The sequence below is a fragment of the Phalaenopsis equestris genome, unplaced genomic scaffold (genome assembly GCF_001263595.1).
Source record: "Phalaenopsis equestris unplaced genomic scaffold, ASM126359v1 Scaffold000136, whole genome shotgun sequence".
NCBI classification, from domain to species: Eukaryota; Viridiplantae; Streptophyta; class Magnoliopsida; order Asparagales; family Orchidaceae; genus Phalaenopsis; species Phalaenopsis equestris.
In genome coordinates this window covers 32,616-104,704 of record NW_018164578.1, presented here as the reverse complement: position 1 = coordinate 104,704, position 72,089 = coordinate 32,616, and the positions used below count along the sequence as shown (strand labels likewise).

The window sequence follows — 72,089 nt, the reverse complement described above, 5'->3', positions numbered from 1 at the left end:
TTGAAGATTAACATACATACAACTCTCAATTCTTATGTAATTATATATATGAAAAAATGTATTTTTATTTTTTAAAAATTGAAAGAGTGATAGTTTAGATACAATATGAAAATTTTGGATGGTATAGAAATAGCAAAATAAAATTTTGGTATTAGATATGTAAATACATAAGAATTGGATGGTATGTAAGAGAATGCCCCTTATATTTATTGGTAATTTAAACTAATAATATAAATCATTTCTTTAAATTTACATCTTTCCAAAATTTTAATTTTTTTTAACCATTTTAATAAAAGGGAAAAGAATTATCAAATTAAAATTATGCTAAAATAGAAGTCATATAACAGTTACCAAATTTATCTTTATTTATAAGTGAATACATGTTACGACAAAAAAGCTTTGATTCAAAATGACGATCACCGCTTAAAGAAAGTAAAAGTTGAATTAATTGCCTGAAATTAAATGTTTGTTATTTAAAAATTGTTAAAAAAAGTCATATCTAGTCAGATGGGTTCGTCCTCTCATGTTTTGTCAATTGAGGGCTGCGGCAAAATAATGATTTAAAATGAGGTGCTTGGCTGCGTTCTTTGGTAATGCAGGCCAAGACAAGGAAATAATTGGAACTAGATTATTCGGCTAAAATTTATTAATATAAATTTTTAAAAAATTATTTTTTCTTGGGAATAGTACAATGAAAAATTTGATTGATTATTGGATATTGCATTTATTTGAAAATGAAGTAAATAAAATTATTTTCTGTAAAATTTGATTTTTATATATAACCTAAGTAAGTAATTTCTCTACACATATAGAAAGTTGCTACAAGAATAATTCTACCGACTAAGAATCTATCTGAGAAATTATAATTTATTAAAAAATAGTTGTGAAATTGTTTAAAAATAATTTAATGTTCAAAAAATCGTGATGGCTTTTTTTTTTTTTGAAAAAGACGGATTGCTACTAGTAAGCTGTCACCGCAGCTAGTCAGGATTGGAAGGAAAACACAGATTTTAGCGGCAACATTTTGTAAAAGTTGTTAAAACACAGTTCACCCAAACAGACAAAATTTCGGTTCAGTGTCACACCACCACCGCACCATGTCCCAAACGGATCCTATGTTTAAAAGGCCAGTTAACGGGCAATGTTCACGTCTATATTCAACTCGAAAATATAAATAATGGCAAAGGTATAAGTTTTTAGCAAGTTATTTTAGATTGTTAGTTGAAAGCTTAGGGGTTGATTGGGTAACTGCTGCTTATTCAGATAAACCAGTTGGCTGTTTCGAAAGATGCATGCGGTGTCCGATCTCCACCGTCTATCACCGCAATAACTGGCTGTTTCGAAAGATGCATGCGGTGTCCGATCTCTACCGTCTATCACCGCAATAACAATTTTTTTTTAAAAAAAAAAAGTTGAAAGTGGGGCTCACCGAAATACATCTTTGCGGTGATCGACGGTCGATATCGGACACCGCATGCATCTTTGCATGCGTTCGTATGGAAAAATTTTTTGTGCCACCAGAGCAAAATCAGCTTGGATATATTTGATTTAAGAGCTTCGGATTGATTGTAAAATGGGCTTCACATTCATAACTTAATATTAAATCTTTGGTTTCATTATGATTAATAAGTGATTAATTAAACTTAATTACAGATAAACACAATGTTGTAAATAACTGTTAATTAACCTGAAGGCTTTTTAAGCCAACTTTTGAATGAAATTTCATTGAAAAATAAAGGAAAGAAGTTCTTGCATAATTGCTGTAGCCATATGTTGCATTCTTACATATCATGAAATTTCTCATATATTTATATAATTAACCTGAAGGCTTTTTAATACCTTAACTTTTATTTTTAAATACACGACATCCTTTTTATTCATGAAAATACATATTTTATATTTTAAAAATTAAAATAATAGTATTTTTTGGTGATATGAAAATTTTTAATGCTATAAATATGTACAACTAAAAACTAATTACAATTTGTTTTTTTTTTTTTGGGTTAACAACTAAAAACTAATTACAATTTGTTTTTTTTTTTGGGTTAAAAAAAAAGGTGGCTTCCTCCACAATTAGCATTTATGTAAGCGGGCCCATCCGAACCGGCAGGGTACACGAGCCTATCGGACAGAAAGCAATAATACGATACAAACGGGCCTACCCAGCCCATTAGGCTGCCCACCGAACTGCGAAAATCTGGAAGAGTCCTTGCATCCCCAATGGGCCAAACCAATAGAAAGTAGCTATAAAGGGGCTTCCTTTTGGCCCGTGACACAACGATCCAAATTACAAGTTACAAATCAGGATAGTAAATATTCCAACAGTGTGGGGTCTTTTCTATTCATTTACGTATAGTCTTTACGGCAAACCTTTTTGTCACTGGAAGGAATAGAGGAAGCGATTTGATAAGATAGTTGCAAGACTGAAGTAGTGTTACTGCTTCATCACCTATAACTATTGGAACAAATTTAACAAATATATGCAAACATAATTGCAATAATATTTTCTCAGTACAATAAACACCAGGATGTAAGCTCTATATAGATCTTGGATACCATTAGCCATAATTAACCACTAAATGAGTCTGCACTACGCGTTGATATGCCCTCATTATGATCATGCATGTCATTATACGCACGGGTGGTGCTGTTTAAGATGTGGAATTGAGGACAGAAAGTTTGAAGATTAAATAATCACAAGACACTCATCAATAAATAAATGGCAAAATTTGGAGCCAATTAGAAGTGGTTAAGGTGTGGTTTCATTTTGTGAGTTCATGGGTTCGATCTAGTAGTGCATATTTTTCTTTGAGCTCACTTTTTCTGAAAATAAAAATTAGAATGTATTGTATTTTATTTTGAGTAGAGTCACAAAATAGTTTTCTGGCTATTTAAATGACAGGATTTTAGTCTCAAAGTACATGAAAATAGCAAACAAATTTTCGGACTTTTAATAAGGGGTTAAAATAGCCCTCAGTGTGGATTATTTTAACCCATATTAAATGGTCTAAAGACTAAGTTGTTATTTTATATAGACTCTAGACTAGCTAGAATAACCCACTACAAAGAGTAAGGAATTATTGTAGCATTTTTCTCATTTTACTTTCTTATGTTTTTTTTTTTATTTTTATTATTTGATTTGAAATTAATAAAATATACAAAACAAATTTTTGAATGATCCGTTATAATTCAAAAAAAAAATGTACATTCGGAAGTCATCTGAATTAATGAATGTTAGGTTTTGTTACGGGTAACTCCAATTATTTGAAGAAGCAGTTTTGAAGCTGTTGAAGAAGAAATTGATGTTCAAAAAAGTTGGGTGGTTATTATAAGAATTTTTTTTTTTTTGAAAAAGTCATACCGTAGCGTTTTAACAGCCGCTATAGTTAACGAAACCCGACGGAAAAACACAGTTTTATACTGCAGCTTTTCGATAATGCAGACAAAAAACAGTTTTGCTAAACAAAAAAAACTGCATTACGATACCACACCTAGGGGTGTAAACAAGCCGAACACGAGGGAAGCCGTGGTCCATGTGCCACAACAAAACAAGAAAATTTATACCTAATTACTTTCGACGTCGTTTTGTGTAGGGGGTGTAAACGAGTCTCGTTTATATTACGAGCTCAAAAAGTGAGTTTGTGTTCGGCTTATTTATTTAACAAGTTGAACACGAATTGTTCACGAACAAAGAATCATTTTGTACGACATTAATCACGTAGCCATAAAACGTTAAGGATTGGGGCAAATTTTAAAAATAATTGTTTATATTAAAAGATCATTTGAATCTAATTTAATGATTTTTATTCCATTTTCTTGATTAATACTTTTAATTGATTATAATTTTTTTAGCCTTGTTGTCAATTAATTTTTTTAAAAAAATACTACTCATCAATATATATATATATATATATAGTATTTCGAGCCAAAAGGAGTTGAACAAGAACGAACAAATCTTTGTTCGTGTTCGGCTCATTAACTTTGCGAACGAGCCGAACACGAACTTCTTAAAAAGCCGAACATGAGCTATTCGCGAACAACGAGCCGTTTTGACAGCCCTAACTACACCGCTGCCCCAAACACACCTTTAAATTCTTAATTGTGTAGCACACTTGCTCTTCATTACTCTCATTTTTTTTACATTGCCCTCTCACCCCACACCACATTGGCGACATGGGCAACTCATCCGTCTCAACACACCGCCTAATCTGGATTAGATAAGTCAATTCGAGTCAATGAGTTCGTTGTGAGTCTGACCTGAACTCAATCCGAATAATATACGGGTCGAAAAATCCCAACTCGAACCTGACCAATCTTCAACCCGCTAACTTGAACTCTGCCAGTATAACCTATTTAACATAAGCAATAACCGCTATTTGGGTTAAAACTTTTATTAATTTCAGGCCAATTTCGAGTCTTTTTTTGGGTTGGTGGGTTGATTTCAAGTCAGTTTATAGTTGGCGGGTCGTTTTATAGTTTTGCAAGTTAACCTGAACCCGATCCAAAAAACTAAACAGATTAGGAGCTTTAACTCAAACTTGAACTAGAACATTCCCGTCACAAAAAAGAAAATATTCTTTAACCTGAACTAAGATTTTTTGAGTTAGATTTGGGTTGAGTTGACATTTAGGGCCAATTTTTGACATTTTTAATTTACATCTTTTTCCATAGCCCCAAGCATGTAACGCCTCTTGCCATCTAGCATGTTGCCTCTTTTGAGAGTTTGGGGGTAAAAAACAAATGGATAGTTTTTCAAATATATCATAACAAATAAATATAAATATAAATATAAATATAAATATAAATATAAATATAAATAATTTAATTTTCATCCAACAAAACAAAACTTACCTTTCATGCATCAGACTAATTAATCAGCCACAGCATTTCAAAAAAATAAAAAAAAGGGAATTTACAAGCAACGCACAATTTTCCTTCAAAAAAGGACCAACGAGAGAGAGAGAGAGAGAGAGATGAAATACAAATCACAAATTAATTTCAGCCGCGTTCAATTCCTCCCACTCCACAAGCATAATGCACTACAACTCAAGCCATTTTCATAAAAAAATTCTAAAAATCTTCCTTGAAAAAAAAGTTGAAAAATCAAATGACTACAAATTAAAATAGATAAAAAAAAAGGGGAAGAAGCTCTGATCCACAAGACCACAACTAAATTAAAATAAAAAATAAAAAACGGGAAAAAAGCTACCTTTTATCTCACATCTAAGGGTTAAAGATCCGCGCCCCGCAGCTGCATTTCCACTCCAAAGGTTTATAGTTGGAATTGTACTGACTGTATGCCGGCTGATCAGGCGTCCGGCCATCTTCCACCCCCAGCCGGCTAACCTTGCCATTCGGGACCGGCATTGTTGGCACCTGGACCGCCTTGCAGGGATTGCAAGCGTTGCACCGGTTGTGGCAGCTCGGCGGCGTCGATCCCAACCGGATCTTCTCCTCCTGCACCACCTCCCAATTCCATAAATCATCCATTCCACCACCAAATCAGAGCAAAGCTCTATAGTCAGAAAATAAAAATATTGCAGATAAATTCGAATTTGATGTTGTTATGATGATATTCAATATAATACCATCAGAATTCTGACAATCTGCACATGCAAACTCCGCACCTAAAAAAAAGAACAAATGTTAAGGAAAATGCAAAAGCGATGGTACCTTAAAAGGAGGGGAACTCAGGAGATGCCATCGGCCGGCATAGGAGACGGGCTGGTGGAGAAGAAAGAGGTGGAGAAGTGCTGTGATGAAGAAGACGCCATGGCTCATGATCAGCGACCTCATTTCTCCATTAGACAGAGAGAGAGAGACGGAACAGATGAAAGGAGCTACAGAAACAGAGAGGTTTTGCTATGGGGCATTCTTTCCTTCATGTTATTTTTCCAAGGTGATATCTTCAAGTGAGGGGGGGATATAAATGAGAGTCGCATTCACTGTGTTAGGAAAATAAGAGGGCTTGGAAAGGCACAAGACAAGTGAAAGAAACAACCGATTTTCATTGATAAAAAAGTAGGCTTTCAAGTATCGTGACATTTTGATTTGGTGGGCTGAGCACTTTGATCTCGATGGTAAGATATAAAATTCAAGATGGGAATAAATGTGTGGTACTGTGTTTAATTAAGAGGTTGTTTGGCTATCTGGAAAAAAAATATATACAGAGGAGTAAAATAAAATAAAATGTATTATAATTGTAGTGTAATATGTCTCTAATTGTTTGATTGTCTGCAAAGTAAATAAATAAAAATTAATTTTCCTGTTTATATATGCAACTTAAAATAAAAAATATTATATTCAAAATAATTGAAGTTCTATCGTTTTTTATAAAAAAAAGGTACTATTAAATAATTTTTTAATATTTATTTAAAAGTTATAATAAAATTCATGTGCATTATCATAATGATGTGTCATAAAGATATTTTTATCATTAATTACAAATCTCAGTGCATTTTTAATAAAAGATCTTTCAAATTCATATTTAAGATTATTTGGGCCCTGATTTTAACTAATTCATAGTTAAACTAACCAACTCAATAAGAGAAGCCCAATGATTTTAAAGTTAATCAAATACAACACCATCCAAGCCCAGATAAAATGTTATTCTGTTTGCAATTGGTACAGTTACCACATCTTGGGATCGACAATAGCAATACCAATTCAAGTGACACCAATTATTTATGCCTACCTTTGGAGTGTGCCGAAGGTTCCCTGTATGAGTCTACAAAAAGCACACTAATTCCTATGTTTAGGTATTAGATACATACATACATAATAATTTAGTGACATGTATGTAAATTTTCCAAAAAAATAAGATATTTACATTCATAACACCTAATTCTCATGTATTTACAAATCAAACACTTAATCCTTACTTTTTTACATTTATAACACCCACACCTTTTATATCACATGAAAAGTGAGAGCTGAAAAGCAAAAATGCTTTCAAGCTGGATACTCGTCCAGAAAACTATCTATCTCTACCCTCTTCACTTCACCTGCTTGAGCTGCATGACTGAAGTGAAACACCCCTCTTGAACCACTTCCACCTCCGCCGGTCCTATTCACAAAAAATTATTGCGTGAGTTCACCGCACGAATGTGTGCGGTGAACCAATCAAAATACTCATTCCACCAAAAGTGTATGTCAGTGGACCCTATTTTAAATTTTTTTAAAAAAAATTTATTAAACAGCGCACACATCATTCACTCCCTATTCACAGCTAAACATATTGATGACATAGAGATACTTAATCATGCATATTTATAAAAAATAAAAATGAATTCTAGAAAATTAGAAATCCTCTAAAGCTGGATCTCAGTGGGGCCACCTGCGTAACAAGTAGAGAAAATATGTCGAAGGTCATGTTGTCAACATCAATTTACTTTTTGTATGAGGTAAATGCATCCATCAATATTGGAGGATATAAAGAGAGGACAAGGAATAAAGAAGAAAATCAAAAGCCTTTTAAAAGTGATAAAGTAAGATATATCAAGTAGTTCATCATAATGGCCATGGTGCATTTAATGTAAGGAAAAAAGGAACAATTTCTTAACATTTCTAGAGTTGAGGGAGTCCAATTGGATGTATTTGGCAAGTCAGTGACCGACTCAAATCAAGGTGAACATTTATTTGAATAGCGAGCCACATTTTTAAAATGTAGCTTTGATTCCATCATTATTTTATTATCGAATCACCGTGATTACTTAGATTTGTTGTTACAGGAAATCAGCTAATTAGTGTCAAACAATTTTCAAAGTAAATTTTAGCGTTAGATTTGTGATTGTTTAGCGTCATTAAGGTTGTGTGTCGAATAATTTTGATATAAGATGTTTGCGTTAATATTAAGGTCGCCTATAAGTTGCTGCAAATATTTTAAGACAACATTAGCATTGACAAGTTGCTAACGTAATACTTCACTTAATAGCATTGAACTGGTAATGGTAATGTCAAATTTGCGACTGTCATAAGATGGTAACGTCGATGCATGTGTCCTAAAATTCTAATCTTGTGCATCCTAGCTTATTCACACCCTCTTCAGTGTTTGATAGGCAGCTCCAGTGATAGCACTTCTCCAATGAGCGTCTGCAGCTTTTCTATGGAGAAATCACGTCTCCGGCGAGCCCTCATCCACTGCAAGTTTAGGTGAGCTTCTCCTCTCATTTTCCGATCTTCTCGTTCATTTTTTTCCCTAAAGATTGCTTCTTTTTGGGCGAAAATATTAAAGTTTTGGTGTTATTATGTAATACATAAGAATTGTGTGGTTTAAATGAAAATATTGAAGTTTAGTTGTTAGACCGTAATACATAAGACTTGTCCGATTTTCATAGATAAAATTGATGTTTGGATCTTAGATATGTAAGGTATAAGGTTTAAGAAATGTGTGAAAAATTTGAAGTTTAGGTGTTCGATATGTAATACATATGAGCTGTGTGAAATGTATGAAAAAAAATGGAGTTTACATATGTTCTACATAAGAATGGCGCGGTTTGTATGTGAAATATTTATAACTTTAGGTGTTAGTTTGTATGTAAATATTGAAATTTAGTTGTTAGACAAGTGATACATAAGAATTGTGAGATTTGTATGGAAAAATTGAAGATTAGGTGTTAGTTATGTAAGGTAAAAGGTTTAGGGAATGTATGAGAAGAATTAAATTTAGGTGTTGGACATGTAATACATAGGAGTTGTGTGAAGAGTATGTAAACAATGGAATTTAGGTTTTTCTATATAAAAATGATGTGGTTTGTATGTGAAATATTTATAAGTTTAGGTGTCAGAAATGTAATGCATAAGATTTGTGTGGTTCCTATGTAAATATTGAAGTTTAAGATAATTTTTTTTGCAATAAAATGATCTTTCAATCTAAGAATACTAAAATTTTTTATTGAGTAAAAGAAGTGATTAATGAAAATAGTGCCTTGGTGTTCATGGAAGCAAAATTTTAAGGAAGATTTACATACATACACATAAATCCTATGCATCTACATGCTTAAAGTCTTACATATATCTCATTTTGCCTATGCATGAAAAGTTATATTTCACTCTATAAAAAGTTAACATAGCAATATTTTTTATATGATATGAAAAATTTGTAGTTACTGTTATTTTGACCCCCAATTAATGAACTAAGGTAAAAAAGTACTTTTGTAATGTAGTATCGCTCACCTACCATATCTCACCTACCGTTCACCTACCGTTCACCTACCGCTCACATACCTCCCACCTACCACTCTCTTGCTTCTATAAATAGAGAGGGTGTGAGGCTTAGGAGGGCAAGGGAAGACATTTTAAGGGTGTGAGACTTAGGAGAGAAAGGGAAGAGATCTTAAGCCACCACAAAGGAGGAGAGAATAGCTAGAGAGCTAGAGATGAGAAGAGCATCTTGAGGCCTTATATCAAGGTGTCGCTTGAGAGGGAGGCCATAGAAGGAAGATGAAGGCTCATCTCTATGTATAAGCTATGTATTCTCCATTTCTTTTGCCTTAGTGAACTATTTGATTGATTCCCTCCCGTGGACGTAGATCAAGTTGGATCGAACCACGTAAACGATCTGTGTTTGCTTGTGTTCTTTGCGTTTAATTTCTATGTTAGGAAGTACATATCTCACAACAGTAACAAATATAAAAATTAGAGTTTAGGTGTTAGATAAATAAATAGAAATTAGGTGGTAGGAGTATAAATGTTCTTTTCTTCTCCCACTATGATAAAAACTAATCATATTTAAATTACAAGTGGGCTAAATACAACTAAGTTTTTGCTCGTTCCCATGTCTTCGAGTGTGCAGCTCTACCATTAGCTTTATCCTTGCTCATCTTCTATTTTCATTCCATTTTAGTGGCGTTATCATCAAAGTAATCCATCTCCACATCAACTTTAATAGCTCTCTTCCATCTCTTCTTACATCTTATATCATGTTGGTTCTTTTGCCATCACTTCTTTTGTCATTCAATTTTTCTATAATAAAATGAACTTTCAATCTCTGCAATATTGAAGTTTAGGTTTTATATATGGTCATTCAATTTTTCTATAATAAAATGAACTTTCAACTTCTGCAATATTGAAGTTTAGGTTTTATATACGTAACACCTATGTAATAAATAAGAATTGTGTGGTTTGTATATAAATAAATTGAAACCTGGGTGTTAGATATGTAATATATAAGAGTTGTGTGGTTTGTATGTAAAAATTGAAGCTTAAGTGCTCGATGTCTAATACATAAGATTTTTATGGTTTCTATGTTAAATTTGAAGTTTAGTTATTACATATGTAATGCATACACATTGTGTGTGGTTTGTACGTAATGATTTAAGTTTGGGTGTTAAATATCCAATACATAAGAAATGTATATACGACTGATATCTTAACATATTAATCCATAAATCTGCATATATGCAGTAAATGTATATTCAAAATTTGAGATTATGAATGTATAATAGGTTATATCCACAAAGAAAAAAGACTCATTGATGAGTTCTTGCATGGTGTTGAGGAATTTGTGCAAGTGAAATCACAGCTGTCCATTTACTTTTCAGAATGTAAGTTATGACACCATTCTGTGAAGCACAAAACTTAAGCGTACCTAACACCTGAAGAAGTCAGGTTAAACCTACCGCAAGGGGCATAAACCAAATTTTTGGTATTGTGCTACATATTTTTAGTATGTATCAGATGTTCAGATTATTATATTGGTGTCTCATTAAGTTATGCTCCTCCAACGAAATAGGATCTTGGCACATACAAATAACTAACTTATGATGCCTGTATGGCTCATTTTGTTGGGAGTGTTCATGGTGAAAATCGAACACCAAATAATGAAACACAACAATTCTATGATTTATTGAATATTGCACAACAATCTTAGTAGAAAGGTTGCACTATGCATATGATGTTATTTGTGGCGCTGAGAATATTGAGCATCAAATCTTATTTTAAAATGAGAAATAAATGTTTCAGTCAAGTAGCAACATTACTAAAGAAGACGAACCCTACACAGATATTAGTTCCGGATGACTTTTATAGAATTAAAAGGTTAGTATCGAAGTTAGGGTTAATATCTGAGAACATAGATTACTACATTAATAGTTGCATGCTATGTTATAAGGCCTATGCAATGGATACTAAATACATATTCTGTGGTGTTAAGAGTTTCAAATTGGGGTGAAAGAGTAAAAAAAAAAAAAAAAATATCTCATACAAACTTCTATTCTATTTGTCGTACATACATCAGCTTCAAAAACTTTTCATTTATATGCATATAACTCCTCACATGAAATGACATACTATAAGGTCTGTTGATATTAATTCTTTGAGCCATCGGTTGCACGAGGAAGCCTGATGATATTTTAGTCATAATTATTCTAACTTTGCATCTGAACTACACAATATTAGACTTGGCTTATGTGCAGATAAGTTCAAACCATATAATCATGTCACAATACCATATTCAAGTTTGTTAGTAAGTATTGTGTCATATAATTTTCACCTTGATATGAGTTGGATTATGTTGTTCTTATTTTTTATTTTGATCATATTTTAGGTCCACAAAGTCTAAATGAAAAAATTGATGTCTATTTATAGCCTTTGATAGATGAGTTTTAAATATTGTGAGAAACATGAATGTTGACTTATAACATTGTTATGAAACATAATTTATAGCTGAAAGCTATCTTACATGGACAATTAATGATTTCTAGACTTAAGGGAAACTATCTGATTGGAGTACTTCCTGAAAATTGGCTTATCCTTATTGAATGGATCTGTCGAAGGCATTCACTTTAAAACATGAACGAAAAAATTTCTTGTTAGAATGCTATCAAAGACTTCTAGCCCACAATCATCCATTAAGAAAGAATAGAGACGTCTTCTTAAAAAATAGAGTTGAAAAATCAAGTCCTCCCTCAAGATAATTGGGATCGAATTCTGACATATGATTAGCGAAGTACCAAATATAACCTAGAGACTAAAACTACCATCAAATCGTCTTATGGATTTCAATGTTACACATAATTGGACAAAGCGAGATAATTTTTGGGATCTTCCATAGTAGATAACTAATTTGATTATATATAATCTCGATGTTATGCATATTGAGAAGAATTTTTTTTATAATATCTTTTATACTGTGATGGATATTAAGAGTAAAACTAAAGTAATGTCAAAGTAAGATTATACTTGAAGGAGTATTGCAAAATTAGGCATTAGAATTTTAAGAGACAAATGTCGATAAATTAGCAAACGCCAAAGCTACATATTATCTCATATTGGACCAACAAAAAACAATTTGTGAATGGATGCACTTTCTGAAGTTTCCTAGTGGTTATGTGTCAAACCCGTACCAATGTGTTAACTTGGAAACAATAAAGATATTCAGCATGAAAATTCATGACTGCCGGATTTTCTTGCGGTGCTTACTACTAACTACATTAAGCGCTTTGTCAGAATAAGTACTTAATTCATTGATCGAAATCAGTGCATTCTTCAAGGAGTTGTGCACAAGGAACCTGAAAGTTGACTTATTAAAAAATCTTGATTTGATTATTCACTTGTCATCATGCAAGTCCTATTGAGTGTCATATTTTCATTTAATTTTAATAGATAAATATAATTTTTTATACAATATGCCCAAGTTTTTTAAGGTCTATCTCTTCCTTTCTTAACATAAGTCAACTCTAAAACAACTACCTCTTGATGTGTCAAAGTAAGTAAAAGAAATGTTTTTCACATTTTTTTTAAACTTTTAATGTAAAATGCCAATTAATCCTTAGTTATTATTATGTAGGAGGAGTACGGGCACATCCGAGACACAGTATGAGACCCCGATAAACGCCAGTAGCAGTGGTTGCTAGTTTACCACCCTACAATCTAATTTTGAGATTTGGAGGTAGGCAATAGGGATGAAGATTTGGAGGTAGGCATTAAAGGGTCCTCATCTCTCACATAGGCTCATACCTATGGATATAAACGATTTTTGTTCCAAAGCATCTGCAAACTCCAACTCTTTGAAGTTTACTCCAAGTACAATTTAAACTCATTTATCAGACAATATCAAGATGCAGCAAACCTCAGTTCGATATTTTTTTTTCTTCAAGATGCCTAAATATTTATATCTTACATTTATATTTTATCTATTTGTAAGGAAATATGATTGCTAAAAATATTTATTTTTAAAGTACGAATTAATGTCAAATATGTCGTTTATTTATTTATGTTATGTTTTTCTTCTTCAATGAATGATGAGAAGACTCCATCCCTGAACCTGATGAGCTTTTATATTTTCAGTCGGACTTTTTAGTGATTTTTTCCGAGGACCACTGATGGTTTAGCCTCACATAGCTGGCAGCAGAGCGGCAGATGCATTAATAAGCATTTAAGATAAAAATGGCAGGTTAAAGGCTGCTGCCACATTATTGGAGAGAAACAGAAACTCCGTTCGGCAATTAATATTAAGAAAAAAAAAGGAAATTTATATCCATAACGCTTGTAATTTATATGTTTATGAAATGAATAATTTGATAATTTATAATAATAATAATATTTTGGTGTCATAATTAAACTAGGCATGAAAAAATATATTTTATTTTTAAGAAGATAATAATTATGATATTGTTGAGGTGATGTTAATTTTTTTATTGTTATAAATATAAATATGAAAGTTTAGGTGTTAAATTTGTAAATACATAAGATTTGTTTGGTATGTAAATTTCTCTTATAATAAACAAAACCACAACTCTTTGAATTTTTTTTTTTAATAAAGCAAATGATGCAAACATATCTACATATAATACTCCATGAAAATAATTAAGTGGCATATTTTTTAAGTTATTATTTAAATACATAATTTTACAGTTTTATTTCTAATCATAATTTTGATATCTAAGAAAATATTTGTTAAGCTAACAATAATGTACTTCATAACCGAATTATTTTATTCTATTGAGATGCATAATTCTGGCATTAAGAAAATATTTTTTTTGATATACTAAAAAATTCACGGTGGTAGAGTAATAAATTATTATTGTTGAAAAATCTCGAAAATACTAATTATTATATTCCAAATTTGTTATAACTCTATATTTAAAGGGTTATAAATTATATGAGAAACCTTGAGAATCTCTATTTATTTTCTTCCTTAAATTAGAGAGATTAGCTGCGTTTTATATTTTGTTATTATTATTTTCATTTTCTACTGTATTCTATTTTTATTGTTTTATTTATCAGTAAGTCTTGTAATGGGTATTTATACCCATCCTTTCATTAATAAAATCAAGTCCTCTCATATCTTTTTATGGTATCAGAGTCATACCAATCATCTTCGGTATGACGACTTCTTCTTCCTCCCAAGAAATATCCTCTGCCTCATCTGCCCCTGTTTCAACCGTAATCGATGACAAAATCGATGACAATTCCTCCCTCATCACTGGTCACAAGCTCAACGGCCAGAACTACCTCCAGTGGTCCTAATCCGTTATGATGTTTATATGCAGCAGAGGCAAGGACGACTATATCACCGGTAATGTCGTCGCTCCGACCAAGGATACCAAAATTCCGGACATGGAATGCAAAAAATCACATGGTCATGTTGTGGTTAATCAATTCCATGACCAACGACATCGTCGAAAATTTTCTTCTCTACGGCACGACCAAGAGTATATGGGATGCTGCTCGAGAGACATACTCTCACTCAGATAAAACATTCAAGCTCTTCGTGATTGAGTCAATCCTCCACGATCTTCACCAAGGTGATTAATCTGTGACTCAGTATTTTAATGCACTCTCACGTTATTGGCAGCAGGTTGACATGTATGAAGTCTATGCCTGGTCACGCACTCCGGACTCCAACTTATACCGTCAGATTATCGAGCAAAAAAGAATATTCAAATTTCTTCTCGGCCTCAACAAATCTCTCGATCATGTCCGCTCTCGGGTATTAAACTTCAAACCACTACCGAGCATTTGTGAGGCCTTCTCCGATGTTCGCCGAGAAGAAAGCCTCCAGAAAGTCATGTTTGGGTCTATCTCCACCTCACCCAACCTCTCTGTTGACACCTCCGCCCTTGCAACTCGGGTTCCTCTGCCTCGACACAGCGACGAAACATCACTCAAAGGTTGTCTCTGGTGCGACCATTGCCACAAACCAGGCCATAATAAAGACACGTGTTGGGTGCTTCATGGAAAGCCAGCCGATTGGAAGCCCCAGTCTGATCGCGCTCCTCGTGCCAACAGAGCCGTCTCTACTGATGACCTTTCTGCACCAGCGCCAGTCCATTCAACAAAGAGCAACTAGATTTGCTGCACAAAATGATCAGCAAACTACCTGATCTGGTTGTTCCCGACCTCATCACCGGTCTGCTCGCGCATCAAGATACGTTCTACCATGCCTTCACAGTCAATCAAGGATCCCTCGGTCAGTAGATCATCGATTCCGACGCTTCTCATCACATGACTGGCGATGCCTCCTTTCTCCATGACTATATGTCGTGCGGAAACAACTCCACCATCTGCGTTGCTGATGGTCGTCTCCAAAGTCACTGACTTTGACTCTGTGTGCATAACCTAAAACATTCTACTCTGATCTGTGTTTCATGTTCCTACTTTAAATTGCAATTTAATATACATCGGAAAGTTGACTAGTGATCTAAGGTGTATTGCTAAATTTTTCCCTACCATGTGTGAATTTCAGGATGCGAACTCGGGGATGACGATTGACAATGTTGAGATGTGCTCGGGTCTCTACGTCATCAACAGTACTTCATCACCACAACCTCACTTCGGACATTTGTCTACCCATCATTCTGTCTTCAATTCTAGTGTCAATAAAGATTATGAGATCATGTTATGACATTTTTGTCTTGATTATCCAAATTTTATGTATCTTGCAAAACTACTTCCAAATTTGTTTATCAATAAAAATGTTCGTTCTTTTCAATGTGAATTTTGTCAACTTTCCAAACACACTCGCACGTCATTTTCACGTGTTGGTTACACCTCTTCCCGGCACTTTGCACTCATTCACAGCGATATTGGGGCCCATCCCGTGTTATAACCCTTACCGAGACTCGGTGGTTTGTCTCCTTTATTGATGATCACACTCGACTAACGTAGCTATTTCTTATGAAAGATAAATCTGCAGTATGTCACATATTTAAACAATTTTACTCAATGATCCAAACACAATTCCAAACCTCCATTAAGCACTCAAGACTGATAATGCAAAAGAGTACTTCGCTTCCGTCCTCGGCTCTTATCTCTCCTCTAAAGGCATCCTCCATCTCAGTTCTTGCGTCGACACTCCTCAACAAAATGAGATTGTCGAACGCAAGAACCGCCACCTTCTCGAGGTGGCCCGCTGCCTCATATTTTCCTCTAACGTGCCTAAGGTTTTTTGGGGTGACGTTGTATCCACTGCAGCCTACCTCATCAACAGGATGCCTTCTCGGGTCATCAAATTTCAAAGTCCACTCCAACTACTTCTTAAATCATTTCCCCACACCAAGGCAATTACCCAAAATCTACCTACCTCAAAATCTACCTACCTAAGTATTTGGTTTCTCCTTCTTTGTTCACATTCATTCACACAATTGCAGTAAATCTACTAAATGTATTTTCCTCGGTTACTCGCCTCTTCAAAAAGGGTCTAAGTGTTATTCTCTTCTCACAAGAAAAACCTAAAACACTATGGATGTCACATTCTTTGAAAATCAGCCTTACTACCCCAATTATAATATTCAGAGGGAGTCTTTAAGGGAATATCAGTCTTAGGGGAACAACAAGTTTATACCACCACACATCAAATCATTGTCCTTTGAACCGAACTCATTATCTCCAGACTCGGATTCAATAAGTTCATCCAACTCACGTGACAATGTACCTAACAATCAGTCTCCGTCTAGTCCGCAAGTGTCCAACTCGCACATAGATCACCCAACACATCCAGCACCAATCCAAGAGTCAGAACCGAATCCAAGTCCTATAGAAATCCACTCAGGTACGAACACACTTGAGCATGAATCTACTATACCTATGATTGATGACTCCGACATTTCAATTGCTTTAAGGAAAGGTGTGAGGTCCATCCGTCCTCCACTCAGGTACGAACACACGATGTATCCGATCTCCAACTTTGTGTCCTATGAAATACTATTTCCAACTTATCGAGCCTATGTCACTGCATTCAACAATACACAAGTCTCAAACACGATTGATGAAGCTCTCAAACACCCGAGATGGAAAGCGGCCATCAATGAGGATGTAAGAGCCCTACAAAAGAATGGTACATGCACTATTTCAGACCTACCAAAGGGAAAGAAAGCAATCGACTGCAAATGGATCTTCAAAGTCAAATACAAGGCAGATGGTACAATTAAGATATTAAAAGCACGTCTCGTAGCAAAAGGTTTTTCACAGTCCTACGATATTGATTATCAATAAACTTTTGCCCCCGTGACCAAACTTAACACCATCAGAATCCTTCTCTCACTTGTGGCAAATGAAGACTGGTAGCTACATCAACTCAAAGTTAAAAATGCTTTCCTAAATGAGGATTTGGAAGAAGAAGTTTACATGAAAGCACCTCCCGGAATCTCTATTTATTTCTCTCATTAAATTAGAGAGATTAGTTGTCTCTTATATTTTATTATTATTCCTTTTATTTTTTACTGTATTATGTTTTTATTGTTTTCCTTGCCAGTAAGTCTTGTAATGGATATTTATACCCCTCTTTTTATCAATGAAATTAAGTCATCTCATATCTTTTCAATTATGTTAGCATTGAATTAGAATCCATCACACACCCAAATTAAAGAAGATGATTAGTAGGGACACCAGAAGTTTTTATGTAGAAAAAAATCATGGGGCTTTGGCTTAGGTAACGTTTCACTAAGCCTTATCCCACAAGCGAGCAGGAGTTACACGGTTTTATGAGTTACAACTTCGGTGGGTGGAAGAATTTGTTGCCTTGAGGTAGAGAGCGATCGCAAGGGGAAGTGACTGTTATAGCTTCAGTGCACCGTCTTAGGGCTCGACACGACGTTCGTTATGATATGTCGCTTCATAGGTTGCTTCGTGATTTTGCAGTGTCGGCTATCGCTTTGCACGGTGCTTCTTCGTGAGGAGCAAGAGTCAGCTGATGGTGGTCGGTGGAGGCCGGCGAGTGGTGGTCTACGGTGGTCGACGGCTGCAGGAGCAAAGACGTTCGTAGGATTGTCGGTGCAAAATGCTAGATTTCAGGTTCTTCATCAGGCTCTGGTCTCTCTCTTGCTTGGGGTTTAAAAAATCCAAGTTGTAAATAAGAAAGGAGTTCAGACCACTCTGATCGACCGCCCGAAGAGATGTTCTTAGTTGGATGACGTTCGATAGACATTTTAGTGTCTTAAGGATATTAAAATTGAGCGATATTTAGCTCATTAGATTTGTCATGTTGAGATGTTTGATTTGACTATAAACTTGTCAGATTCAAAATCTGTTTGTCATTCCAATTATGCAAATATCATTTAATAGCTTGATCTAGGATAGATTTGACTTGGATTTAAACAAATATCCTTTATGAATATGAAAGAATCAGATGTGGAAGAAAGGGATTCAAATATTAGGTTGACTAAACTAAAAGATGCTACAACAACTTTCATAAACCAATTCAATTGAATAGCATCATTTGTGGCTGTAGAATTTTACAATAATTAGGCTTATTTCATAAATTAAACAAATTGACTTCTGCGATTATATTGAATCTTGTAATTTTAGAAATGCTAAGAAATGGCTAAAGTTCGTGGCTTACACTGCTCTATATGAACTTTTTATATTTAAGTGATTGCTACTTTTATGCCAACAAATACTTTACTTTTGAGACAATAAATCAAATCATAGCAGGGCGAACTTGGGTCCAATAATTATGCACAGCCAACATTTGTTCGATCATAATGCTGGTTTTATTTCTTAAAAAAATTAAATAATATTTATTAGAGTTTATGACCTGAATTTTATTGGGAAGGTTTGAATTGAAAATTTTACAGCTTATGTGATGCAATTATGGGAAAACTTCTATTAAGATCTGTTACCCCATGATATGAAAAATTATTCCGTGCGAAGACTGCATTCAGGCGGTCCATCACAGCGGAGGTGGGGCCCACTTTCAAAATTTTCTTTTTTAAAAAAATTTCGTCTCCACGTTAATGAACGGCCGAGACCATGCGGTGTCGTCACGGAATAATTTTTCCCATGATATGTGTCCTTCATTTCTTTTCACACTCGTCAATCTTCATATATAATTATTGTTTGATGGATAATATGTTATGTAGCAATCGAATCTTTCTTTTCACTTTGCAATTTCTTTTATTTCTATATAGTTAATTCTTTTTTTATGCTCATAATTTATCGTAAGATTTTTCACATAAATTTTGGTGTTTCTTCAATTTTCTGATGTTTATCTTTCGTTATTATTTGTTGAATCATTTTTAGGACGTAGGGTCCAATATTATCTTTGAGTTCATACAACTCAGGAAAGATCCCGTGTTAAGGAGAAGATGCAGAAGAATATGACGAATACACAATATATTACTAATGTATTACACTGATTTACGCCACATTTCTTTTTCACCAAACGAAAAAGCTCCTAAAAAAAATGAAAAAACATCAGTTATCTTGTTAAAGATGATATCAGTATCAAGCAACCGGTTAACTGTCAGTAAACTCACATAATCGGAAGAAGAAAAAAAAACAATAGAACAAATTATACCAACAAATAATCATTTTAGCTGCTCAATTAGAACATGCTAGTGACGTTCCAACTTCCATTAATATGTTCATTCAACAGAGAGCCACATTAATAACGTAAATTTCACAGGAAGTGTTTACAAATGAACTTTTGAGCCTTAATTAATTCTCAGGAGAATCAAAGAATGCAATATCCAAACTAAGCTCAATTATTCAAGCCTAAAATGGCGTTATTAAAGGAGAGAAAAGTATCACAAGTAAAAAACTCAAATAAGTTGTCAATCAGTTACCAAGAGAAATGTTTGCGATAAGCTGTTGTGCTTCTAGAACAAGCCTCTGAATCACCTCAGCAGCTGGAAGAATCTCCTTAATAAGCATCACTCCAGCACCAGCATACATTACCATGCTTTCTATGTCCCCAGTTGTGGTCGCATTCGGAACAGTGCCGGCAAGAAGTCGTATTTCTTTCAGCTGTCAAGGAGAATATAAGAGCTTAAAAAATAAGTAGCCGGCCCAACAACAAATGATAACTCGGTCCTATTACACACAAAAGAATGAAGAAAGAGCATAAATTAAAAGCAAGAAAAGAGCTAACAGAAGAAGCAGCTGGTGCATATGAGGTCAGGACTGGAGGGTGTGAGATGTCATGAGCCGGCCTAAGAGCTTAGAATTATCAAGGCAGGTGCAAACCGAAGAGTCATATCAGTCTAATATTTACAAAAATTCAAAAAATCATTCAAATAATTAAGAGAAAATTTCTCAAACATCATCTAAACATATATACAAAATTAATAGTTTGTGGTAACATTTTTTAATAAAAAACTAAAAACAAAATACAATGTTTTCCTAGTACTTATTTTTATTAGCTTTTTACTTGAGTTTTTCTTCTTATAGATATTTGAAGAACATATTAAGTTATACAATAAATTAGTGAATTATTATAGTTATATTGCGCAATAAAAGTTTATACATATACTCTAACATGCATGTTGTTTAAAATTATTAATTCATATTAATAGTTTGTCTTATTAAACTTTTAAACAGTTTTATTTCATTTTAAGAAGTCTTGAGAGCAATATCTACAAATTGTACCAATAAGAAACGCCGTTGCTATTTGCAAGCCCTTTTCTTTTTCATTTTTCTTTCAATCATTGAAACATATGTTAAACTTCTAGTGCAAATAAATATATGAAGCCTTTTAAAACATTAAACATTTATTTAATTTTATCTATATTATCATCACCTAATCCTTACAAACATTAACACATTTAAGATTTAAAGAACTGAATTTATTACAGATAAAAAAATAATTACTTAATTTAAATTTCATCTATATTGTAATCTAATCCTTAGCCACCACCTCTTTTATTTTATCGCCTATAAACATAACAATGATTTTAAATTTATGTTTTAATATTTTATTATTAATTTCTAAATAATTTTTTTGTACTTTCTCCTTATATACTCTTACACAATCTTTATTTTAACTTCATCAGGACCCAAGTTTCTAAAATAATTATTATATCAAGTCAATATTATTAACAATAAATTAACCTTTCATCTGCTTAATTAAATTTAAAAATTTTCAATTTTTAACTGAAATGTTACTTTTGTAAAATATAGTACAATTTACATCTTTATATTTTATTCTTCCAATTAAGAAAAAACATCAAATTGATCTCTCTTTTACTCAATCCCCTTTCCTTTTCCTTTTTAAATCTTCTCCACTCAAATCAAATCCCATGTATTTCTTCAAATTTAAAGTCACCTTCGGCTGGTAAATTTATACAAATTAAATGAATACTAATTAATTGTTTACCTCGAGTCTTTTCTTTCTTCCTCGTTGCATGTTAACGAACCTGATCCTTCTAATCCTGCAATTCTTAAAATGTTTAACATCTGATTTTTTACAATAATTAATAAAAATAATATTAATACTAAATAAACATTAAAACGAAGTAATTACTTATGGAATTAAAATCACAAACTTTAATTCAAATGTTCGGCTCGTCCTAGTCTCCTGGACTCACACTCACTGTTCGGTGAGGTAGATACTCGTCAAGTCCGCACGCTTACTTGCCTAGTACTACTCATTTTTCACACTCGATACTCGGTCCGCGCGTAGTGTCATCAATGTTACCTCCACATAGGTTTTCATCTATCTCAAAATGCACAACTTCTCTTGTACACGTCTCCACTTCGTGCATGTGACTTTGTCTCTCGCACTTGCCCACTCTTGTTCGATATCTCTGCCTCACACGAGACGAGTCTCAAATCTTATTCATCTCGCTTGATTTTGTTGTGGTATATATGAAATTTAAAACGATTGACGACGAAGAAAATAAAATAGCACGAGAAAATTCACACCAAAAGAACACACAGATTTACGTGGTTCGGCAAATTGCCTACATCCACGGAGTTGCAGAGGATTTTTCTAATTGAGGAAATTTACACCAGTTTGATCACAACAACAATTAAGGATCTCTCACTTGCTCTTTCTCTTTACACCAAGATTCACCCAAGAGCAAGAACACCAAAGAAGAAGAAAAATATACAAGAGAAAACCTGTTTCTCTTTTGCCACAAGTCACCGAGAAGAACACCTTCTTCTTCCCAATCATCTTCTTCCTTCTCCTGCTTCAACGCAAATGCTTTCTCTGCCCGTGACTTCTCTCTCTATATATCGCCAAAAAGAATGCTGTGTGATACAATTTATCGCCAACAGGAAGCGGGAACGGTTTCGCAATCGAGCAGGAGCGGGAGGAGTCGCGACCTTTCGCAAAAAAGGAGTAACGGGCAAAGCGACGTGAAGCTTCACGCGCGCGAGAGCAGACAGAGGTGTCGATTCGCGAAAATGGAGGCGGGAGCCGGAGATTGCGATTCGCGATCGCAGGAGTGGAAGAGGGTCGTTCCGAGCTCCACTTCTAACATATCTCCAACTTGGAGGCCGGTACACAAACTACAACATCTCAGAATTGAAACTCCACTTGCGGCGTAGCCCTTTTCTTCAAACAAGAATCCTCCACTGGCGATGTCGCCCTTTTCTTCAAACATGAATCATCCATCTCTACAACTCAAGACCCATGTCTTCAAGTGAGAAGACCAACTGAAGCTGCACACAACTACAGTTTCTCTAGAGTAACACCCTTTGTCAACATATCAGCAGGGTTCTGGCTTCCACAAATTTTCTCAAGCATCAACTGTCCGTCATCCAACAATGATCGTATGAAGTGATACCTGATCTGAATGTGCTTTGTCCTGGACTGAAATGCTGGATTTCTGGCAAGGAATATAGCGCTCTGACGGTCACTGTAGAGAATGTCCTTTTGATCATTCTTGCCCAATTCTTTCAAGAAGCCCTGTAGCCATATCATCTCCTTTGCAGCTTCTGACATTGCTATGCACTCAGCTTCTATAGTAGACAACGAAACTGTCTTCTGCAGATTAGAGCCCCATGATACTGCAGTGCCACCAATAGTGTAAATATAGCCTGTAGTACTTCTAGTATCAATGTCTCCAGCTAGATCAACATCAACATAGCCCCGTACCTCTGAACTCTTTCCTGAGAAACACAAGCAAGTTTCTGCAGAGCCTCTTAGGTACCTCAAGTTCCACTTCACTGCTTCCCAATGTTCCTTTTCAGGATTACTCATGTATCTGCTAACGACTCCCACTGCATAGGCAATATCAGGTATGGTGCAAACCATAGCATACATAAGTGAACTAATAGCTGAAGCATAAGGAACCTTACTCATGTAATCTCGTTCCTCCTATGACTTGGGTGACTGATTCTTGCTAAGTTTCAATTGACTTCCCAAGGGTGTGCCAACTGGTTTGGCCTTATCCATATAAAACCTGCTAAGTACCTTTTTTACATACTCAGCCTGAGAGAGTCTCAACATGCCTCTACTATATATCTGACAATTCTCATACCAAGGATTTGTTTTGCAGCTCCCAAATCCTTCATTGCAAAGTGCTCTGACATCTGCTCCTTCAGATTATTGATCTCCTCAATACTAGCACCTGCAATAAGCATATCATCCACATACAGCAGTAGGATGATATAAGAATTGTCAAAATACCTGACATAGCAACAGTGATATGTCTGACATCTGCTGTACCCTGCACTGTGCATAAAATTATCAAATTTCTTGTACCACTATCTAGGAGCTTGCTTCAGACCATACAAGTTCTTCTGTAATCTGCAAACTGACTCTTCATTTCCTTGTACCACGAACCCTTTTCAGGTTGGTGCATGTAGATAGTACCACGAACCCTTCAGGTTGGTGCATGTAGATATCTTCTTCAAGATCCCCATGAAGAAAAGTTGTCTTCACATCTAACTACTCAAGGAAGAGATTTTCAGAAGCCACTATAGACAGTAACATTCTAATGGTTGTAAGCTTCACTATAGGAGAGAAAATCTCGGAATAATCAATACCGTGCTTCTGCTGAAAACCCTTTACAACAAGTTTAACCTTGTACCTCTTACTGTCATCATGCTCAGTCTTCACCCGGTACACCCACTTGTTGTGTAATGTCTTCTTCCCAGTTGGAAGATCTGCTAACTCCCAAGTCTGATTTTCAAGCAAAGAATTCATCTCCTCCTTCATGGCTAGCTCCCACTTGCTCGAATTTTCATCTTGCAAGATTTCTTCATAACTCTGAGGTTCTCCATCATCTGTCAGCAGAATGTAGTTCAAAGTCGGAGAATAATGCTGTGGAAAACGTCTGACCCTTTTTGACCTGCGAACTACAACTGTAGGGGTAGACTGCTCTGAAACTGACTGTGGAACAATAGGAGTGGATGCCCTGGATCCACTCTCCTCGTCACCTGCATCTCTGTCCAGCATTGTGACCTCTGGTAAATCATCAAACTTTACCAACTCAGATTCCTTCAAAGTAGTTTCAGAAACTGTATTGGACTTGTCCTTGTACATAACATTCTCATTGAAAACCACGTTCCTGCTCCTTATGATCTTCCGACTCTGATCATCCCAGAAACGATATCCAAATGTCTCCTCCATAGCCAATAAAATAACACTTCCTTGACTTAACCTCAAGCTTATTACGAGCATCAGAATTAATGAAAATATAAGAACGACAACCAAAAGTCTTAATGTGAGAAAATTTTTCATTTTTCCCACTCAAGACTTCTTCAGGTAATTCACAGTTTAATGGAACAGATGACCCCCTATTGATCAAATAAACTGCAGTACTAACTGCTTCTGCCCAGAAAGTAGGTGGTGGTCCGGCGTGCAATCTTATGCTTCTAGCCCGCTCATTAATGGTCATGTTCATGCGCTCTGTAACATCATTTTGTTGTGGTGTTCTTGGAGTGGTCTTCTCCATTCTGATTCCCTGAGCTGCACAGTACTCCTTGAACCCACCATCAATGTACTCACCACCATTATCAGACCTCAGACATTTCAGCTTTAAGCATGTCTCTGTCTCAACCATAGCCTTCCAGGTCTTGAACACATTGAATACATCAGATTTATACTTCAAGAAATAAACCCATACCTTTCTACTGTGATCGTCAATGAATGTGATGTAGTAACGAGAGCCTCCAATATATGCTACTGGAGAAGGTCCCCACACATCTGTGTGTACAAGATCCAGCTTTCTTGCCTTTGGCGTTCTGCTGCCTTTCAAAAAACTGACATTCCTCTGTTTCCCCATAATGCAATTCTCGCACATGTTGAAATCAACTGACTTCAGTTCTGGTAGCTTGCCTCTAGACTGAAGTTCCTTCATACCTCTTTGATTGATGTGGTCAAGTCTGCAATGCCACAACTTTGTTGTGCTCTCTGCAACAGTAGTATCAACACTGTTAATTAAACCAGTAGTCATATACAACGTACATGTTTTCTTACCCCTAGCCAGTACCAATGCTCCTTTAGTAACCTTCCAGGTACTATCTGAGAAAACTACTAAATGTCCATATTCATCAAGCTGCCCAACAGAAATGAGGTTCTTCAGTTCAGGAATGTGTCTGACCTTTTGCAGAGTCCACTTGTTTTTATTTGGAAGTGCAATGTCAATATCCCCCATTCCTACCACATTCAGAGCTTCTCCATCTGTCAGATATACTTTTTCAAAGTCACCTGCAACATAATTCTGCATCAATTCCCGATGGAAAGTTGTATAGAACGAAGCTCCTGAATCCAGTATTCAGTCATCAACAAGACTATGAACTGTCAGCAGTAGTGCATCATGTGATTCTTCAGTTACCACATTCACATTCTTTGAAGATTCCTGCAGTTCCTCCTTTTGTGGCCAGTTTTGCCACAATTCCAACAAGTTACTTGTTTACCAGACCTTGACTTCCTCCTACTTCTGTTCTTTGATTTTGATCTTCCCCTGTTTGAGTTTCTGTCAAGTGATCTCCCTCTGGAATCAACATTTAGTGTCGAACTCGAACCTGAGATCTCGCCAGAATCTTTTCTGTGCACCTCCTCAGCCAAAATCAAATCACGAATATCTTCAAATTTCAGTTTAGATTTACCTGCAGAATTATTGACATCCATCCCCATAGCTTCCCAGCTATTTGGAAATGAAGCCAACAAGATCAGTGCACGTATCTCATCATCAAATTCTATTTCCACAGACGATAATTGATTTGTGATGGTATTGAAATCATTCAGAAATCATTCAGGTGTTGTATGTTGTACAACAGAAGTACCTTCCGCCATCTTCAAATTGAATAACTTCTTCATCAGATATACTTTGTTATTCGCCGATGGCTTTTCATACATACCTGACAGGGATGTCCTAAGATTTGCAGTCGTCCTCTCCTTGACGACGTTGTGTGCAACGGACCTCGATAGGGTGAGTCGAATAACCCCCAGAACCTGTCGATCCAACAGATTTCATTCAGTCTCATCCATTCTTTCAGGTCTTTTCCCCAATAACGGAAGATGGAGTTTCTTCCCATAGAGGTAGTCTTCTATCTGCATTCTCCAATAACCAAAATCTGTGTCATCAAATTTCTCGATCCCTGAAATCTTCACTTCGTATGTAGTCATTGGCTCTGATACCAGTTGTTGTGGTATATATGAAATTTAAAATGATTGACGACGAAGAAAATAAAATAGCACGAGAAAATTCACACCAAAAGAACACACAGATTTACGTGATTCGACAAATTGCCTACATCCACGAAGTTGCAGAGGATTTTTCTAATTGAGGAAATTTACACCAGTTTGATCACAACAACAATTAAGGATCTCTCACTTGCTCTTTCTCTTTACACCAAGATTCACCCAAGAGCAAGAACACCAAAGAAGAAGAAAAATATACAAGAGAAAACCTGTTTCTCTTTTGCCACAAGTCACCAAAAAGAACACCTTCTTCTTCCCAATCTTCTTCTTCCTTCTCCTGCTTCAACGCAAATGCTTTCTCTGCCCGTGACTTCTCTCTCTATATATCGCCAAAAAGAAAGTCGTGCGATACCTTTTATCGCCAACAGGAAGCGGGCACGGTTTCGCAATCGAGCAGGAGCGGGAGGAGTCGCGACCTTTCGCGACAAAGGAGTAACGGGCAAAGCGACGCGAAGCTTCACGTGCGCGGGAGCAGACAGAGGTGTCGATTCGCGAAAATGGAGGAGGCGGGAGCGGGAGATTGCGATTCGCGATCGCAGGAGTGGAAGAGGGTCGTACCGGGCTCCACTTCTAACAGATTTGTTCGAGCAACTGCGCTCCGTTTCATTCGCTCACTCTCTCCGACTTAGGATCCACAATTACTCCAACAAATTATAGAAGTTAGCCTAAGAATGGATTGATAATTAATTATTGATCGACTCTAGTAGCCAAACAATGATGCCCATGTGTGGATTGAAGAACTGTGACAACAAAGGATATATCTTCGACATAATAATAGAGATCGATAAATGAAAAAGACGGAGACCACTGAGATGATAAATGCAAGTACTCAAAAATAAAGGGAGGTTCAAAGTAAAATTGACTCTAATACTGTTAGAAAGAAGAGAATTATCAGGAATCATATCTTTATTAAATTTTCTCACTAACACTAGCATATGCGTCCATTTATATTAATTATATATATATATATATATAATAAATGAGAATATCATCAATAATGAAGAAATATAATTATAATAATAATTAGTGTAGATTCTTATCATATATAGTTAGCACATGTGAAAGTTTAGATATAATAAGAATGATTCTTAATCCAATCAAACAATGGCATAATGGTTTTTTTTCCTCAATTAAATATGCTATCTTCACAAATTTTTGTAGTAAAAGTCAGAAAAACCATGAATAGTATAAATTCTTACCTTCAATGCGGTGAGACAATAAAATATATAATTAGCATCATCACATGCAACATGAGACTACATTGACACATCATAATTCAATAGCATGAATAAAGTTCAAGCAAATATATATATAAAGATAAACCCTACGAATAAAAACTCAATACGGCAATTTGACAATGCACTTTTGATTGAAAAGTTGACTCAGCTACCTGTTCATGCAAAAACTAGGGTAAAAGCATGAATAGAATGACCCATTATCCTAAATCTCAGCAAGATCATTGTAGATACTTTTAGGAATCTCTAAATATTATTGCATGTGGATTTACAATTATCAATCATACTTCAAGGCCGTGAAAATTTTAGCTGTGTCATAGGAGCAAACCTTCCCGTGGATTGTAGAATGGCCTATAATTGGCTGGTTCTCCTCATTCTCGTTATCAGGTAGATGCCTACACTCATTGAAAAAAGGTGTCTCTAATACACGGTGAGGCGCATTGGGCCACCTTGAACGTCCAAATACATTAGTGTACTCGGTTTTCTCATACTCAACAAGTTTTTTTTTGTACAAAGTATGAGCAAAGCTTTCAATTGTGGCAACAAACCTGTAAAACAAATTATCATATATGAATAGGACTCATCAATTCAGTATCAGCATACAAATGAGAAGCATAGCAAAGACCTAGTTCCAAGACAAACACCATGAGCTCCAAGGGCAAGTGCTGCAACATAACCACGAGCATCTACTACACCCCCTGCAGCAATGACTTGGATATTCCGATTGGCTGCCAAGTCGGTTATTCTCGGTATAAGTGAAATTAATCCCTCCTGCCAAAAAAGAATTAATTCTCAATAAATAGTTGCAGTGCTTTCAGCACTAACTAGTAGCATGAATGTTCCAAAACGCTAGAATAAGAAATAATCAATATTTAAACTACAAAAAATTGAGAAAAATTAAAATGCTAAAAGGTTCTACAATCTATAAGCTGAATAAGTATCATTCCTGCAGGTTATCAAAGGTATTGCAATATTTGGGAAAAAAGGCAGAAATTTCGGTAAAAATAAAAGACGTAAATAGCAGGGCGTTGATGTGTAAGGATAATTGTAGCCTACTGCTACATCTTTTTGTGGTTGTCAAACTATTGGCAAAAAGCATTCTAGTGTTTACATATAAGGAAAATGAGAGAATTAAAATACTATAGAGGATCAAATTGGTTTTATGTTTATGCCAGCAACTTGCATTTAGAAAAATCTATGGTGTAGATATTTAAAGAAAAAAAAAAACTATTCATGATTTTCTTGATCTTGATGGGCATGTTAAATATTACTGCCAAGGCCCCTAATATCATAAGTGTTAATTTTGCCTCAACATTATTTTAACCCATGGGGTTCCTTGGCCAACAGCTGCTTCACAACATCTAGATACGTTGCTTGGGATCTTGTTAAGCAAGATTAGATAAGACTGGTGTTAATTGGTTGCATACCTTGTATAGTTTTATTGTTTGACTCGTTTTTCTGCAGAATAAACAAATTAAGGAGATCCATATATTTAATCACCCGATTCCAAAGAAATGAGGTATTGCAGCTAAAATTAAAAGCAGTTTTTATAGAATGGCTCTCTTCTTAATTGTATCTCACACAGTGCAAAAAAAAGAACAATTTCACATCCTTTCCCCAAAAGCATTAAGTTGGAGCCCTGTATATTATAAGAGTTTTTTATTTGCTTATCTAAAAATATTTGAACTTACCTTTTTGATAGTTCGTGTATATGGGGCTTTGGGAAGATTGTATCCCTTTGCCCCATTTCTTTGAGCAAATGTGATTTCTTGATAGCTGATCAATTATTCTTTCATTTTTCAGGATGTAGATAACAATCAGACAAATTTTTTTCTTAATATCTCCTTTTTAATTCAGTTTCTTCGGCATTTCCATTGTGTATCCATCAATTATTCTTTCATTTTAATTCAGATGAACAAATTGTTTCTTCTTAAAACTACAATAAGAGCAACTTATTATGGCATATTAATATCAAAGCCTTATGAAAAATTCGATGGAAAAAGGTATAAAATCAAGAAAATTTAATAGGTCATGGTGATATGGTAGAATGCATGGAGAATGACACTATTCTGCATGTCTGGTCGCTATGATGCCTTCGAGCAGTAATCTGTTGGGCGTGGATTTGATTTTACCTATATGTTATCAAGAAGAAAAAAGAAGAATTTTATAGCTCAAACAATTATGGAGTTTGAAGAACCAACCATGATTATACTAGTTAAACATGAACTTATAAAGGGACAATAAAGATGTTTGAGACTATATAAAAGGTGCAATGAGATTGCAAATGAGAAGGCTCTCTTGACAATCTAACCATGACGGTTAAAAGAGACCATGAAGAAACAATAACAAAGAGTTTAGATTATTTGTAAGGTAAGAAATATTTGGATCCCTCATGTTTAGGCAGTGATTTATATCAGTCCACCATTTAAATACACCATACTTCGGTCTTTAGCACATTGTGTGATTTCAATATGGTCCCCTAGCTTGGTTTATGATCATCAAAGAGAACTATTTCTGTTGATAGCATAGATAATTTGTTAATTTAGCTTATTCTGGAATTTTTAATTTAAATTTGAATGAAATTAATGTATTATGACTAAAATACCATGATCCACAAAATTTATCTTATTTTAGGACTGAATCATTTTCCAACAAGGTTGAGCCACTCACACCATCAACATGGGAGGAGAATGGAGGTGGGGGGAGAGATCATACAATTCTTATGATTAGTTCTCTCAGGATTAAATTATTTTCCAATGAGGTTCCACTGGCATTGAAGAACACGAAGAAGAATAGGAGAGGCGGAGTCGATGAGAGGCATCCTTCATCCAGCATCATCCAGTTCAAAACAGCCTTATGTATAGGAAATCATTGAAAGTAACATCATCGGAAATAAACTAGCATTATGAACCAGTAAGAAAGATAATTTCTACATCAAAGGAAAAAGAGAAGGTAAATGGGCACAAAAGAAGTGTAGCATTTATCTTTTTATGCTTAATTGATAGTTATGTTAATAAAAGAATCTATGTGACGTGTGACCAAACATCCAAGATCAAAGTGGATGATATTCAAAATCCTATACCTATGTGTGTGGTCTCAAACCTCAGTGACCTACATGATATTTACCATTCTTTGTATATGACCAAAATTCTCTCTAATTAACTCTATTTGAGACGCATAATTGTTTCACAAGCAAGGCACACATGCTAAATATATTTTGGTGAAATTAGTTACACCATACAAAGATTTAAGAAGTGAAAATATGAAGATTAGCTATAAGGATAAAATTTCAAAAATACTATATTCTTTGTCTCCCTTCTCTGGGTATTCATTTGATACGGATCAAATTTAAAAATACTAGATTTTTTGTCTCCCTTCTCTAGGTATTCCTTTGATTTGATATCATACGGTAGTAATTCAAGTAACTTAAAAATATAAGAATTCAATTAACTTGTCGACAGCCAGCTTATATCTAAACTGTGTCGCTGAGTTTAAAATTGTATGAGATGGTCAACACGCTTATAATTTACCGGTTAGTGGAAAACAATTGCAGAAGGTTCCCTAAACCAGTTATTGAATTTGGATTATAAATGATCCACTTCAACAGGTCTATTACACATAGTAAGAGAGTAAATAATGGTTCAAAAAAATTGATTTAGAAAATGAAGCGGCTATAAACTGAAGGAAAAGAAAAACAATAACAAGATGGGAAGGTAAAATTATTGTTAATAGTTGGTAACCAAAAGGAGCAGTCAGAGTAATTCGGTTAAAATTTCTTCAAAAAATTAAACTAGAATTCAATGATTACTATACAGAGAGACATACAAATTGAAATGCAAATTGTTGGAAGAATGCAACTCTCTTACAGCCAAATAATTAAGCTAGGATCGTAATTATTATTAAGATATCCAGTTAGTCCTTCAAATAAATATATAATTAGATTCTAATTAAACACCTTATATTGCAAATTATTTTTTTCATATTAACCGGGTATAATACCTGGCCAAGAACATGTCCCCCTGCGTCACGACTTTGAACAATAACGGCATCTACACCAGCATCAATAGCTTTGCGTGCATCCTCTACACAGCCAACCTGGATAAACAAAGAGAAAAGGGAAAGTTACCAGACTTTCTAAAGAGAATTGCAAAGTTTATGCCAATAAATTAAGTGGCTTCGAAATTAAAAACTCTGTAAACAAATCTCCAGAGCTAGATAGTTGATCAAATGATTATCAGTAGAAAATGAGAAAAAATATACATGTACTTTATGAAATTGTGCATGGCTAATCAGATGGCCTTTAGAAAGAAAAAGCACGTGACTTCATTACAACAAGAAAATAAATTTGCAAAAAAGAAGCTATATACATGAACATAAAAGAAGAAAAAAGGATATAACTAGACCAGTATAAAAAAAATAACTGAAAGATCGTCAATAAATTTGGGGGAAATACTATAGTTCACAAAGCATAGAGGTGAGAAAGAATGATAAAAAAGACTAGAATAAAGATAATACCACATAAAATCTAGTAAAAAGTTGCAATGTAATTGCCAGTTCACGTTAGCACTCATTATTATTTTTTGATATTTTATATTGTGGATGGATTTATAAAATTATTATTTAATAACTTAATATGAAATGTCAAGTACTTTATTTGAAAATTTCGCTTGTTTATTAGCTTGTTGAAGTACTCATTCAATTAATTTAGCCAATCCGAGAAAGAATATTGAAAATTTTAAACAAATCAAGTATGAATGTAGTTCTCGAAAGATTTAGATCTAAATGATTTCTATCTAAAAGATCGAATATGACATTAGAAGAATAACGTACTATCTCGAAAGATAGAGACATTACCTTAAAATGAATTCAGTCATTGAATAAGAGAAATCTTTGGGTCTACGAAACCAAGAATCTTCTCTTACCTTATAGGTGTAAGATAAGGTTTATTTTGATTCCGATGTCTCGTTCCTACAAGGACAAACCCATGTAGTTAATTACATATTTAAAACCGTAAGCCCTAAAAAAGCCTCTCGATTAATATGATAATTTGAATTGCCAAAGATCGGGTTTTCATAGTTTGAGGGTCCAAATTGGAAAAATTAAGCTTCAAAGAATGTGACTTAAAATTCGATAACATGTCAAAGGCTCGAGATATAGGGATTTGATCACCCAATGGAGAGAATCTATACCCAAAGTAATGTCCGAATGGCCTTGGGAAAGGGGTGACAATGAGTTTGAACTGAGTTTGATTTGAATTGAATTTGAAATAAATTTGAACAGAATTTGAACTAGATTTGAATTGAGTTTTGAAGTCAATTTGAAGTCAAATGATGATATAAAAATACTTGATTTGACTGACGAAGGTGATCGAAAACCCTAAGTTAATGATAGAGTCAGGTATGAATAGATTTCTAGATGTAAAATGAAACCTTAAACTCTATAAGAAATTCTATAGGTGAACGAACATAGACTTCGGGAATAATATCCCCAGTCAATATGCCAATGGCTTTCCTTCATCCCGAGAACATTAATATCTGTCGATTATGACCAGCCTCATAACCAGGAATCTCCCTTAAATGTCGGAGCATGGAGGATTCGTATTTTCGTGGCAATTTGAAATGACTTCGTAGACAATCATGAGTTATTTCATTCTAAGGTATTCCCTCTAGTCTCAGGGGGTAGGTTTTTTGTTTTGCATGTCCGAATCCTTAGCACTAACTACGTACATAAAGTAACCAAGTCTTCTATACTCAGACTAACCTGGGGTCAGTGTGTGGCCCTTGGTTTGGTGTATAGGTTAGCTAGCCTAAAGTTCGTGTCGGATCTACCTAGATTTTGTTCTCGTTCTTTATCTTGGTGTTTTTTAGATATTTCTTTGAATTTAATATTGCATCAATGTCTCATTTGATTACTAGGTTTTGTCAGTTACACTAAGAAATCAGAATTTTTTTTTTGAGATTTGGTTTCTTTCTGAGGTTTGCGGAGAAAACTATCCTTATTATTTTTTTTTAATGTTTTTTTTTTAACTTGGAATAACATGTGGGATAACATGAAATAACATTTAAAATATATGATAACATGTGGAACATGAAATAACATATGAGATAACATGTATTTTTAGCCTTTAATTAGACTTGGGTCAAGGTCAGGCTGAGGTACGTTGATTTTCCAACTTCTGCTAGCTCAAAATTGAGCTAACGTATAATATGGGTTAGCTAATTTGCGTCTAGGTTGGACTTAAGTTGCCTCGAATTAAGTTGAGTTTGATTCAGATTGACTCGGGTTAAACTAGGTCAACTTGGGTTGAGTTGGATTAAGCTGGGTTGACCCAGGTTAACTTAAGTTTGATTGGTTTGACACGAGTTAAGCTGGGTTAACCCGAGTTAAATTGGGTTGACCCGGGTTGGCTTAGGTTTGAGTTGGGTTTAACCCGAGTTAAGCGGGGTTGACTCGAGTTGGGTTATGTTTAGTTTGGGTTTGACCAAAGTTAAGCTGGGTTAACACGAATCATCTTATGTTTAGTTTGGGTTTGACCCGGGTTAAGCTGGGTTGGGTTTAGGTCTGATTAGAGTTATACCTAGATTAAGTAAAGGTTTGACGCGGGTTAAGTTAGGTTAGGTTTATGTCTAATTAGGGTTAAACCTGGATTAAGTTAAGATTAGGTTAGGTTATGATTTGGGTTAGACCAAGATTGGGCCAGGTCTAGGGTTTAGGTTAGGATTTGGGCTAGACTTGGGTTGGCCCAGGTATAGGGTTTAGGTAGATTTAGGATAAGATTTGGGTTAGACCTGGTTGGGTTAGGTCTAGGGTTTGGGTTAGATTTAAGTTTGACTATGTGAGTTAAGGTTAAACCTGGATTGGGTTGGGTCTAGGGTTTGGTTTAGGTTAGGTTTAGGTTTAACTAAGTGAGTTAGCGTTAGGTTGGGTTCAGGTCGACCTGAGTCAAACCCAAACCCAAGCATTATTCAAGGCTAATGAGTTTATTAACATATCCTAAAGCTAACTTGGAATTTAATAAACAAATAAACGGTCAATTAAAAAAAATTAAGCAGGAGACTTACTGGAGGAGGCTTGACTAGAGGAGAAGGAGGCTTGCCGGAGAATTTGCTTCCCTTCTTCTTTCTCTGTTCGGAGTAAATGCCAGAGAGTTTGAGTGATTGAGAGTGTCTTCCCCCTTTAGCAGGATGCCTATTTATAGGCTCCGAAGGCAGTAGCTGAGCACTCTTGAGTCATTTGATTGGGTGGCGGGTTGACGGAAGAGATCCATCGAACAACTAGTGAGCCACGGATCGCCACCGGCGAAACGGTGTGACGATTCGTGGCCTGATCCGCGAACAAAGTTCACGAATCGCTGACATGTGAAGACGGTTTGCCTGGTCGCGACCACGTCGAGGAACCTCTGGGTGTGGTCACCCCAGGGCTGGCGTGACCATACCCCAAAGTATCTCGGCATGACCATGCCAGGACAAAAAAAAAAGGGCAGACTACTTTTTTGAACAATTTTGCTGGGCCGGACCAAGGGGTGATGTCTGTGCAAGTCGTATGTGACCAAACATGAGGTCAACAGTAAGAACATAGCTTGAGCTCTAAACAAACATGAACACCTTATAACATCTAAGTCAAATCCAATCCAGAACATATTTGGGTCAGCTTGGCTTGATTACACCTCGAGATTTATATAATATTATAGGCATGAGAAAAAAGAAATGAAGATACATGAAAGTACTAAATTAATTAGATATCTATAGACTTTGATCAAGTTGAATCTAAGTATTGGGCAACAAAAAAAATAACTTACTGGAAACTGGAGGAATGATAAAAATGAGAATGTTAAGATGAATGTGGAAAAAGAGAAAAAACTAAGAAATTATCATAATAGAGGAATAAAGGGAGTACCATTTATTAAAAATAAGAAAGTCAAAAATATGTACCCATAAAACAAACATATAAAATTGATATTGAAATAATAAAAAACAAAGAGAGACTACCGGTAACATTTATAGAAGTTTTGAGACACACACATACAAAAAGGAAAAAGGTTAACATCCTAAACAACACTCACTATAAATAATATTTTAATTTTGGGACATTTATATACGTACCATGCAATTCCTATGTACTTACATGTCTAACACCTAAACTTCAATTTTTACATTAGCACCCAAATCATTCATGTCAAATCAAAAATACCACAATTTTATCTTTGAAAAAGTGAAATACATCTTTCTATGCATAGGTAAGGTGGCATACATGTAAAAATTGAAATTTAGATGTTAGCTATGTAAAAACATAGAAATTAAGTGGTATGGATGTAAATCTTCCTTTATTTTTTTGATAAATTTATTAAATTTTGGAACTTTTAGAAACTAACAAATAGAACATCAACACATTATTATCAATTAAAGCTTTTAATTACTATGAGACTAGAAAAATTGATCTAAGAAGTTCTCGTTAAAAAGTTGTTGTTCAGAAGCTGATATTTCAAAAGCAGTTGGTTTGTTTGAAAACCACAAGGAGATGAATAATATTTCATTAGAAAAAAACAATAGACCCATAGTGTAGGGGCTCTTTGTTGCCAGAAGCACTTAAGAGAGGCCATCTGAAAGAATCCTTCAGGCACTCATCACAACCCTTTTAAAACCGACCACATGAAGAAAGAGACACATACCAAACCACAAAAAAGGCACAAGCCGCCAAAACCAATTAGTTTTTGACACATAAACGCATAATAATATCAAAATAACAATAAGCACAGTACATATTTGATGAAATAGGCATTAAAAGTCCTTCCAAATGTTGTAAATATTAGAGCATGAAAAATATTTACAAGTACGGTTGACTTTTAATGCAATAGCTGGAGAATGTCATAGCTCAACCGACAACTCGGCAAAAAGAGAAAGAGCAGCAGAAATCATAATATATCAGTAAATCTGAAATAACAATGAAGCCATTTGCATAAAGAGCCCAAAATTTCCAAACAAAACAGTGGCCTCAAATTCGAAATAACAAGATAAGTAGAAATCTAAAGCAATCAATTGAAAATCGATAACAGCAAGGAAATTAGTTCTAAAGCATTGCCAATCTTTCTTAAAAATCCATATCTTTTTCATAAATCAATACCTATTTCATAAACCAATGTTTTTTTTTTTCATAAATCAACTGTGACATATAAAAGCATTCTAAAAGCAGCTGTTAGCAGCTTCATAAAACCAATGACTTTACTTGAAACCAGAAATTGAAGCAGAAAATTAAATGACACCGCTTGAGTATAACAGCGGCACTCGAGTATAGCAGCAATATTGGATTAAAGCAGATTTGGTACTTACTAATTTCAGTAATCGTAAAATGAATCGAGGAATCGAAGTAAAACATTTTCCAAAAAATTAATATCAGTTAAGGGTGTTGCCATCAACTAAAAAATTTTCATTTATATTGAAGCCATCCATATCACCACTAGTTGTTGAAATATACCGGAGATATCAAAAAATTATTGTTAGCAATAGCAGGTAAGTACTAAAGGAACTATAACAACAATCATAACAGTGGCCATTTGAAGTGCAAAATTTTAATTATGAGACTGGTTTTGATGGAAGTGGAAATGTGTGCACACGAGATCGGGTGGCAAATTTAAAGATCCGACTATCATGAGCGCTTCCCTCCCATCTAGTCATGGCGAAAGTGAAGCACATGTTGAAGTTACATGTGTCATTTTATTTTGCGTTGGTGAATCACACTGTCCAATGTACGCAATCTTATCAGCATTTGACACACGTGCATCAACATGTGTTTCATCAATGACATAAATGCAATCTTGCATCACATCTATATTAGCTTATATTCCACTATTTGCATGTTTCTGTAAGATAAGTATTCACGAAACACACCTTAAAGTATGACATATACCGATGATCGCATGATATTTGTATTGGAATAGTTTGGAAAGTTGGATCTTAAGGTTTGATGATATTGGAAGACATGTGTATCAAAGAATTAAAACTAATTGTGAAGTATCTACTGATAGTTTCATATGAGTGTTGAAATCTTTCACAACCTACTCTTATGAACTAGTTATGCGACGGGATACATATGTTATTGTTAATATCTCCTGTGAAGTCGTCCTTGTGAGTCATTGAGACAGTTAGTACTTCGGAGCTCACTCAAAAGATCAGTGAAGACTAGTTGATTCATGCAAAACATGTTATGGAATCTCGTAGGATGACCCTTTAACATCTCACCTATCCATTTGTCCCCAGTAAAATTTGAGGTCATGCACGGAGTATTGAGTCATATTTTTCAAACAGCAGGCAGATAGTTGTTGCAATAATCTGTATGCAACGTTTTTTTGTGTTCTCTATTTGTAGCATCCATTACTGCAAAAAAAAATTCGGATATTTGCAATCACTATCGATGTCGTTTTATAACAACAAAAAAAAAAATTCAGTAAAACATATCTAGAGGAGAACTTATTATTGTAAGCAAAAGTACAAAACCACAACACAATACAATTGATATCATCACAATAGAAAGCACCACTAACGCAAGTATTAATTGTCTGATCATAAAACAAAGAAGGTTCACACAAACACAATCTCAAATTGATAATACAATAGTCACGAGAGTAGACAATCTACAAATACAAAAAAGATTAAGCATATGCCATAGGGAAAACATTTAAATAATAGGGATTAGTTGTCGTGATTTTTTATAAAAGAATGGCAGGTAATCAACTCTCCTCTCAAGGCCATAGATATGAAAAATTCTCTCTTCACTGGATCTTCAAGAAGTTTCATTGAATTAAGATAAAATTGCACATCTTCATAAACTTCTGCAGTTTGCTCTAAAGATCTTTATCACATTAGGAATGGATGAAGAAGGTTTTATGGTGTTAGCTTCAGATGATAAGTTTGTGTAATTGATAACTGATTTCGATATTTGACTCCTAAGAAAATGAGGACCAATTTTCTTTGTACGAACTGCCCTTGCTTTTAAAGAGGGTAGTCCTTGCATGACTAGATTCATTGTGTTCATTTATCTCATGTGATGCTCTTTGAATCAGGTTCATTTTGACTCTCTCTAGGTTCATGAGAGTCTTGAGGAGTCCAGGAATGTCTACCAGTCACAACAACTTCATTGAACATTAGATCAAAATTCTTCTCTAATTAAGACTCGACTCCACCAAATTTGAATTTTTTAGCATTTGGCACAGCCTGTCGTTAACAAAAACGAATGTAAAAATCATTGATAATACTTCTCATGTAACTTAACTGAACAATTGCATATAATAAAATTTTAAATTTACCCGTAGCTTCTCCGTCCACCATTCTGCAGATGCATCTATGGTGTTTTTAACTAGATCCCAACCAAGTCCAGTGGATCCTCTTTCGAGTTCTTTCTAACTTTTTTAATCTTTTTTTAATTGATCTCATTTGTTCTTCAATTGAGTTTTGTCATACAATGTCATCGTTCTCTCTTGAAATTTTTTCGTGATGTTTTATCAATTTTCTTTGTTGAAACGTGTTGTAGGTCTATTTCCTAACTCAATCTCTCACAAGAAAATGTCACAAAAAATCATTTTTATTTCTTTCTCTCATATAGTTGATCATGTGCTATCTCACGTATCACCCATTTTTTATTGTATCTACCACCTTAAGATATGATTTAAAATGTTATATTGATCATAAAAGATTGGAAGATATTGACCATAAAACCTTAAGACACAAAAACATTACTTCTTTCATCAATATGCAATATAAATTCACATATCTACATACATACCACGCAAGTCCTATCAATTCACATATGCAACATAAATTCCCAAAGACAACTAGTGGATATTGCAAGTGTGAAGCATTAAAGTGAAAGGAGATGACAAGACTCTAATTTAAGGAACACCGCCAGTGACTTTAGGTGAAATCCACCTTTTATACATAGCTTTGTCGCACCAAACTATTTAACCGCGTAAATATGGAACTTTAGGAGAAGCGAAAGGGTTATATATATTTAAAGGAATTGTGTATTTTAAACGCCAATTCCCCACAAACTCACTTCAAATAAAATAGCAATGGCTGAAGCTTGTATATACAAAATCCTCTCGCATACAACTAAAATAAAAGAGATGCCCACAATCATACCATACAAATCGAGCAGAAAAATGTTTACATCATCTGTTCTACCAATTTATCCAAAAATCAAGGGGTATTTACATGCGTGCAAGCCAATTCCCTTTGGTTGGCGTATCTAACATCCAAACTCTCTTATCCAAACTCTCTTTTTTTTTCCAAAAAAACCATTATACCACCCAAATCTTTCATACCACAGGAAAATAACATCATCGACCTTTAAACAGAGAAATAAACCAATTCTAGTATGGGTAGGGTCTCCATTCAAAACAACAGAAGTTTTTTGTGTTATGGATGTAAACACGTTCGAATTGATTGGTATGTGTACAAATCTTCCTAAAAAATCAAATTAACTTGCTTTTATTCCATAAATAAGCAAAATTTGTAGAGGAACCTTCTGCATATGCCCAAACTCCTTGTAAAGAAAAACTAATTTTTTCCATCATCTCAACTTCAACGGTGAAATAGAACAGTAATATCTTTCCCCTCAACCAAAAAGTATTTATTTCAGGAAGAATGTAGGAGAAAAGTAATAGCAAAAAATTGTAGGAGAAGAAAAAGGGTTTAGTAGAAGAATATAGAAAAGGGGACTTGCGATTCCCACTTTCAAGTATGTTCACTTTTGCAATGATCATATCTGCGGCGAAACGGAGACGGTAATCGTCGAAGTGAGGCAAGGCTAGCGGGCAGGCCTCCTCGAGTGGCTCGGGCACAATGGAGTGAGGCAAAGAATCGAGGGTATTCGCATAATTGTTTATTTGTGAACCATGAAACGCACCCGCGGACTGCGGTCATGAATATACAGTAAATCGAAACGTGGTCGCGATCACGAGACGAAAAACAAGCGAAAAAAACACCTATAAAACGGCATTTTTAGCAAAAACTGGTTTCAAAAGCCCAAACAAACGGGGCCTTAATTCCATTAATTGTCATTTTTTATCTTAGATTGAAGCCAAGAGCCCTTAATATTGATGGAGCCAAGTGAAGTGAATTTTGAGGGCTTGGCTTCATGTTAGGTGGCATAATAATTCAATGGCAAGTAAGAGTCTTTCACTCAAACATAATTTGAAGCTTACATGATTATATTCTCATTGTAGAATCCAATTTTATATCAAATGGACAATGTATTCTTATTGATTAACTTTGCTCCTTGTTTATATTAATTCATGCTATATGATTGGCCTCTTATAATATTACTAGTTATTGTTTCCTTTAAACTATCATAATATATTATGATTTCATATATCATCATCTGATTTATCTATAAAATGCATACAAAAATTTGTATTTGAACTGATTCAAATTTATCAAAAGAGGTTTAAGGTTGATATTATAATCAGTTTTGGTTCAAAAACATCTGTTAAATATTTTGAAATCTAACAGAGCAAACTGCAAACAAAGTTGCTATATATTACCATGTTCTTGACAACGGTTATACATGTCGTGTGATGGGATGGAAATTTTCACAAGTCAGCACCCATTTTTTAGCTCGAGTTCTAACAGATAAATCCCTTTCCATTCTTATGCTGCGAGAACCAATGACATCACGTGAGCTTCAGCTGACAATGTATTAACAGCATCTAGGCATAATTATTATGCAGAAACTGGTAAATTTGTGTATTTGGTTTTGGTTGATTACTAATTATACCATATATTTATTTATTAGATATGATTTACACTTTCTTTTTGGAATTTTTTTTCCTTCGTCAAACTCAATCATTGAAACATGTGATTATCATAATCTTAGCATTCCACTTGCTTGCTTTTATCAATCGATGTTATCAAGGCAAGCATATGTCAATTATTATATTTTAATCATTATGTTATGGATATGATGTGAAGCGTCCTCCTCTATTTTTAAAGGTTTTCTATTTTTTTGTAGCCATTTGTATACCTAGGGTTCTTCATTCGGGTTATTTAAGGGAAATTTTATATCAGTTTTTATAATTACAAATAGGATCTAAGGAAAGTTGAAAAAACAGGTATTATTTGAGAAAAAATAACTTATTAAACGTGTTATTCCTACTTCTAAGATTCAATCCCAAGATAAAATTATAGACTTGAACTTCATGACAAAGTTATCAACTTGTACAAGTGAGGATTCTTTTTTTTTCTGTTGTTGTTGTTTTGTTGTTCTTGTTGAACTGTTTTCCTTCTTCTACTACATTCCTCTATATTTATTAGTTAAAGAGTGTAATTAATTTTAATAAAATTAAATACATTTTGATTTCCGACAAGTGCATGAATTTTAAAGTATTTTATGGCTTACCTAGAACTAAATTTCTAGTCATTCTTACTAATAAAATAAGCAGGCCATTGAGTTTTTCTTTTATATTTCCCATATTTTTTATTTGCAAGCAGATTGCAAATAATTATACAAGATTTAGAGTTCGTGTCTTATAAATTTTGCATATTTGCATCAATGCTATGTGAATTTTTGCATATCCAAATTAAAAACTCTAGACCGTAAGACATCCAATGATGATTTATTCCACCTATTGTTAGAGAGATCATTATTTTTAATCTATGCTTAGTCTGAGCCCAGCAAATTGGTGACAGATACCAATATAAAAACGAACTGCTCCAGAGTTAAAATGATAGAAATAGATTCTTCAAAAAAAAAAAACACTCACTTGGTGAATGACCTTGACCCCTGCATTATGAGCCTCAGAAACAAGTTCCCTAGGGTACTCACCCCAAGACACCACCAACACGGCAACCTTCTCCTCTAATATAACCTTGATATTTTCCATGTGGGGGAATGCCAGAACGACACCTATTCCAAATGGTCTGTCTGTCAATGTTCTTGTTTTACGAATCAGATCCCTAACATAATCGGGCGCCTCCTGCAGTAGAGGTTTAAAATATCAGGCGTATGCAAATGAAATCAGCAGATAATTTATGAATCACCAAAGGCAATCACGGCAAATGTAAATCAATCTAAAAAAACAATCACGAAATCAAATTCAGAGAAGAAAGACAAAAATCAGACCAAGAAGCATACGGCTACTGATCAATTCAAAAGAAATCGTATTGGTTCACTGCCTTTCATTCAAGAAGGGATCCATCATTCAGACACTTTTCAAACTAAAATACCAGAGAAAGAAAGTTTTTAGTGTTACCCAGTCGGGAACTCGAAGAGTACCAATGGCGCCAGCGTTGGCTACGGAAGAAACGAGTTCGGGGCCCGAAATGTCGGGGCCAAGAGGGCCCTGGATGATTCCATACTCGAATCCTAGAATCCCTCTCCAACCCATTGCCGGACTGAGCTGAGGATGGACAGCGAACCGTTCGATCGATGAAGGTTAATAGTGATAGGGTAGCTTGCCGGCAGCGGTTGCACGTAACTGCCGACGTCATGGACATGGCGGCGCCGCCCTTTTTTCACGTTTTCCGGTGGGGTCGTGGATAGCTGAAGTGATTTTTGTCTGGTATCGGACAGGTGCATGCAGAGCGATTATCCGACTGTATTTTTTTTATTAAAAATGAGAATAAAGCCTAATTTTTTAAAAGAGAAGATGCAAACAGTATATATATATATAGCAAATTAGAAAATTTGTTCATACTCCTCACTCTAGATTCTCGAGCAACTTGAGGCATATGAAGCTTACCTCTAGCCTTGCTTTATTAATCCTACAAATCATATATCTATTATTTTTATTTTTCATAATTTACTTGCAACAATTCTCATTAATTTATTGCATATTTAAATACATAGAAGTTTCAACATTATATTATTTCATGTTTTGTGCAAAAAAAAAAAGGTTAAATCTCAAGTTCTGCAACTAATATGTCATATTGAATTAAGGAAATCATAAAAAGATTGGTTAGTGATCATAATTAATAGCAATGGAAGATAGAAGGAGATACATGATTATTGAATGGGAAATAATAACACAACTTTACTTCATATTAGGTGAAAAGCCAAAATGTATGTAGGGATGGACATTATATATAGGTAAGAACTAGAGGCAATATTCTCTGCATTAGTTTGCTATGATACTATACCCATATACTTGTAATGATGAGAGAAGGTGGTGGTCCTACCGATCAAAGGCAATAAGAAGAATTACCCATATAACCGAATAAATGATGCTCATATTACAACACCATGCAAGCTAACGGGTCTCACTGATGAACTGAAGCTTGGAGTGAAGGTGTTGGAAACATTGTTTAAGCAGTGATTTGGTGAAGTTATATGTTGTTGATCCTAGATATGTATATAATATAGTTGAAGATGACCTGACTGGATGTGTTCACAAATGAAGTTATAATCGGTTATGATATGCTTCATACAAGCATGTAAATCGGGTTGTTGGCAATAGCCATAGCCGACATGTTGTCACATAAGAGAGGTGCTAGTTGTTCCAGTTGAATGTCGATTTCATCAAGTAAACAACAAAGCTGAATAAGGTTTGTAGTAGCAGCAGCCAAGACCTGGTAGCTTGGTGGAGGAGTGAGCGATTGTGAATTGTTTCTTAAATGTCTACGAGATTATTGTTTCACCCAATAAGGTACAAAAAACAGTTACGAAATTTTGGTCTGATGAATTGTCAGCCCAATCAACATCGGAGTAAGTTTGGAGTGTGGGAGGGGAACGTGAAATTTTGAGTGTGAATCCAATTGAGCCTTTTAAGAAGCGTAATAAGCTCTTGAGAATGTGATAGTGAGAGACCAGCCGTTCATGATACGTTGGCAAAGATAATTGATGGCAAATGCAATATTTGGTTTTATGATTGTAAGGTATTGAAGGGCGTCATTTATTTACCTGTATTCAATTGGATTGTCATAGGGTTCATTATGAGCAGCAATTTCATACTTTCTTGTGTGAAGAAGAGCTGCAGCAGGTTTTGGAGTCAAGCATTGCTATGTCTTGTAGAATGCAATGGAGATATTGATGTTGAGACAAACAAAAATTCTTTCGTGTGATTCACAATAATGTCTAAGAATTTAGATTCTTTCTTTGGATACTTGCTTTGGAAGGTGGATTGGAGCTGTTGCATGAAGCTTAAAATAGCAGTAGTGTTATCATTTGTGATGACCATGTCATCTACATAAATTAGGACAAAGAGTCTGTGTGTGGTTGTCGAGGAGAGCAACAACGATGGATCATATTTACTAATATGAAAGCCTCGTTTGATGAAGAATGTAGAGATGATGGTGTACCATTAATGAGGCGACCATTTTAATCCTTTGTGTGTGGGAGAATAGCCAAGTAATACACATGGAGTAGAGTGAGGTGCTAACTGCTGAAGTGTCATATGCTTGAGTCATGGGTAGCAACAGCAATCGAATACTCTTAGATGGGAGTAGGTTGGAGGTTGTTTGTACAATTTTTCATAGGGGAGAAATCTGTAGTTCTTTGAGGCATGTAGTTAATTAGATAGAGTGTTATATGGAGTGCATCAACCCAAAAACTAAATAGAACAGAGGCATCATGGAGAAGTGCTTTGGTGGTTTCAATTAGGTGATGATGCTTGCGATGAACGACACTGTTTTGTTTCGGTGTATGCGGGCAAGAGAATTGGTGGAGAAATCCTTTTTGAGATAAGAAAGAGTGAAGAGTGCCATTATTGTATTCCCCACAGTCGTCTGATAGAAGTATTCTGATAGTTGATTAAAACTAAGTTTTGATCATCTTTATGAAGAGTATGCATTTTTGGGTTGTTTCAGATTTATGACGCATTGGAAATAACCAACAAAATTTGGTATAATTGCCAATAAAGACTACATAATATCTATATTCTTGATTAGAGAAAATTGGGGAGGGTGCCCATACAATGGAGTGAATAAGTTGCAAATGTATTTTGTGAGCTTTGTTACAATTATGACTTTCACATGATGATGAATTTAATGAAATTGCTAAAGATGGATTTTTCTTGGTGCTGCGATGAAGAATTTCCATGTGAGGGTGACCTGAGCACTTGTGCTAGATGATTGGATCTTTGATTATTGTAGCAAGGGCTTTATGAGGTACTTCCAAGTGAGAAGTGGGAGCTATGGTATGAATTGAGTACAACTCTTTCAAGCTGTTGTACAACTCTTTCAAGTTATTGCCCCAAAGTATTGTCTGATTTGTCTGAGGATAAAAAATATTGAAACCAACAAAATTAAAGATAATAAAAAGGTTATTATTAACAGTTAATTTATGTACAGAGAGAAGATTATTAGTTAAGGAGGGTGAATGCCAAATGTTGGAGAGTTTAAGCTTATACTCAGGCATATGAAGAATGCCAATAAATTGTCCATTTCCAACTAGTATTTTTGTAGCTCTAGTGGTTGGCATGTCTTTTTGAAGATGGTTGAAAGCAGATGCTAAGTGTGTTGTTGCACCAATATCAAGGAGCCAAGGTGTGGTAGAAGCTTATAAGGCGAGGTTGAATGGTACATATTTAAGGTTTGGACAGTGCCAATGGGCTACCAGCTGAGTGAACTGTCTTATGACAAATTTGACAGATGATAGGGGGTCTGGATTGAGATCTTACAACTTTCATTCGCTGATTGAAGTGTTGATTCCTGCCTCGAACAGTAGATGCATTCTAGTTGCAATTGTGTGTAGTTGTAAGGGCTAAATGTAGGTTGGTAATGGGTTTTTCCTTGAGGTGTCATTCAATTGATTGATCTTTTCAGTGGCTAGCCTTACACAATAGTGAGTAGAAATTGTCTCGGTTCATCGGTAGCAATTGAGTCAGTATTGCTGCTTTGAATGATTGAAATTGCGTTAGGAGTTTGTTAAGTGTGTAAAGAATCACATCCTTAGTGTTTAGGTTGCCTCCAACAGCAGAGAAGTTGTAGACCACAATTTTGATTTTGGCTAGATAATGTGGTATGAATAATTTTTGGCGTAAGTTTAAGACAACCTTCAATTTAAGTTTTCTCCCTTCGAAGGTTGTCACTCTCTATGTAGTGATTTATCATTCCCCCCATCGCTCCCTGTCGATCCACGTTGACCTTCCATGTTGTATCTGCCCCCAATACAACAGTTACTGTTATTTTTCCATGTAGTTCCTCCATTTCCAACTAGGGATGTGAACGAGTCGTGTCAGCTCGAGCCACCCTTAGCTTGAGCTTGAGCTTGATTAGTTTTATCGAGTTTGAGCTCGAGCTCAAGCTAAAGTTTACGAGTTCGGGCCAGCTTGGTTAGTATAAAAGAGAAAAAAAATAATATTAAATTAAGACAGTGTTATAATAAAATAACTAATATAATTAGCAATTTGAAAAGATATAATAAGAAATCACATAACATAAAATACAAATTATTATATTTTAAATATTTTTAATCCTTTAAGGAAAAAGCATCAAATTTAATATATTTTGATCATATTTTATATTAATATTTTCTTAAAAGAGCAGGCTCAAGAGTTAACTATTAATATTTTCTTAAACGAGCAGGCTCAAGAGCTAACGAGTCAAGTCAGGGCTAGCTTGAGCTTGACTTGTTAATCATCGAGCTCTATTCACGAGCCACTTATCGAGCCGAGCTCGAGGCGACTCACGATTTGGCCTGACTCACTTACAGCCCTATTTCCAACCACTTGCCAGCTTTCTAAGCCTTCAATCTAATTTATAATTTTAAAATAAATTTTACTGATTTTGATCGGTAAAAAAATTACTGAAGTTTTACTGCTAAAATTACTTTAGAAAAATAAATTAAATCAAATTCACATAAAATAAATTTAATTTTTTAACTTTTTAAAGAGCACAAATTATATATTTTAATGAAAATTACATTTAAATAAAATACAAATAAATGAAGGATATAAATTCCTAAGATTTTAGAATTCGGGGGATGTGTGTTACGTATGGAAAAATATTTACGTACGTCAGATGCATGCAGAATTGCGTGCGTGTGACGGCTATTCGGGGGTATTGGAGAATTATCTCTCTGTTATTGGGTTAAAACCCCAATAATCTCACAAAATCCTTGGATGACCGAAAAAAAGATGAGCACCGAACCGCAGAATATAGTGGTAGGTTATTGAGAGTTTATTGGAGGTCAAACGACGCAGAATTATGTGTGTATGACGTACTTAGATAGCGCTCGTGCGTATGTCGTGGGCGAGGGAGAGGACGATTGCACCTACATGCCCCTCCTAAATCCATCCCTGATTTGATTATGTATTTTTAAAAGTCAAAAATTTATTTAACACCTCGAAATAAACCTCGTTTAACTTAAACCTATTTTTGTGTTGATGAAAAGGCTTGCTCGAACATGACATCGGAATTCTTCATTTAATTTCTATTTAATATGCCACACATTCAAGAATAAAAAGTTTTGATTTGATTCTATGTTTTTGCTATTTGTTAGAGTTGTCATCGAATTTGAAGGGAAAGTTGGATTTATTGAGGCAATTATATTTTGTTTAGATACTTCAAGAGTTTTTTTTTTTTTTTTTTTTTTTTTTTTCTTTTGTGTGAGATTAAGAATCTATTTAAGGGTGACAGTTTGACGGTGATGCTATTCGCACCATAGTTTTTGTCTGTTTGGATAAATTGCCTTTTTGACAGCATTTTTAAAAAGCTGTCGCTGAAATCTATGTTTTACCATCGGTTCTGACGAAGTGCGGTGACAACTTTCTAACTGTGGTCTAATTTTTTCAAAAAAATAATATATTGTAGTAGCTATGGCAGCTTTTTAAAAATTAAATTATTTTTTAACAATTTCACAATTACTTCTTAATAACTGTAGCTGCCCCAATCACTTTTCAAGTTGTGAAACATGGTATCATAAGAGCTCTATTATATATGAATTGTATTTCGATCCTTTTTAGACTCTGATTCTCACAGATCCATATTTTAAGAGCTTTAATCTTTACATATCTAACACCTGAAGTTCATAAACTTCATATTTAAATGCAAAACATTCAAATCCTTAATATCATAATATATAATTATTATATATAGGATAAATATATACTTTCTTACATAAATTTTCATATCAAAATGCCAAAAATATAAACATTGAATTTTAGTTATTAGCTTGTAAATGCATAAGTATCATGTGGCAAGTAAATTTTCCTTTATGGAACTTTTAGATGACCGAAATAAACTGAAAAGAAAAAAGAAAACCCCACTTTTCCTCCTTATGAATTTTTTTTATCGATCGTGACAATATAACTTCAAAATTTTATTTTTTGGAGATTATAACAATTATCACAAACACTACAGTCATAGCTCGCATTTGAAAGAATTTTTTATTGCCTCAAGACTCCACAAGGTGAGTTGCTTGCGGAATCCAATGAGTGAAGTACAAGTGGAATTGAGTCCCGCAACATATAACAATTAAAAAAGAAACTTGACCCAACCTCAATCAACGCGGAAAATTTAATAGGTACGTTTATCGTGAATCCGACCCGAATTAAATCCCGAAAAATACAAAAACTTACTGTATAACACTTATATTTTTAAAATTTCAGGTTATAAAGTCATATAATTCGGTATAATACAAGATTTTGAAATTTTCATTAACAATATTTCGTTATAACACTTAAATTTTACAGTATAATGCTTATATTTTGAAATTTTCAGGTTATAAGATCATATAACACGATAAAATTTAAAATAACGTGTCAATAATTAATTATAACACGTATTTTCAATATAACGAATATATATCGCAATATAACACGATTATTTTATATTTTGAATTGTATTTATATTTGAATATTTTAATAAGTAACTATTTTAAGATATAACACTTAAAATTTGAAATTTTCAGGTTATAAAGTCATATAACATGATAAAACTGAATTTTGAACTCGTTATAATAACTTAAACTCGTATAACACTTGAATTTTGAACAATAACACAACAATAATGTGGTATAACAATTCGTAAAAACACATGTATTCTCAATATAGCGCGTATATTTTACAGTATAACATGATAATTTAAAAAATAATGTGGTTTAATTAAAGTATAACACAAGATTTTTGATAAATAACGGGTTATTATATGTTATGGTATCCACACTATAATATCATGACAAATGTGCCCAAAGTCATGAACTTAATTCTAAATTAGACCACAATAATTTTGACTTATTTAATGATGACCCAACACATTTATTAATTACATTGTAGTCCCAAAATTAATCCAACATTATTCTGAAAATAATGTGGTTTAATTAAAGTATGACACAATACTTTTGAAAAACAACGCGTTATTAAATACCCGGCGGAATAACACGTATCTGTATTATATTATGGCCAAAAAGTCACTTTTTTCTCTTCTTAGGCGGGGTCGGGTTTTGGATGGGCCGGATCGAGTGTCTTAATTAATTTATTTTACCTTCTAAGATGAGTCCTAAAATTTCACGTGACGAGCTTGCACTCGACTCCGCTTGGAGCCCGACCCTACCCGCGAATAAGCACTCCGTTTGAAAGGGATGGATTTCCGATTAGAATCTCCGTAGTACACCGAGCCCGTCCTATCATTGAATGGCTATCCGCTTAAAAATGGCATTGGATGCTCTGAATATATTGCAGAGAAGCTGCATATGGAAATCGGGACCGGACGCTATCTTTTGTAGTGGCTTCCCTACAAACGATTTAATCAAACCTCAGTGCAATGAATGTGCTTGCTTTGGAATCATTGAAGTCTTGCGGATAAAGCAGACGGATTTTTCGTAGACGCTAATGAACCCTACAAGTAGAGGTTTGATTAACATCAGAAATAGACCAACTAATATTTTGCAAAAATAGAAACAATAATCTAAAGGTTTTAAAGAAATCATACTTTGGCCATTTTGGAAAATGTTTTATTTGAATTTGAAATAATTAAATTCAGCTAAAATTATTAATTTACGTTTTTAGCTTGAGCTTATCGGCTAAACAAAGGAGTCCAATTTAGTCATGAATGATGCGTGTCTATTACTATTTATACATCACTTTATTATTGAAGCTGTCAGCGAACTAAACTTGGGTACATTTTTATTTGGCTTATTAAACGCAACCACGACGAGCTAATTGCATTCCTCATTAAAAAAATGAGATTAAAATAATTATTTAATATCATCTCCTTAAATAATTATTTAAGATCATCTAGTTAAGTTAATACATAAATTGAGCACAGCCAACTTATTGAGCTTTTATTTCAGATCTAATTATCAGAATATCTTGATAATTTAAAATAAGTTAAGAAAAATAAAGCATTATATTAATCCTAAACCGTAAAATTTAAGAATTAAGTCTGCTCCTTCATTCATCTTTATCCAGCTACCACATTAAACACCTCTCATCCATAGGCTCTCAGTGCCTAATCCCTTCCTAATAACTTCTTAATAATTTTTGCGAAGGTTATTGGGGTTATTGCAGACGTTATTTGGAGTGAATATCCTAACACCAGAAAAAAGCAGATGTGAAAGAGTAACCGTGAGGATGTTGACTTCAAATAACACTGAAATAAACTTTGTAACAACCCCTTAATACCCTTCCTATGGGTTATTGAAAAATTATCGGGAGTGAATTACGTACTGCTCGCTATGTAAATTTTTCTCAACTCATAGCCACTAACAGCATCAGCATTTAATTGATGAAAAAACAAATCGAAGGAAGCGATTTTTCTTCAATATCTACAATGGAGAACAGCAAATTAAGAACAAAATTACACCAACGTGGAACAAGAAGCCGTTGAGACGTCAAAGATAGCCGGAAGCAGAAATTTCCTCCCATTAGCCCCATTGGCGTTATAGCTACCGCCCGTTGAAGAGTCAACCATGAGCTCGCCGGCGTAGCCCGGGTACGCTCCCCTGCCATATACTCCTGGGCACGCCGTCGCCGCCTCAAGCGGCGCCGTCTTCGGCCCCATAAAGAAACCACCGCCGAAAGGATTCGTGACTGCGCCGGCGATCATGCTCGCCAGATTCATCACCATTCCATCAACCCCGATATCGCCGTTAGGAGCGACGAGAGGTGGGGCCTGGGGGCCGTACACTGGTTTGTGGAATGGCCACGCACACTGGCCCGGACATTGGACCGCCGAGTTACCCACCCAGATATAGGCGAACCGGCCGGATTTAGATCGGGGTGACGACCCATGGGTCCCGCAACGGTTCATGCAGAATCCTTCCACGGCCACGTCATCCGCCGTGAGCACGACGTTTAAAGCCCGCCGGGCACGGCCTCTCGCCGCGAGGGCGGCTATATCGGAGTTCTTGAGAGATTTACCCAGGGAGTGGTTCTCGTCGAGAATCTGTTCACCGAGGGTGAGCCGAGGTGGCGCCAATTTCGACTGGGTGTAGTACTTCTCGGCCATCGTCCACCAAGTGGACACGGAGGGCTTCGGCTCAGCAGCAGCGGAAAGGGAGGAGATGAAATCTGATAGGATGGCGCGCTGGGATGAGGTGAACTTACCGTACCAGAGAAGGTTGACGGAAATAGGGCCGGAGAGGAGTGCGCCCTGGTGGTAGGTGATGGTGAGAGGCTGCGTTTGCTGGTCCGCTGCAGTGAGCTTACGGGAAGCGAAGGAGGCCCCGAAGAGAAGTTGGGAAGTTATAAAGAGAGAGAAGGTGAGCGAATGATGAAATGAAACAGCCATTATATTGTGAGGTGAGGAGAATGGAGGATTATTTGAGTTTATATAGTGGACCAGAGACAAGGAGAGGCAAGAGAAAGCGCGGAATCAAATAATGGATGAGAGAGAAGGGGAATGCAGCTTACACGTGTGGGGTAATTAGGAGGGGAGGAATGGGACGGGAAAGAGGGGGATCGAGCAAGCTGGATTGTTATGGTGATAAAGTAATGGACGTGGCAATGTGTAGTAAATGGCATTATTGGCGCCGCGGGTTAAGTGCGGAAGCATGTGGGGAGGAGTCATGGATGAGGGTCATGAGGCGGCGTGTTATGGTTGGCCTCTTGCTGCGGCGGCTCAACCGGAGGGGGAGATAGCTGGCGAGGGTTATGGCTTATTATAGTCGAGGCATGCAAGCGGCTAAGGTCTTCGATAATCCACCAAACGATAGCTTCGTTGTCGTTTTTATTTGTATATTACTGTTATTTGTTATTGGTTTATCCATATGATCTTGCACCCACCAAATCGCCAAAGCTATGCATTGCATTTATTTATAATAGACCATCGTTTCAAAAGTAGTGTGATTAAATATAATTTTCAGTCATTTTATATGTTTGATTGGTTTTTTAAATTATGAATAAAGAAAAATAGTTGTGGCTAAAAGCGCATTTGTGTTTTAATTGCTAGTTTTTTAAAGAAAGATTTTTAATTGCTTGAATATATAATGTCCTTAAATTCTTAAAAATAGTGGTGTAAACGAAATTACATGAAGTTGCTCTTTCGAAGCATAGTTTTTTTAAATGTAGTTAATAAATTTTTATTTTGTTAGGTACCCTAGTACCTGTTGTATTTTATTTTATTTTTTCATAATAAGGGTTTGAATCCATCATTTTGAGATTCTACATGTCACCAATAAATGTTCCATCACTTGGTGAGACATAAAGAATGTCTCAAACAAGTGGCCTAAGAGAGAATATCTGAGGCATGTTCGAAGAAGACTTGGGCATATGCAAAATGCTAATTCACCATCCCTGTAATTTGGCGAATGTCTTAACTTACACCAACTAGGGAAGAGCACCGCCTTTCTGTCCTTGCTATGACACAGGCTACACGCTACTTGGAAAAAGAGGGGATAAAGCATTCTTCAACACTTACTTTCTTGTTGTACCCCAACCCTCTAAAAATCATTTTTTTCGCTGCTTTCTTTCAAACAAGTCTTGCCTATGTGGTAAGGGGCTATAGACAATTTTTAATTCAGCCCATCATTCTATTTCCAACTAATATGTTATTTTCAAACACAAGTATTCAATTTCTTTTTCTCTATTAGGAGAAAGCATAACTCTCCGAAAAATTCCCTCCCCAAAATTTATCGGAGCTTAGACTCAATTAGAAATCTAAACCATTCAACGAAGATCGCGTAGAGTCGAAGAAAAATCAGAACAAACTTATGAACAGAAGCACAACAAACTAGAAAAGGACACAAGTACTCAATGCTGAAAATAAAAAAACAATTAAAAAAAAAACCACAGAGTTATCCCACCAGAAAACTTTCACTATGAAAATAATAGGTTTTATATAGAACACACTCAATTTTCTCTCTACTCTCAAGTAAACTTACAAGACCATGGTCTAAACTCTTCCTTCTCCAATCCAACACAAGAAACACACTTCAAGATCAAAGAAATCCTCCTCTGTGACACTTCTAGTCTTCACAGAAACTTTGTTAAAGAACTCTCACATAGAAAGTCGACCTTACATCGCTGAAGTTTGGCTTCTTAGAGCAAAGATTGTAAAAAAAGACTGCTTATGCATTGGACTTGGTGCATAAGCGCCGCGCCTACAGGAGAAAAATTGGTACACACTTGAATTGGGCGTCTAGGTGCCCAAAGTGGGTGCTTATGCTTTCATATGCCGGCACATGAGTGTCTGTCTATCGCCAAGGTGTGCGTTTTAGTGCCCCTAACCCGGCGCCGGGCACTCAGTCTCATGTGGGTGCTTCGCTTCACCGAAACCCAACATTCTCGACTTTACACCTCTTTTCAAGGTACTTCTTTCTTCTATTACGTAATTAATAGCATTTTTGCATTGTATTTTGACAAAGGGTTGTAATCATTTTACTGCTTATATTTTAAGTTATTTAAGTTCTGCATCCAAAATAAATTTCAAACATCCTTGTTCTTATAAACGCCTATATATCAACGAAAAAATTAAACCGTTTGAGATATGTTAAATTAATCCTACCAACAACTTAACATTAATAGGATATCTATTCCAAATCATGTCCAAGTTATGTTGTGATATGAGCGGGAGTTGGTGGGAGCAGTTTTGCGACAGAGAGTACTCGCGATTTTTCGCGATCGGGAGCGGGAGCGGGAAGGCGGACCGAGCTCTAAAACTCAACAAGGTTAATGCATAAATTTAACCTTTCTTCAATCCATAGTTCAGCATTTGATACGGAACAACATAATTCAGAGTTTTCTTTTGTAGACATAAAAATAAATTTCTGATTTTTGAAAAACAAATCTATAAATTAATCTTATTTAATTGAAACTTAACCTACTTTTATTATATTAAAACGAGGCATGTCATTTTTTTCTTAACATCAAATTATCATATGTGAAATATATGCATGAAAAGCCTGCTCGCACCTAATAGAAAAATTATTGTGCGGCGTCCAATCTGGACCGTAAAAAATTCAGAGTGGGTCTAAAAATAAAATAAAATAAATAAATAAAATGTATTTCAGTGATTTAGATCAGACACCGCACATAAATTAACGTGCGGTGTCTGTACACTATAAGCTAAAAAATTCAGAGTGGGTCTAAAAATAAAATAAAAAAAATAAAAAAAATGTATTTCAGTGATTTAGATCGGACACCGCACATAAATTAACGTGCGGTGTACTATAAGCGCTCTATATAACAAGACTTCTTCAAATAGTTTTCTGGCAATGGAAGTTTCATAGCAATCACACAAGGGTTGTAATTAACTTACCAGACTTCTTTAAACTCTACAATAATACGAGCATGTGTTTCGTTGACAAATTGTTCAATTAAATCTCAAGCTTAATAATAATGCTCCCTAAAACAAAAGCAAGGCACCTATGCCTGACTTAATAAGTCTCAGATGCCTCGCAAATAGGCAGCAATCACAAACAGGCAATCTACCTGCTAGCTATGCTCCTATCTCTCAGAATCATAAAGCTCATTAATTTTTTCAATTTTGCGACTTTTTAACTCTAAGGCAAAGTCTTCAACGTACTTTTGCTCCCAACAAAGACGACAAACCGAGGCAGAGACACTCGTACGCTCAGCACGGCGCACGTCCGGCTGATCCCACTACTTCCGTTTCAATCCAAGAAAGCATTGCGGATTTATTAGAAGAAGATAAGCGAAATGCTTCATTAAATAATAATGAAGAGAGCTGACTATATGTATATAAGTAACAGTAATTAATGTAACGAAGGAGCAGCTGGGTGCAGTTTTTTTTAAAATTCAAGTATAGACATTTTATTTTGAAGGTCAAATCTAACACAGCTCACTCGCATGAGGTTGCGAATAGATGCAGTTTATAAGATGCTCTTATGGTTTGTAGTTGTTGTAAACTGCAGTATGTGGAATTACTAGTAAATTAAATGTCTTGTTTTGATTAGTGTAATGAAAGCAAGGGGATGAATCGTAAATGGAACAATTAGAATTATATAGCACAGATTTATGTGGAAAATTATGAACATAAAATTTCTCATTATTTCAGTTTTCATCACATATGCTACATCATGAACCTTTTATATAGAATCCGGTTTACAAACCCTTTAACAATTAGAAGTGGTGATTTTAGTTGCAATGACATGCGGTTAAGTATCAAACTTGACCAAAAAGAATTAGCCAAGCCTCAAATCCGAATTATTTAGCCCGAGTTTGGAGCACAGATTGAGCTTGGCTTATTTTGAATGGTACTGAACTTTGCTTGCACATATATGCACATTTGTGGATGCATAATTAAAGCATGCAATATGATTATGCTTGTGTTGTTATATATATATATATATATATAGGCTCACTGTCATGCGTTTGTTTTAAAATTTGGGATTCATATTAAAAAACGCACAATTGTCCTAATATCTTTTTAAATTTGTTTTAGCAAAATGACTATCTCAGCAGACAATTTTACTCGCTGATGTGGTAAAGTGTCAACTGACAAGATGTCTTAAAAAATTGTGCAATTCGTTTATCAAACTGAATTGGGACTTGATTAAAATCGTTTCATGAACAATGGCCCAACTTCACACTCATATTAACATTCAACCATAGCTATTAATAATAGCAACAATGAATTTTGGTACACCTATCCGAATGGAAGTCTTGACTCTCAAAATTGGCAGGTACGTCATTGACTCTTTCAACTTCACGCTATGAAAAACTCTTTATTACTCAACTTCCGGTCTTTACCGATTTTTCTCTCAACTATATCACTATAATCTATTGGAATATAATCAGTTTGGGATGAGGACAAATACACCACCCAATTCTTGTGTATTTACATAACTAACACCTAAAATTTATTTTTAAGATTTATACCACCCAAATCTTTCATAACACATAAAAAATATCACTATTTTAACTTTAGAAAAAGCATAATACACCTTTTCATGCAAAGGAAAGGTGATATGTATCAAAAAAAATTGAAGTTTATGTGTTAGACATGTAAATCTTTCAGTTTTTTACCAACACTTAGATGATGATGCGGGCCAATAAAGGTATAAATGAAAACTGAATTTAGTTAGAAATGATTTGTAATGAGTAAAAAAAGTTGTTTTCCAATTGAGTCATGAAAAGTTAATATTGCCTAAAAAATAGTTATTTTTGGCAAAAGGTAATTTGTTCAGAAATTTTTTTAATTACAAATATATCTCTAACTCATAGTTGAATTTTGAGTTTCTAAATTAATTTGTGATAGAAAAGGAGAATCATTTTATTTGTAGTAAAATGTTATTATGGTAGGAGTTTATCTGCTAGGGAAATTTTTTTTCACCATAGAGATGCGTCATTCATTTACATTGTTGGTCAGTCCCCTCTTACATGACTGTGTGCTTGTACAATGGTCGAGTTTCTTTGGATTGTATTAATGGCCACATCTTTGATAAGTTAGGCTTCAACAAAGTGGATAAGATAACTATAAAAAACAAATTATATCAAATAATTGTGATAAATAGAGAAGATAATAATAGAAACTTTGAAGGGATACCCTTATAGAAACTCATAATGCCTCTCTATTTGTAAGGTAAGTATATGCAGATATACCTCAACTAATAAGGGATTTTTTTGTCATTTTGTTGATTCTTAAAGACTTGGGATGAGTCATTGATAATCTTTGGATTTAAGATGAAATGATAAGCAAATAAGTCAGTGAGCACAATAAATATATGGATAGCTCTTATAGAAGAAAGTTGAGCAAGTGCGGGCTTAAATATTTAAGAGATTTGTTCATTAGAGGTCTGTTAACAAAATGATAAGCAAATAAGTCAGTGAGCACAATAAATACATGGATAGCTCTTAGAGAAGAAGTTGAGCAAGTGCGGGTTTAAATATTTAAGAGATTTGTTCATTAGAGGTATGTTAACATAACATGATGGTCTTATATTGACAGATATATTCATAGAGTTTAATGACACCCATCATGTGAGTCTATAATGGTGAGCTTAAATCTTTCAGAATAGGGAACTTGAGGATAATATATTTAGAGGCATGTACTTATTCAACTATGATGCTTGCAACCTAATTCTTGCACTTTAATAAGAATTCCTTCCTACCATACAATAAAGTTTATATATAAAAAACATTGTGATCAAGGGTGGCTACTAGTTGAAGCTAGATAAAGTATTGTAATAATTATTGATGGATGAAAGTTATTTGAGCCACACAATATGAATGAGCGGAATTAATGGTGTAAATGAAGTAACTTTTAAGTTATAGAAGAGGAATTTCACCCATGTGAAGTGTTAATAATTTGAATGACCATGCAACCTTATTGATTTTGATAGTGATGTAGATATCAGTAAAATCAAATTAAGGTGAAAATAATTTATAAAAGGGTTGGAGAATTTTATTATCAATGTTGTTTAGTACGATTGTCCTTGTTGAGATGGGAGAGAGTAGAAGGCCTACATTCATAATGGAGGTATTTATTTTTGAAGTGATGAAAAATAGGATGGGAAGTTCTATTATTATAAGCATTCCATTTTTTGGCCAAGAGGTATTTATTTTTGAAGTGATGAAAAATAGGATGAGAAGTTCTATTATTATAAGCATTGCATTTTTTGGCCATTTGGAAATTGCTTAGATAGCCAACAACCATAAGCTTTCGAATAAGGAGAGTTCAAATTAGTGCGTGCTTGAATATTCATAATAATATAAGGATAATAAGAATTTTTCACGCATACAAAAAAAAAAAAAATGTCTCACAACACTTATAATATGTAAGGTTTTTTATGTGAAAAATGTGGAAGGGGCATCTTTGAGGTATATGGCCCAATTAAATGGTTCAACTATGTTTGCTACATGTTATATATAATAAGTAAATTTTCTATTATTGAAGGGATTGCATTGAGAAGTAAATTATTTACAACAATGAAAATTAATGACAATTAACGGAAATTACATACTCTTAATGCAAAGAATGAGTAACGAAGGACATTGGTGATTGTTGGAAGATGAATAACAATGATTATGTTAGTTGATGGTGTGCTACGTAGATAGTTGCTCAAAAAGAGAAATGATAAACAATAATAAATTTTAGTGTTGCTTGACGTTGGTGATGCACACTAGTATTAGAGAACGAGTAATCCCGGGTGTATGTTAGACTTCAAAATCACAAAAGATGATGGTTGTCAGTTTAAGTTAATGATAGGTGATAATAAGTGTTTGAAATATTTTATTGATATCAGTTATTGGAAGATGTTTGACATGAGTAATTGTTGGAAGGTGTTCATTACACCAAATCTTATAATTAGAAAGAAATTGGGTGACAAAAGAAGGTAAGGAAATTTGGACAAGCAAAAATCCTAAGGGTAGTAGGTTGGGTTCCAAACCCTACCTGAATGTTAAACGGTTTAGAAACTCCAACATAAACACGACCCGCTTTTAACCGCCCAACCCGAACCCGAACCTATATAATCTAATTAACATAAGAGCCAACATGTATTCTAGTCAAAATCAGGTGAATTTCTAGTCAATTTCAGGTCAAGCCTGAATTGGCGGGTTACTTTAGAGTTGAAGACTTTTTTTTGAATCACGAGTTAGCAGGTCAATCTCAACCCAACAAAAAATGTTAAACGGGTTGAGATTTTTAACCAAAATGCTGCTCATAAAATTATTCATGTTAACTTGAACCCAAATATTTTAATTTGAGTTTGACGTATGAGGCTAATTTTTAATTTGCTCAATTTTACTGCTTATTTCGATTTATAGAACTCATACTTCTTACCATTAAAGATGAGAATCAAATGGTGTTAACTATGATGTGGCGTTTAATCCGTTTGTTGCCATTTTTCCTTTTTCTGAGAAAAAAAAATTGCTTCCACGTACACTCCATTGAGAAGTAAAATTAGCGCCGTACCATAATTAATTATGATATTAAAATTGTTCGAAACACAAATAAAATTGTTCGAAACACAAATTTTTTTTTTTTAAAATGACTAATGCCTTTTTTGTGATCATTTTTAATTATTTTTTATTTTGTTTTAAGAGCATATTTTTATTTTGCATGCTTTTATTTATTATTTTAAGGAAACAAATTAATTTATTTCAAAAAACAAATTAATTTATGTTAAAAAATTTTATTTCAAATAAAATAATAAAAAAAATTAAAGTTATTTTTAAAAAAAATAAAAGTAATCTCAAATGAATCCTAAAACAAGATTTATTTTAGAGGAAATCTTCATATTAAAAATAGGATGTTAGTTTTTCTCCTCTTCGCTCTTCGCTCTTCACAATTCAGCGCAAAATCAGAACTTCCTTCAGTGCACTCCTGCAAAATAAAATAAAATAATTATAATAAAACTGTCTTGTTTTCCAGCCGCATAAATTTCTTTTAATTTAGCTCGAATTAGGAGAAAATGACCAACTTGCTCCATATTTCTAACTATTAAATAAAGCACTTTTAATCTAAAATTAAGCACTAATTAAACTAAACATATTATATATTTTGAATAATCACTTCACAGATATAATTAACCTGTATTATAGCATCAATAAAGCCCACTGAACTTTACAAAAGAAAAGGCGAATTATCTTATGTTGATACAACTTTTACTATAACAGACACCCAAACAAAAACATTAATTGTAGTAAATTTTAAAATTATAAAAATTATTTTAAATATACATACCTGTTTTAATTGTAGTAAAATTTAAAATTATAAAAATTATTTTAAATATACATACCTTATGAAAATTGTATCTTATATTCATCTTAAAATAAATGAATAAGCATTGCCTGTATGACTTAAAACATGATTGAAATCCATAAAAATATTTATATTTAAGAATATATACTTTTATTTTTATAAAATTTAACCCAAAAAATAAACAACCCGCGTCACCGAGGCGCGCTCATTACTTGTGCCAATCCTTTCCGCGTCACTTCACGCTTTCTTCGTGAACCCCGAGGGGACCGTAGTGATCGGTACAGCTAAGCGGGCGCCTACCTAACTTTCCCGAAATATTCTCCAATTCGCCGCGTTATTACTCCATTTTTTTCTCAAAATTAACAAATATCTAAAGTATCGATTAATTAAATCCCAGCCGTTCCGCCCAATCACCGTTCCGCCCAATCACCGTTCTCAAATTTGAAATTTCTTCGAATACGCCCATGGCTTTTAATTTTCTCACCTTCTGCTCTGTGACTTGTCCCCACAAGTTTTCTCTACGTTAGGGTAGCATAGCACCAAAGCTACAGCTGGCGAGAAACTCTGAGCTGATTAGCTGGCGAAAGCGTAGCTGGCAACGGCTCGTTCGGTGAGCGGAGCAGGTGGACTTAAAATCATTATTAAAAGTGCATTAAGATAAATAATTGAGTGAACTCACAAGCCTTAGATTGCTTTGAGATCTGTATGTTTATCTCCTAATGCTCCGTTGCATTATGCATTAACACTGACACAAAGTAAATCAAAGGACGGATGACGACTTAATATAACTTTAGTACTTAGTAATATTTATATAATTCAGTTAAATTTTAAGTATTTTTAAATAGACGAATCATTATTATTATTTTATTAATATTTGAGCTGACTTTTTCAAAACCGTTCTATTCCTTCGCCGCGCCTTCCTATCAATTAACAGAGTAGCAGAAGATATCAGTATCACCTTCCTCTCCCTATAAAATGCGGGGAATGCTCCCATCATCCACAGCCACAAACGACTTCCAAGTACTCTCCGAAAACTTCACTCTCACAAGAGAATCTTCTCCTCTCTCTCCCTTCCATAATCATCCGCGGCCATGGATTCTTCATCTCATTCCTCGCATCTCTGCTTCTTTCTGCTTTTGGCTCTTCTCTTCCAATCTTCGCTCGCTGGCCGGATGCTCCAGGTCGACTTAGAAAAGCAGCCGCTTACCATCACCTACCACAAGGGCGCTCTTCTCTATGGCCCGATCTCCCTCAACCTCATTTGGTATGGTAAGTTCTCCGCCTCCCAGCGATCCATCGTCTCCGATTTCGTCGCATCCCTCTCATCCGGCTATCACCAGAACAACAAGCCCTCCGTGTCATCCTGGTGGGCGATGACCGAGAAGTATTACGTTCAATCGAAGAAAATGCCGCCTCTTCTCACCCTCGGTGATCAGATTATTGACGAGGGCTACTCCTTAGGCAAATCCTTAAAGAACTCAGACATTGCGGCTCTCGCAACGAAAGGCAGGCCTCGGCAGGCCATGAATGTCGTCTTAACGTCGGATGACGTAGCGGTCGAGGGTTTCTGTATGAGCCGTTGCGCGACCCACGGATCCTCTCCCCGGTCCAAAGCTGGCCGGTTCGCCTACATCTGGGTGGGTAACTCGGCGGTGCAGTGTCCCGGCCAGTGTGCATGGCCCTTCCATCAACCGGTGTACGGTCCGCAGGCTCCACCCCTTGTGGCGCCTAACGGAGACGTCGGAGTTGACGGCATGGTGATGAATCTGGCGAGCATGATAGCCGGAGCTGTTACTAACCCCTTCGGCGGCGGTTTCTTTATGGGCCCGAAGACAGCGCCGCTTGAGGCGGCGACGGCGTGCCCGGGGGTTTACGGTAAGGGAGCGTACCCTGGTTACGCCGGCGAGCTTCTATTGGATTCCGTCACCGGTGCAAGCTACAACGCCAATGGGGCTCACGGGAGGAAGTATCTGCTTCCGGCGATCTTTGATCCGTTAACGGCTTCGTGCTCTTCTTTGGTGTAGATTTTAGCGAGTTGCTGAGTAATTATAAAGGATTATTAGATCATTAGATCTGCATAGGTGGAATGCTTTAAATCTGCAATTCTTTCATTGGTTGAATGTGTTTTTAGACTTGACTTCTCTTTAGTATATTGATGTGCATTTCATAGTTAATGATTCTCTTTTAATTTGCTCTTGAAAGGCTTTAGTATTTGATGTGTGTTGTGATTTCTATCGACGTTTAATATGCTGATGTGCTGGTTCGAAAACTTATGGTGCCCTACTTTATGACTGATTTATGTTTTTGGGAACGATCAATGGGCTAGTACCTATAATTGATTAAGTTTTGGAAGATTTACATACATGCCATGCCACACAGGCAGCAGGATTTAATATATTTTATGTCCTGCAGAATTTTAAATACCTGTTTCTATTATTATAGGCATTGCATTTTTTGGCCATTTGGAAATTGCTTAGATAGCCAACAAACATAAGCTTTCTAATAAGGAGAGTTCAAACTAGTGCTTGCTTGAATATTCATTATAATACAAGGATAATAACAATTTTTTCACACATACAAAAAAAAAAAAGTCTCACAACACTTAATAATTGGTAAGGTTTTTTATGTGGAAAATGTGGAAGGGCTTACTTCACTCTCACAAGCGTTCGCCTGATATATTCTTACCATTAAAACTGAGAATCAAATGGGGTTAATTATGGTTTGCATTTAATCCATTTGCTGCCATTTTTCCTTTTTCTGAGGAAAAAAATTGCTTCCACATATACTCCATTGAGAACTAAAATTGCCTCCGTACCATAATTAATTATGATTAAAAAGGTTCGGAACACAGAGAAAAAAATTAAATGACTAATGCCTTGTTAGTGATCATTTTTATTTTAAGAGCATATTTATTTCCTGCATGTTTTTATTTGTTATTTTAAGAAAATGAATTAATTTATTTTAAAAAACAAACTAATTTTTGTTAAAATATTCAAATATCTAAATATTTTTATTTCAACTAAAATAATAAAAAAGGAAATTAAAACTATATATTTTTTTAAATAGAAGTATTCTCAGAATCCCAAGAAAAGATCTATTTTAGAGGAAATCTTCATATAAAAAATAGGGGAGGAATAGTGCACTTCAAAAAATAAAATAATAATAATAAAACTGTTTTTTTTTTTTTATTATTTTTTCCAACTGCATAACTTCCATTTAATATAGCTCGAATTAATGAGAAAATGCCCAGCTTACTCCATGTTTCTAACTATTAAATAAAACACTTCTAGTCTAAAATTAATCACCAATTCAACTAAGCAAATTATATATTTTGAATAATCACTTCACAGATATAATACACCAACTGATATAATATAAATTAAAGAATCATCATACACAAATTCATTACCATAATGATCTTAGTGATTCCACCCAAGCAGACGCTGTTGCGACAGGCGCCCAAAGTAGGAATACCTGAAGATTAATAAATAATTTTACTCCCTCTTAATAATTTTTTTTAGTAACAATTAAATACAAATAAAAATATGTAGAAACAAGTATTTGACGTAAAAAAACTTTGCTTATCCATAAGAAAAAGGCTGATTCTTTTTTTGCATTATTCAATTTTTATTTAGGAAAAATTGAGGATAATATCTAACTTTATTACTGAAAAAGAAAAAGAATACGAAAATTAAAATACAACTCCACATTAAAAAATAAGAAACTAAATAAGAATCAACCAAAATAAAATTCGAAAATTAGAGAAGAAGTCGTAAAAGTGATCCCAACACCTAACCAAAAGAATGATAAAACAGCATCAGCACTGCATCTGAGGGCAGCTCCAAAATCAATATGGCAGCGAAAAAAACACATAGTAGTCGAAGTTGGTATCGACAGGTAAAGCACCATAGGAAGAACTTGTAGAAGCTATCTGAGATGTAGTAAAAATTAAAAAGAATAAGAGAAAAAGAGAAAAAAATTTGTTTATGCACAGAATTGTTGGCGCTAACTTTGCAGTCTTAGCTCACAAATTGTTAATAAGATTTGCATACATACCGCTCAATTTTTGTGTATTAACATTTCTAATATTTGAACTTCAATTTTTATATATTTGTCCTCTTAGCTCTGCAACAAAAAAAAATATATTTAAAATTAATACGCCATCAATAAATTCCAAACTAATGGCACAAATTTCAATGCATGACGCATATTTCAAGATAATTTTTTGAGTAAAAAATATTTAAACTTTTATGAGGAATCATTCAGAAATTTGATTTCAATAAATTTAGGGTCAAGCGTACTGGTTTGACAAAACGAACCAAATGATATCAACATTGTTCCAATATGAATCAAATCAAGCCCAGATCAAGCCATCAAACTATTTTTTGAAGTTTTCCAAACACATTTGGAAGGTCAAACGGAAGTTGAATCCGACAAGTTCATAGTAGAATGGAGCGTCTCAGCAAGATGAACCCAACGAGTTTGAGATCATTCAATTCTGACATCATTAAGATCAAAAGAAGCTATTTGGATCATACGATCGGTTCATATTTCAACATTAATTGTACCCAGAAAACTATAAATAAATCTTCACCCCTCTCATGGGAAACTTGAAGCATTGAGAAGGAGCTGAAGTCCAGCACTATTTCTGCCACTATTGATGGCGATCAACATCGACATTGTCGTCAACCACCGCTGACCGTCGTCGATCAATGCCAACAGTCGCCCGCTGTCTATCACTATCAACTGCCGTAGACCGCCCTCGTTCATCGCCAACCACAGTTGACCACTACCTGCCAGCCTCCATCGATCATCATTGGCCGCATCCCGCTTGTTACAATAAGTTCATTCGTGCACCGACGTTGTAACTCCTAAGAGTGTTCATCTCTTTAGTTTGTTCACCTTTTTCTAGCCACTGGGACGGGGAATTGTAGATTTAATATCCTGTTTATAGTGGATTTCTTCAGTTAGGCGAGGCCCTGTAGTTTTTTCCCTTTCTAGTTTTTCCACTTAAAAGTGTGTGGTGTTATTACTAGTTATCTTCTCTCTTTTGAGTGTGTAATGAATTTTCATATCATTCTTTGATGATAATCAGCTACTCTACTGCCATAAATTTTCTTGCACGCATCAAAATTAAATAGTGATATTCTTGATGTTATATAAAAACCTGAATGATATAAATGTAAAAAATGAAATTTTGATATTAGAGATTTTAATACAAATTATTATTAACTCACATTCCCGCTGCTCAGTACAAGGTGGGACTCCCAATTTTTGCAACCATATCACCGATCGATGAACTAAAAGTTCAAATACTTCATTATATGCGACCTAACTGCAACGTGCCAAGATCTTTAAAAGCTTCGCTGCTTTGGAAGTTATTTTTAATCATTTTCAATGTTACAATAAATCAACGTTTTGAAGTGTTTTTTGACAAGTTTTGGAAATTTAAACATAACATGAATATTTAGTCATATTCAACTAATTGATGAATTAATTATTAATTTTGATCCGTGTCAAAATAATGCTCCTTTACAACCAAAATCAGGGCTGAAGCCCACATTTTAGCTGGCCTCGTGGCCCTGATTAGCTTAATTATCCGGGAGACACGACTGTCATTGGAGTGATTTGATAAAATAAAATGCTAACCCTATTTGTTGATATATCAGCTCTTTTATAGTAGCTGCAAAGTTGACCTACTCGATTGACTTGAAAACATGGCCTCATCAATCTGATTTGTCCGCTCATTCTAACAAATCGACTAATTAGATTCTCTAGCCTAAATTGCCTCCTCGACAATCTTTGAGACTATAAGAACATAAAAAAGTCAAATTCGATGAGCATACGTCACATCCTCATTTATAAACCGTCTAACAAACATGATATGATCTTTATATCGAGACATTATGAACATATTTTATACGACAAAACTTATATTTTAATATTTTCTTCAACACATATAACCTGGGTCAGGATCGACTCTCCAGATCATTTTTTTCAGGGATCCTCCACCATGTCTCTTATAAAACCTTTTTGGTCCCATCTTCTCTGTTTCACCAGAAGAGAATAAAATATATTAGTCCTCTTCCTTCACATTCCTCACACTGGTCTCTCCTTTGTTATGTGAACACATGAATAACACGAGACCTGACGCCCTAAAAGAATTCAAAGTTCGTAACTTTAACCATACAAAAAAAGCCTGCTCATGCCGATTATCACTATCTAAATTCTCCTAAAAATTTGCCTCATACTATAATACATATTTCTCATGCTACAATTGCCTTTACTAAATTATTGTTGAATCTAAAGCTATCCGGGAGACACACTCAAGTAATATAGGGATAAAGATAAGAGAAAAGCAGAGAGCAAAATGATAAACGATAGAAATTGCAAACTTTTATTCATGAAAAAAGCCCTCTATTCATAGATAATGAGACAATAAAATTACATTTGTACGCCCTAGTAAAGTAAAGACAGTAGAGAGATATTTTCGGTAATATGCATTAAAAGGGCTGGAAGCCAGAAAAGACGTTCGATCTAGTATTTAATTTAGGCAATCGTTGGTTTGGAGACCGGTTGAAAGATACAGGCCGTCTACAAAAGATTTGAGCAACTAATATTGTTTATTTGGTTTGAATGAGGAAATCGCTTAACCGGACGTGAGGGAATTCAGTCGGGATATATCCTTTGAACAAGCCATCAGTAATCACTCGATATGGGTTTTGGCTCGTACCCAACTATCATAATTCAAGCTGTCAAAAGGTAGACCCTCACTTTTCTCCTCGTAGGCCCCTACTTGTCAAGTGTCTTCCATTGTGGTTGTTGGATTACCTTCATTTGAAAATATATATGTATATATATATATTTAGTTTCTCAATTTTCTCACTCTTTGTGAATCATCATGCAAGATGTACTATATATATATATATATATATATATATATTTAGTTTCTAAATTTTCTCACTCTTTGTGAATCGTGATGTAAGAAGTACAAGAAAAGAAAATCTTTAATTTCAAAAAGCTTAACATTATTTGTGATTATCAAGTGCATAAAAATTGAGCTCTCTTAAATTTAATGTCAGGACTTCTATAAATAAAAAGGACTGGGAGAAAACACATATTTTATCTCCTTATTTTTTTATGCGAAATTTGTTTGGTCTTTAACATTCGTCATGGCGAGCGATCATTTCCAATTCAGTCAAGTTCGGTGACGACGCCGAGAGGAAGGCTTTTCAGGCTGTGAAGCAGAATTCTGAGCTCCCTTCTGATGTTGAGCACCCCAAAAAGCTTCAGATGAAGAGGCTGAAGCCTTTCGATCAGAGGGATCAGGCTGCTTTGCCATGCGCCCTACGTCAGCTTTAATCACTACTATAGTGTCATCTTAAATAGCAACAAATAAAAAAGAATTAAAACAAAAAAACTTGCATGGCATGCCGGGTTGTATCATAGCCTCAGCAAAGCAACTTTACAAAAGAAAAAGCGAATTAATTTATGTTGATACAGCTTTTGCTATCACAGACATCCAAAAGAAACTTTAATTATTATAAATTTTAAAATTATTAAAATTACTTTAAAAATAAATATTTGATGAAATTTTTATATTACATTCATCATAAAATAAATTAATCATTTTTAAACTTATTCAGATTAAAAAATATCGGTGCCTTTTTCATTAAAAAGTGCTTCAAATCCTTAAAAATATTTATATTTAAGAATATATACCTTTATTTATATAAAATTTAACCCAAAAAATAAACAACCTGCGTCACCGAGCCGCGCCCATTACTTGTGCCAATCCTTTACGCATCACCAGTTCACGCTTTCTTCGTGAACCCCGAGGGAATAGTGACCTGTACAGCACTGCTGGAGCCTAACAAACTTTCCCGAAATATTCTCCAATTCGCCGCGTTATCAATCCATTTTTTTTTTCAAAATTAACAAATATCTAAATTATCGAATAATTAAATCCCACCGTTCCGCTCAATTTCCTTTCTGCCTTTTCAACGTCCTCAAATTTGAAATTTCCTCGAATACGCCCATGGCTTTTTTCTCGTCTTCCGCTCTGTGACTTGTCCCCACAATTTTTCTCTTTGCTAGGGTAGCATGGCACCAAGGCTACAGCTGGCAAGACATTCTGACCTGATTAGCTGGCGAAAGCGTAGCTGGCAACTGCTCGTTCGATGAACGGAGCAGGTGGACTTAAAACCATTATTAAAAGTGCATTGAGATAAATAATGCAGTGAACTCACGAGGCTCCGTTGTATTATGCAATAACACTGGCACAGTGGCACGAAGTAAATGGAACGATGGATGGCGCCTTATTGAATTTTTAGTACTTAATAATATTTATATAATTCAGTTAAAATTTAAGTATTTTTTAACAGGCGAATCATTAATTTTATTTTATTTATATTTGAGCTGACTTTTTCATGCCCGTTCTATTCCTTCGCCGCGTCTTCCTTCGAATGAAGTAACCGAAGCTATCAGCACCCCTCTTCCTCTCGCTACAAAAACCGGCGAATGCTCCCATCATCCACACAGCCACAAACGACTTACAAGAACTCTCCCAAAACTTCACTCTCACAAGAGAATCTTCTTCTCTCCCTCCCTTCCATAATCCTTCGCGGCCATGGATTCTTCATCTCATTCCGCGCATCTCTGCTTCTTTCTGCTTTCGGCTCTTCTCTTCCAATCTTCGCTCGCTGGCCGGATGCTCCAGGTCGAGTTAGAAAAGCAGCCGCTCACCATAACCTACCACAAGGGCGCTCTTCTCTACGGCCCGATCTCCGTCAACCTCATTTGGTATGGTAAGTTCACCGCCTCCCAGCGATCCATCGTCTCCGATTTCGTCACCTCCCTCACATCCGGCGATCTCCATCATAACAAGCCCTCCGTGTCATCCTGGTGGGCAATGGCCGAGAAGTACTACGTGCAATCGAAGAAAGCGCCGCCTCGTCTCACCCTAGGAGATCAGATTATCGATAAGGACTACTCTTTGGGCAAATTCTTGAAGAACTCGGACATTTCAGCTCTCGCGACGAAAGGCAGGCCTCAGCAGGCCATAAACGTCGTCTTAACGTCGGATGACGTGGCGGTTGAGGGTTTCTGTATGAGCCGATGCGCGACCCACGGATCGTCTTCCCGGTCCAAAACTGGCCGGTTCGCCTACATCTGGGTTGGGTTGGTAACTCGGCGATTCAGTGTCCCGGCCAGTGCGCGTGGCCCTTCCATCAACCGGTGTACGGTCCGCAGGCCGCACCCCTTGTGGCGCCCAACGGAGACGCTGGAGTTGACGGCATGGTGATGAATATGGCGAGCATGATTGCCGGAGCAGTTACTAACCCGTTCGGCGGCGGTTTCTTCATGGGTTCCGAAGACAGCGCCGCTTGAGGCGGCGACGGCGTGCCCGGGGGTTTACGGTAAGGGAGCGTACCCTGGTTACGCCGGCGAGCTTCTAGTGGATTCTGTCACTGGTGCGAGCTATAACGCCAATGGGGCTCATGGGAGGAAGTATCTGCTTCCGGCGATCTTTGATCCGTCAACGGCTTCGTGTTCTTCTTTGGTTTAGTTTTGAGCGAGTTGCTGAGTGGTTAAGAAGTGTTATTAGGTCGTTAGATCTGCATAGAGGGAATACTTTAGATATGCAATTCTTTCATTAATTCAATGTGTCTTTAGACTTTGACTTTTTCTTAGTATATTGATGTGCATTTCATAGTTATGATTCTGTTTTAAATTGTTCTTGAAAAGCTTTTGAGTATTTGATGTGTTTTGTGATGTCTGTCAACGTTTAATATGCCAATGTGCTGGTTCGAAAACTTATAGTGCCCAACTTTATGATTGATTTATGTTTTTGGGAATGATCGATGGGCTAATACCTATAATTGATTAGTTTTTGGAAGATTTACATACATTACACATATGTAAGCAAGTTTTAATGTATTTTATATCCGGTAGAATTTTATATCCCTGTTTCTCCCCCCCTTCTCCAATTGCTGATTTATTTAATAAATCTTGCTATTGGGTGGGATTTTAGAAATCAGAAGTTTTCAAAGCCTTCGTCTTTACGCAATCGCTATTGTTAATGCCTTCTCCATTTGCTACGGTGAGTTCCGTCAATGCCTCTCCGGCAAGCTTGGGGAAGAAGGATGAGGGGATTTATTATTAATAAAAAAATTCTAATAAAAAATAATTAAATTAAGGATTTTAATTTATATAATCTTTATAATTGATGTTAATTAAATATCAAGTCTCTAATTTTAACAAATTAATATTAATTTGTATTTTAATTTGATCAAATACAATTCATTATCTCTTATTTTTTTCATGATTATTAATTAATACTTATTTAAATTAAACTGAATTGATTATGATCTCATAAAATTTTTGGCCCTATTGAAGTCATATTTGTCGTGGAGCGCACAAGGGGTAAGAAAAAGTAAAAAGATATATATATATTTGGGAAAAGAAAAAGAGAAATGAGAGATTCCTTAATAGTGAAATAAAAATTATAGAATTTTGAAAACATTCGACAGGAAAGTGAAGTCATGGTAGTAGTGGATTGAAAGATTTACTGACCGTTTATTATCTGCTCGGATCAGGAGTCAAATTCGTTGAAGCAGATCTTGGGCTGACAAGCCTATTCTTCACTCTGTTACTTATCCCCCAAAAACAACATTGCCATATTTGCCATAGACCTGATTGAATGGCCTGCCCAAAGAGCAGTGATCCGTAGAATCTCTTTACTCGAAAGTATCCACAGACATGTATTTTGATCTCATTTCTGCATATATGCATCCTCTATGCATATAAATAAGAAGTCATTTCTCAAATAAGATCTCATTTTCAATTGTTCATTGTCGTTGATACACCACCAATAAATTTTCATCATCCGACACAATCTCAATATATGACACAAATCTTGAGGTAATATTTGTGCAAAGAACTTTCAAACTTTGATTAACAGTCATTCAGAGCTCTAATTTCATCAACTTATAGTCAAACTGA

General features: G+C 35.1%; 4 protein-coding genes and 1 pseudogene across 4 annotated transcripts; 2 read left to right on the top strand and 3 right to left on the bottom strand.

Annotated features, from left to right (window-relative positions):
* Window positions 1-4,969: 4,969 nt before the first annotated feature.
* Window positions 4,970-5,940, bottom strand: LOC110021640 (EPIDERMAL PATTERNING FACTOR-like protein 1). The gene is made up of 2 exons (XM_020720208.1): window positions 5,674-5,940; window positions 4,970-5,457 (listed from the first exon to the last, which is right to left on the bottom strand). The coding sequence occupies exons 1-2, from the start codon at window positions 5,794-5,796 to the stop codon at window positions 5,224-5,226; spliced, it is 357 nt and encodes a 118-aa protein (XP_020575867.1). The 5' UTR covers window positions 5,797-5,940; the 3' UTR covers window positions 4,970-5,223.
* A 13,805-nt stretch (window positions 5,941-19,745) lies between these two features.
* Window positions 19,746-43,554, bottom strand: LOC110021628 (nitronate monooxygenase). The gene is made up of 6 exons (XM_020720192.1): window positions 43,295-43,554; window positions 42,806-43,018; window positions 32,053-32,148; window positions 28,679-28,824; window positions 28,382-28,601; window positions 19,746-20,187 (listed from the first exon to the last, which is right to left on the bottom strand). Exons 1-6 carry the CDS (start codon window positions 43,427-43,429, stop codon window positions 19,999-20,001), a joined length of 999 nt encoding a protein of 332 aa, XP_020575851.1. The 5' UTR covers window positions 43,430-43,554; the 3' UTR covers window positions 19,746-19,998.
* An 8,136-nt stretch (window positions 43,555-51,690) lies between these two features.
* LOC110021600 (protein EXORDIUM-like) lies at window positions 51,691-52,733 on the bottom strand. The gene has a single exon (XM_020720161.1). It carries the CDS (start codon window positions 52,707-52,709, stop codon window positions 51,777-51,779), a length of 933 nt encoding a protein of 310 aa, XP_020575820.1. The 5' UTR covers window positions 52,710-52,733; the 3' UTR covers window positions 51,691-51,776.
* A 9,333-nt stretch (window positions 52,734-62,066) lies between these two features.
* LOC110021606 (protein EXORDIUM-like) lies at window positions 62,067-63,212 on the top strand. The gene has a single exon (XM_020720166.1). It carries the CDS (start codon window positions 62,177-62,179, stop codon window positions 63,107-63,109), a length of 933 nt encoding a protein of 310 aa, XP_020575825.1. The 5' UTR covers window positions 62,067-62,176; the 3' UTR covers window positions 63,110-63,212.
* Window positions 63,213-69,517: 6,305 nt separating this feature from the next.
* Window positions 69,518-70,900, top strand: LOC110021605 (annotated as a pseudogene).
* Window positions 70,901-72,089: the final 1,189 nt, after the last annotated feature.

Coding starts and splice junctions, on each gene's coding strand:
- LOC110021606 (XM_020720166.1), top strand. CDS start 62,177: ATGGATTCTTCATCTCATTCCTCGCATCTCTGCTTCTTTCTGCTTTTG.
- LOC110021600 (XM_020720161.1), bottom strand. CDS start 52,709: ATGGCTGTTTCATTTCATCATTCGCTCACCTTCTCTCTCTTTATAACT.
- LOC110021628 (XM_020720192.1), bottom strand. CDS start 43,429: ATGGGTTGGAGAGGGATTCTAGGATTCGAGTATGGAATCATCCAGGGC. Junction 28,825..32,052: donor GGGGACATGTTCTTGGCCAG/GTATTATACCCG, acceptor CTTTTTTGGCAG/GAGGGATTAATTTCACTTAT. Junction 28,602..28,678: donor GGTGTTTGTCTTGGAACTAG/GTCTTTGCTATG, acceptor TTTGTTTTACAG/GTTTGTTGCCACAATTGAAA.
- LOC110021640 (XM_020720208.1), bottom strand. CDS start 5,796: ATGAGGTCGCTGATCATGAGCCATGGCGTCTTCTTCATCACAGCACTT. Junction 5,458..5,673: donor TGAGTTCCCCTCCTTTTAAG/GTACCATCGCTT, acceptor GAGGTGGTGCAG/GAGGAGAAGATCCGGTTGGG.